This window comes from Bidens hawaiensis, unplaced genomic scaffold (genome assembly GCF_021521415.1).
Source record: "Bidens hawaiensis isolate Kalapana, Puna unplaced genomic scaffold, B.hawaiensis_p1.1 tig00036270_1, whole genome shotgun sequence".
NCBI classification, from domain to species: Eukaryota; Viridiplantae; Streptophyta; class Magnoliopsida; order Asterales; family Asteraceae; genus Bidens; species Bidens hawaiensis.
This window is the reverse complement of record NW_027496312.1, coordinates 153503-225591: the sequence shown is the minus strand read 5'-3', so window position 1 is coordinate 225591 and position 72089 is coordinate 153503. Positions and strand designations below refer to the sequence as shown.

General features: G+C 36.9%; 2 protein-coding genes across 2 annotated transcripts; both read left to right on the top strand.

Moving 5' to 3' along the window:
* The first annotated feature begins 50891 nt into the window (after window positions 1–50891).
* On the top strand, window positions 50892–52351 carry LOC143588243 (protein FAR1-RELATED SEQUENCE 5-like). Its single transcript, XM_077069303.1, has 4 exons — window positions 50892–51068; window positions 51146–51713; window positions 51795–52066; window positions 52124–52351. Exons 1-4 carry the CDS (start codon window positions 50892–50894, stop codon window positions 52349–52351), a joined length of 1245 nt encoding a protein of 414 aa, XP_076925418.1.
* A 16242-nt stretch (window positions 52352–68593) lies between these two features.
* LOC143588242 (G-type lectin S-receptor-like serine/threonine-protein kinase SD2-5) lies at window positions 68594–71089 on the top strand. Its single transcript, XM_077069301.1, has one exon. It carries the CDS (start codon window positions 68595–68597, stop codon window positions 71013–71015), a length of 2421 nt encoding a protein of 806 aa, XP_076925416.1. The 5' UTR covers window position 68594; the 3' UTR covers window positions 71016–71089.
* The last annotated feature ends 1000 nt before the right edge of the window (window positions 71090–72089 follow it).

Below are 72089 nucleotides of genomic sequence, written 5' to 3'. Positions count from 1 at the left end.
GTAATAATCATTGAACCGTAATTGTTAATGATCATAAGCTAGAATTAAATCAAGTAATTACCTTAGTGTTGGAATTAGTTTTTAAATATTCGAATTTGTTGAAATAATTAAGTCAAATGTACAATAAATGGATGGATACATTTTCAAAGGCTAGAGTTAATCTTACTTATCTACTTGTCCCCTAAATAGTTATCTTTGTCTACTAAATAGTATTATAATTGTAGTATAAATACTACCTCCATGGTAATGAGAAAAATGCACCATCTTGAATAAACTCAAGATTTCTTACTACTTCTTTCTATTATCACCTCTAAACTTCTTAAGCTACTTCAATAATCTTGTTATAATTATAGTTATATTATAACACATTATCACCACGACTCGCTTGTGTCTTAATCAAGAAGGTCAACAAAGTAATAAGGTGTCAATCATAGACAAGATTATCATTTATATCTCATTTATTCTATTACTTACAAAATAATTTTTATATCTATACATATAATTTTTAACCATTGATCAAACAGTCATATAGCCGTTATAGAACGTTAATAAATTTTTAACTATAAATAACTAATTATCAATCTCAATTCTTTCACAAATACAAAAAAAAATTCTTCTCGGAAATACTCAAGAAAATATTTTGAAAGATGATTCACCCAATTTTGATGTTAACTTCTATAACGATGATAATCTTATTGTACTTAATTTGTAATCTCCCACCTACAGAGTTTAATCTTTTCTTTTTCCTGTATCTATTTATAGCTCTACCTTTGTATTTTCTTTCAATTTTAATAAGTATGTAATCCTATGTAACATTTCGTTTCCCGTTCGGTTAATAAAATAATAAAATTAGATGTTATGAGATGGGCTTGTGTTGGGTTAAGTAATATGGTTAACGGACTTGGGTTAATAAGGAAGGGAGAAAGACCATGGGCTTAAGCCCATGACTCATGATATATAAACCTAAATTAACCCATAATCCATTCATTCCATTTATTCCATACACCATCAAAAAAACACACTTAAGATCTCTCTCATCTTTCTCTTCTCTCTAGCCGAAATAACCAAGAAAAACCCCAGCATTGATTCGAGGTAATAACATTATGATATTATATGGATCCAAACCTGGTAGATGTAGTCGCGAAACGACGAGCCGACACCCTTAATTGTTAATGTCACGAGATCCGGATGGAATCGGGTATAAACCGATCTAAAGATTAGCTTAGGGGTCACCCTAGTTCAGATCTGGATCGAAAAGGAAAACTCGGCGAAAAACGAGTGAGATCTCGATTTTCCGGCGAGATCCCGGTTTTCCGGCGATAACGGTGCCGGAAAACGGCATACGAGGTTAATAGGAATGTTAGAGAATATTCTGACATTCTCTTACCTAACCCTAATTCGTTATGGAAGATTAATGAATGAGCCTTGATTCGTTATGCCCATTCGCTAAGGAAAAGTAACGAACAAGCCTTAATTTGTTTTGACCATTCATTATGGCCAGTTCGTTATAAAGGCCAGTTCGTTATTGTAACGATTCCGACGAAACCAGGTATACCCTAACCGGTAGACGTTAGTTACGTCATATGTAATGTCGGGTACATGAGTTACCATGGTAATTATACGAGAATACATGGTTCATTGTATTGATTGTATGTGAATATATAATTCACCGTATTGAATATGCGATCAAACGATCGATAGTTATTGAAACCCGAATGAATCGAGGGTTCAATTATAGACGAGATATATGATATTTAGTGATGTTATGAAGTATTAAAGCTTCGGGGTAAGTGGATTAAAGCACAGAAAAAGGATTTCGATTTAATAGTACGTCGGTACGTTAAACGAAACCTTTAATACCAAACCGAGCAAGAGACGATCGATCAAGCCGAAAAAGATGCGTAATAACTAATACTATGATGTTTTAAGTTAATAAATGTCATGGTTTAAGTTTTAAAATCGGTTTTATATAAATTTAAATTTTAAGCCGAAAAACGACCGTTTTGGCCTCGTTTTAAGCCGAATTAAACATTTAACCGAGATACGAACTGAACTAGATTATCCAAAACATTATCCGGATATCCGATATCCAAATGAGTGGCCAAGAATGAAGAGGTGGGTCCCACCCCACCCCCTCACTACCTCCGGTCGCAACACACCACCCCCAAACACACTTCATTTTCTTTTTTTCACAACACAATCCATCAAACCTTTAATTCTCTCAAGATCTTGAATCAAAAACCGACAATTCTAGCAAGAAAAACCGAGGTAAAATCGTGTTATATACGTTTCCATCTTCGTTTCTTGAGTTTGTTTGCAAGAAAATGAGGTTTCAAAGATGAAAACCGATTCTTGCATGATCAAGTGATGTATACAAGTTATACAAGGGATCTTGGTCCAAGAAAGGAGTTAAACGAGCCAAGAACGAATTTTTATGGTTAAAATCTTTGTTTTAGTATCATAACCGTAACCATGAAAGAAATGGCTTGATCGTGAGTGTAACTTGCTTGGTATTGTGGTATGTTGTTTGTAGGCTCTGTATTTAGTAGTAGATAAGGCGGAAAGACGAGTTTGTAGCTTGTAGTGGCGGAAAACGAAAGGTATATTCGGTTATGTTCGGTTTTGGGAAATTTGGACAGATTGTTGATGCTTTAGAGTTAGGCCATGAAATTTTACAGACGTGTTAAACACATGAAAATATGAGTTCTGTGAATATTTGGTAATTTTTGGATAAAGGATGAATATTTGGTGAATTTAATGCTCAGTTTTGGCCAAAAATGGTGAAAAATAGTTATATATCATGAAAAATTCTGGGAAATTGTGGATAAGCTTTTCATATCATGTATAAGTCACACACAAAATTTGAGGTCCGTTGGAGAAGTCTAAGTAGACTTTTCGGTTAAACGAGTTCTAGGGATTTCTAGCTCGGTTTTAGTAAAAATGGCATTTAAAAGAAGATTTTGGTTTTGGAAAAGTTACAGGGGACTATGTGGATGGCAGGGGACATCCAGGAGAAATTTGGGATTTTTCTAAGGTCGTTTGGTATTTACGAAATATTTAGTGTTTAAATGGTGTTTAAAAATAGATAAATAAATTTTAAATATAAGAATTAATTTTGGAAATATTTTTATAAAATTCCCCACTATTAAAAAGTGATTTGTGCAAAATTTCAAGATCCGAGAGTAAACGGATAATTATTTGTGCTAATTATCAAACTTTTAAAGTAAAACGCGTAAACCGGTGAAGTTCGCTTAAGCGAGCTGACTGGTGTACAAAAACCCTAAAAATGAACTATTTTCATATAAATGAGCTAAACAAGTAAAAATAAATCATCCGAAAATAATTCGGATGATTTGAGTAATTTTAATCTATTTTAACTGTTTCCGGTACGCCAAAGACGGAAACGGGTCCCGCGGCCAATCGGGACGTCTAAACCGACCTATAATTTCACATCTTTAATTAAATTATCAGTCAACCACTATTTACGGGTCGTGTGTGACCAAACTCATTTTTGAAACATAAAAACGGATAACAGTGCTAGGCACGCAAAACGAGAAAAACGACTAATAGTAGTTGTGACCTTGGAACTCTAAACGACGTCACAATCTGAGTCCGGAGAAGTATTTCTGGGTTAACATTGCCCCCGGAACAGGTACAGTACTGGGTTAACAGAGTCCCCAGATGTACCGATTGATAAGGTTAAAGATTATATAAACAATGATTGTATAATAACGATCGTAGGGATCATATTACAGATTGGACGTGTTAATTGATAATGATTGTTGTTACCTGCTTGCATATGCTAAGGTGAGTTTTCACGAGCCCCTTTTTACTGAAATGTTTTAAATATTTTCCCGGGGCGGAAAGCATGTTTCTATCAAAATGATTAAGTACTTGCTGAACGCATGGAAATGAATGTATTTATATAATGTTTAATGTACGGGAATCGTACGGTAATGTATTGAAATGGTAATTGTTTGAGTTGTTAATATTGTAAGGTCCCGCAACAGTTTCTGGGGTAACAGAGTTCCCAGAGGTTATTGGAAGTATGTTTCTGGGGTAACAGAGTTCCCAGAGGTTATTAAAGGTGTTTCTGGGGTAACAGAGTTCCCAGAGGTTATTGGAAGTATGTTTCTGGGGTAACAGAGTTCCCAGAGGTTATTAAATGTGTTTCTGGGGTAACAGAGTTCCCAGAGGTTATTGGAAGTATGTTTCTGGGGTAACAGAGTTCCCAGAGGTTATTAAATGTATTTATGGGTTGACAGTGTCCCCAGATAATATTATATTATGATATGGATTTATCATGGTTTACTAGAATTGTGAAACTCACCAATTATTCGTAGTTGACCCGTTTTCTCACATGCTTTTCAGGTACAACTAAGATAAAGTGATTGATTACGTGCTAAGTGCTTGATGTTTGTAAAGTTTGCGTGCTGGACGTTAGAATACATTATAACAGATAGAATTATAAATCGTATTGTACGATGTGTGTATCACCTAGACGGTAATGAAAAATGAGATAATGTAATTTTGAAGTATATTAATGCATTCGGTTTTCTTTATAAACAATGTGGTTGATATCAGGGGTGTCTGTCGCATCCCGTTTACGTTTCCGCTGCGGTTGCGGGGTGTTACAGTTATGAAGGTTAGTTCATTACAAAGGCCAGTTTGTTATAAAGACCGATTCGTTATAAAGACCGATTCGTTAAGAAGTAACGAATGAACCTCATTCGTTAACGGGGCATGATATTGAATTAGACTTTGAAAGAATGACAAAAAGGTCCCGGGACTTAGGGGTGTTTGGGATTCCTTGATTTACCTCCTTATACCTTATTTAAGGCATAATGTATAAGTTGCAATGTTGTAACTTATACATTAGACGCTCACAAAACTCAATTTTTCCAAACACCTTATAACTTTAACCCATAAGTTGTAAGCCATATGGAGCAAAAAAAAGGAATCCCAAACAGCCCATTATAAAATAATGGATTAATTACAAAGGAGCCATCGAAATTTATGAATTAGCAAATAAAATAGTAAATTAAAATTCTAATGAAAAATGTGTTAAGACAGTTAATAACTTTGAAAGAATTGACCCCAACCAGGGGCTCTGCCCCTTGGACCCTGCTAGGGGCTACCGCCCCTTTAACCCTGCTACCAGGGGCGCTGCCCCCGGACCCCCGCTCGTTGAGGGTTATAAATGAACTAGAAACATGATATGGGTAGTGATAGTTAACTGATACGTGTAATTGTTATATAGTTAGTCGTGCACAGCTAAAGAAAGGATTAACCATTAACTATGAACGTAACAGGAATCTGGTGAGTTTCTTGCCCCACTTCCTAGTCATGTTTTCGGAATTATGTGCATACTCAATGTGAATGTTAATACACTCACCTAAAATGGTAAATGTATGCTATAATGATTGACGTGATAGTATGTATGTATGTTATGAATGAATGATTGTCAGTGCGTGAACGATCTTCAGATATTGCACGTATTGACAAGGGAAGTAATATGTAGTATGCCTAGTATGAAATATGTATGTAAGAAAGTACGTAATGAAACGAGTATGTACGAAAGTATGATTATATAAAGAAAGGTATGTATGCTTATAGCACTGATGAAAGTTATGGTTCGCTAACTCCATCGATAAGGAGTAAATTAAGCATCCAACATTCTTAGACTCGAAAAGAGAATTAAGCAAGTTTGTATCATAGCATAAGTTCGAGAAAATTAAGCATCCAACATTCTTAGACTCGAAAAGAGAATGGGAAATAAGAAAGAAGAGAAAGAAGATGTCAGTTCAAGAAAGCCATGTCTCACTCAAGCAAGCTAAGTAAAGATAAAGTATGTGATTAATTTCACATGTAATGTAAGAATGTGTGAGGAAGTTAGCTTAAATGCTAGGGATATAAGTATATGATTATATGAACTGTTTAATTGTCTAACTGTTAGAAGTAGAACTAGCACAAGTAGACTCACAAAGGGAAGTGTATAGGACACGGAAAGTAACGTGATCAGCTAATCACAGCAGACCACCGTTATTACTTGTTAGCCTTATTGTCGTTGTACTAAATGGTTCCTTAAGTAGTGACGCTTGTATTTCCTTATAGAATACGAATGGCTAGATAAAGAAAGGTCGTCCGTCAATGAGGTCGTACTGGACGTTGTGGTAGTCCATGCATGGTCCAAGAACCTTCTGTAGAATCATCTACTAACACATGGAAAGAAGTAAGTGCAGCTGGACGGAATCCGAGCAACAATGAAGGGTATCAACTTGACCCTGCTTGTAAGGCCCCGATCCCGGTGCCTCACGTTGGACGTTGGATTTACTCATAAACACAGTTCTAAATATCAGAGTTAATTAAAACTTTTGCGGAATATAAAAACTTCAATCATAATATATTACATAACTTTCAAATCTTGTCTTAAACGTGTTCTTAACTTGAAAGTTAATATTGCGTCTAGTATGCCATATCATACATCTAGCAACCGTTTGGCATTTGAGTCTAATCACTAGATTAAATAGTTATGACCATTGTGTACATCACGAGGTCACATGTTTGAAATGTTTAGATAATAATTCTTGTTGGTAAACCTTCCACGTTCAAATGCAAGACACCCCCCACATTTAAGTTTTATTGGATAACATCATCCAACTTTCAAATGGAGTAGAGAAAGGTTCTTCCTTTCCACACAAATTTGATAAATCATATCAATTACCATTTCTACATACTTCTAATGTAAGGCCCCGTTACCAATATAAAACTTTCATTAAACATTTATTACAATTCATAAACTAGACTTAATCAAACACCCTTCTCTTTATATTATAAAACATTAATCATATAACATCTTGAGTCTTCAGATGTCAGCCTCTTATTCTTCTGCCATGTGCCCCGCTCAAGCTAGCTGTAACACCCCGTAACCGCAGCGGAAACGTAAACGGGATGCGACAGACACCTCTGATATCAACCACATTGTTTATAAAGAAAACCGAATGCATTAATATACTTCAAAATTACATTATCTCATCTTTCATTACCGTCTAGGTGATACACACATCATACAATACGGTTCATAATTCTATCTGCTATAATGTATCCTAACGTCCAGCACGCAAACCTTACACACATCAAGCACTTAGCACGTAATCAATCACTTTATCTTAGTTGTACCTGAAAAGCATGTGAGAAAACGGGTCAACTACGAATAGTTGGTGAGTTTCACAATTCGAGTAAACCATGATAAATCATTATCATAAAATAATATTATTATCGATGTAATTATGCTGAGCCTACAAGTGAAAACTCTGTTAACCCCAAAACATATCGATTAACCTCCGGGAACTCTGTTACGCCAGAATACTTCCAATAACCTCTGGGAACTCTGTTACCCCAGAAACACATTTAATAACCTCTGGGAACTCTGTTACCCCAGAAACACATTTAATAACCTCTGGGAACTCTGTTACCCCAGAACACTGTTTCGGGCCTTACACTGTTAGCAACTCAGACAATTACCATCTTAATTCATTACCGTACGATTCCCGTACAATAAACATTATATAAATACGTTCATTTCCATGCGATCAGCATGTACTTAAACACTTTGATAAAAACATGCTTTCCGCCCCGGGAAAATATTTAAAACAGTTCAGTAAAAGGGGCTCGTGAAAACTCACCTTAGCACATGCAAGCAGGTAACAACATTCAATATCAGTTAACACGTCCAATCTGTAATATGATCCCTACGATCGTTATTATGCAATTATTGTTTATATAATCTTTAACCTTATCAATCGGTACATCTGGGGACACTGTTAACCCAGTACTGTACCTGTTCCGGGGCAATGTTAACCCAGAAATACTTCTCCGGACTCAGATTGTGATGTCGTTTAGAGTTCCATGGTCACAATTTCTATTAGTCGTTTTCTGGTTTTGCGTGCCTAGCACGAATATATGTTTTATGTTTCAAAATGAGTTTGGTCACACACGACCCAAAAATCGTTGTTGACTGATAATTTAGTTAAAGTGGTGAAATTAGTACTCGGTTTAGACGCCCCGATTGACCTCGGGACCCGTTTCCGTCTTTGGCGTACCAGAAACTGTTAAATCGGTTAAAAATACCCAAATCATCCGAATTATTTTCGGATGATTCATTTTTACTTGTTTAACTCAATTATATGAAAATAGTCCATTTTTAAGGTTTTTATACACCAGTCAGTTCGCTTATGCGAACTTTACCGGTTTACGCGTTTTAACTTTAAAAGTTTGATAATTAGCACGATTAATTATCCGTTTACTCTCGGATCTTGAAATTTTGCCAAAATCACTTTTTAACAGTGGGTAATTTTATAAAAATATTTCCAGAGTTATTTCTTATATTTAAAATTTATTTATCTATTTTTAAACACCATTTAAACACTAAATATGTCGTAAATACCAAACGATCTTAGAAAAATCCCAAATTTTTCCTGGATGTCCCCTGCCATCCACATAGTCCCCTGTAATATTTCCAGAATCAAAATCTTCTTTTACATCCCCTTTTTACCAAAACCGAGCTAGAAATCCCTAGAACTCGTTTAACCGAAAAGACTACTTAGACTTCTCCAATGGACCTCAAATTTTGTGTGTGAATTATACATGATATGAAAAGCTTATCTGAAATTTTCCAGAATTTTTCATGATATTTAACTATTTTTCACCATTTTTGGCCAAAACCGAGCATTAAATTCACCAAATATTCATCCTTTATCCAAAAATTACCAACAATTCACAAAATTCATCTTTTCATGTGTTTAACACCTCTGTAAAATTTCATGACCTAACTCTAAAGCATCAACAATCTGTCCAAATTTCCCAAAACCGAACATAACCGAATATACCTTTCGTTTTCCGCCACTACAAGCTACAAACTCGTCTTTCCGCCTTATCTATCACTAAATACAGAGCCTACAATAAAACATACCACAATACCAAGCAAGTTACACTCACGATCAAGCCATTTCTTTCATGGTTACGGTTATGATACTAAAACAAAGATTTAACCGTAATAATTCGTTTTTGACTCTTTTAACTCCTTTCTTGGACCAAGATCCCTTGTATAACTTGTATACATCACTTGATCATGCAAGAATCGGTTCCATCTCGGGTTTTCACCCTTTTCACTTGGAAACCTCATTTTCTTGAAAGAAAACTCAAGAAACAAAGATAAACACGTACATAACACGATCATTACCTCGTTATTCTTGCTAGAATTGTCGGTTTTTGGATTATGAACTAGAGAGAAATGAAGGATGTTGAGTTGGGATTGTGTAAAAAAGAAAAATGAATGTTTTGGTGGTGTTGGAGTCCGATTGGACTAGGTTAAGGGGTGGGGTGGGACCCACAAGTCCATTCTTGGCCACTCATTTGGATTGTGTAATCCGGATAATGTTGTGGATAATCTGGTTCAGTTCGTTTTTCGGTTAAACGTTTAATTCCGCTCAAAACGAGGCCAACACGGCCGTGTTTCGGTTAAAAATAAAATTTATATAAAACCGATTTAAAAACTTAAACCATGACATTTATTAACTTAAAACATCATAGTATTAATAATTGTGCATCTTTTTCGGCTTGATCGATCGTCTCTTGCTCGGTTTGGTATTAAAGGTTTCGTTTAACGTACCGACGTACTATTAAATCGAAATCCTTTTTCTGTGCTTTATTCCACTTATTCCGAAGCTTTAATACTTCGTAACATCACTAAATAACATATATCTCGTCTATAATTGAACCCTCGATTCATTCAGGTTTCAATAACTATCGATCGTTTGATCGCATATTCAATACGGTGAGTTATATATTCACGTACAATCAATACTATGAACCATGTATTCTCGTATAATTACCATGGTAACTCATGTTCCCGACATTACATATGACGTAACTAACGTCTACCGGTCAGGGTATACCTGGTTTCGTCGGAATCGTTACATTCTCCCCCCGTTAAGAAATTTCGTCCTCGAAATTTTACACGCCCTCTATCTCCCTTCGAGAGAAAGGTGGGGGGTTTTTCCTTCAGAATTCAACCTCGCGTTACCATGTATAATCTGGTCCTCGCTGTGAATTCCACTTAATCTTAATTAATAAAGCTTGGTATGTCCAAACTGTTTAGTTTTCCCGTCTACTATCTCTACGGAATTAGTTATGATATTAAGCATGTCTTCTATGAGTACCTCTATTACTAGTACTTTCGTTGCCTCATCGCTTAGGCACTTTTCAATCCGTATACATGGCAAAATATCCTGTATAGTACTTAGCCCCTAGAGTACTTTAATCAATAAACTAAATGACCAACCATGGAGATAGTTCTCATGGGGTCCAATTTATTAAGAAGCTATTTTCGGTTTTGCCAAACCTCATATCACCTTTCTCTAAGGTGATGCCTTAAAATGCCTTGTCACCTCTATTCTGGGGCAATGGTTTCCTTTGAACATTGGCATAAACCCTTTGCCAATCACGCGCTGATTTCAACTTGTCTTAAATATTATAAATCCGATTGGTTGTTTCTCGTATCAATTCAAATCTTATGGCTTGATTGACGCCCATTTTCAATTTAACAAATTGGTGATAATTACTTCACCCATAAAAAGCTTCAAGCTCTCGATGCTTCCTTCCCCGCCTTCCAATAATGGAAGTAGGATGACTATTTTGATCTGAGATAATTGAAAATGGCACTCCACGACGAGATACCATTTCACCATCAGGAATTTGGGCAAGAATTCATTGTAATATATTCCCACTAGCATTGGCGAATTTTCTGTCGTCGTGGTGTTCCCTAGGGTTTTCGGTGTGCAGCCTTATCTCTTGCATAACTCAATATTAACCAACACACGTAACCATATCTTTCTCCAAACTCGACCATTAATAAAAATCCTTTCAGATATCCGTATCATCAATAGTCAAATCCGATCCGGATGTATGGATTATTTCGATCTATGCACTTCGTCAATGATTAATTCACGAAGGTCATGGAGGGTCGGGATCCAAACCCGATTTTTGAAGTAGAGAATTTCGTCCACGCGCTGTTCGAAATTCTCTCATTGCCGTAAGATTCCTTCTTTTCCAATTGTTCCTCTTTCAACGCCTCACGTTGAGCGACTCGAATCAGGTTCGAAGGTTCGACTGGACTATCATCCCCAGCACTCGCACTCGCAATGGCTTAACCCGATCTTTCTTACTCAAGGCATCGGCTACGACGTTAGCCTTGCCAAGGTGATAACGGATGTCACAGTCATAATCGCTTAACAACTCGACCCATCTTCGTTGCCTCATATTCACTTCCTTCTGCTCAAATATGTGCTGCAAACTTTTATGATCGGAGAAGATGGTGCATTTCGTATCGTAGAGATAATGTCTCCACATTCTAAGTGCGTAGATAACCGCTCCCAGTTCTAAGTCGTGAGTAGTGTAATTTTACTCGTATACTTTTAACTGTCGGGAAGCATAGGCTATAACCTTAATATACTGCGTCAATACGCATCCTAACCCTTTACGCGATGCGTCACAATACGCGACAAAACCATCGTCTCCATCGGGGAGACTTAAAATCGGCGCTTGGCACAATTTTAATGGTTTTCATCTTTTTTTTTGGATCTTTGTGAAATCTTTGTTGCTTTACAACATGACCAAGGGATTCTGCCTCCTTTATTCAAAATCACATTTTGAAAACTTCACGTATAGCTCTTCTTGTTTTAACACTTCCACAATTTTCCTTAATCGTCGTTCGTGCTCTTCTTTACGTTGCGAATATATCAAAATATCATCAATGAATGCTACGACAAATTTGTCGAAGTAAGGTTTACAGACTCGATTCATGAGTTCCATGAATACTGCCTGCGCATTTATTAACCCGAACGGCATGAATAAGAATTCATAACGGCCGTAGCGAGTCCGCAACGCTGTTGCTACAACGTCCTCCTCTTGGATTTTTCATTTGGTGATAACTATATATAAGATCAATTTTCTAAAGATAAATCGCCCTTTGCAGTTGGTTAAACAGATCATTTACTTCGAAGAAGTGAGTACCTATTCTTGATCGTCACTTTATTCAATTCTCCCTAATCAACACATATCCTAACACTTCCGTCCTTCATTTCCCAATTAAAACTGGTGCACCCCTTGGTGACTAACTAAGTCGTATAAAATCTTATCCAACATTTCTTGTAACTGATTGGATAATTCTTGCATCTCGGACAGTGCAAGTCGGTAGGGTGCTTTAGCAACACGGCCATCTTGAGACATTAAATCGATTCTGAATTCGACCTGTCGGGTTGGCGGTAATCCAGGGAGTTCTTCTGGGAAAACTTGTGGAAATTTGCGTACCACCGGGATATTTTCTATATGTTTTCTTTTAAATACTTTGGCAATCACGTTTGTTAAATACACCACGTCTTCTTGTCGTAAATATTATAACATCTCAAGATGAGATTTGAGTGGCAACATAATACCGTACACTTTTCTCTGTATTTAATCGCTTCATCGTCCGAAAGAGAGCTTCTAATCATCTTCTTTTCATATTTGATTTCTGCTTCATGTTGAGTTAGCCAATCCATGCTAACTATTACGTCAAAACTTCTTTGCTTTACTGGTCGTAGGTCAATAAGGAAAGGTTAATCGTTCAGAATAATAGGACAATTCCGTACAATTTAGTTAACCATTAGGGATTTACCGTTAGCGATTCTACAATATAGGGTTCTATAGTTTCACTAATCGGTATCTTTCCAAAGGGTAGGAGATTAATAGGAATTAACTACTATCGACGACCGTAAAAATATCACTGGTGCCTATTGATTTGAAATTACAACATACTTAATACCACCTTTGGATCATGACGTGCTTCATTCGAATTACTCCCATAAGTACAGCTCCTTGCTTGATCAGAGGTTGATGCTTGTCATGAGGTTCGTCTTCCAACGACACCTTGGTTCAACCTTGGGCAATTTCTCTTGAAACGTTCTGTATTGCCACATTCATAGCAAGTACCACTGTTTGGCATCCTTTGATTTCTTTGGATGGATTGTTATTGAAGCTGTTGGGTTCGGAGTGGTTGTACACGAATGGGTTGGGGTCGCCGGTTCACATGGCTTCAATTGGTTCTACAATTGGGGCATTACGTCCATCTTTACCACACCTGTGGCCTACTATTACTCGACATTCTTCTTCCTGCCGATAACCATATTTTCCACATTTAGGGAAGGACCTTTCATGCGGTTCATGTTTTCACACCAGAACTAGTCTTAGTATAATTCTGGGTTGTAGGACATACCTACTTATTCAAAGGCCTATCTTGCACTATGCCTTTATCACTTCTCTTCTGTAACACTCAACGTCTCACCTAACGTCCTTCCAGTCCACTTCTCATAGAGTCAAATATATCAATGCTGGCTTGTGACACAACCCTTCCAAAGGTTGTATATTTTACAGGATTGACTATACTCCTTATCGATGGAGTTAGTCCCCCAATATTGCGCTTACTTCGCTTAGTTTCAGGAGTAATTAGCCATGTTACCAGACATGACAATTCCTTTAAACGATTAGCGCGTTCTAAGTGATCAGCAAACAACATTTCTATCTTTCATAGCTCAGTTTTAAATCTCTGAACTCAATTACTCGAATAAAAGTGCTCTAGCACAAGAATTTTAAATCCTGACCATATTATCTGAACAAAAATTTTCTAACTATAATTTTGTACCATCGTGATCCATCACGATACAACATAATCTCCCAACATATCTGTAGCATATTTCACTACACAATGTTCTAGACTCTTACCAATCTCCTTGACCATTTCGATCTTTTCTATCCACTCGCTAATCTATTCCTCCCTTTACCAACAGTAAACCATTAATAATCCCTTTAACACAACCGATAAACATATTCTTCACACCAGATCTAATTCATTACGACTACTATTCATGTTTAGTATATAACTAATACTTGAAGTCATAATAGCATTCGGTGGGACATTATCACTCTTAGAAATAACACTAAGAATTAAAATATTCATAATCATGTGATTGCTCGATCTATAAGTCTGTGATCACATTTGCATCAACACTAGCAGTGATCTGTGATACAACATTCGGTATCATCATCTGCTATCTTTGAGCAATCAACTGAATCATATCAATCTCCATCATTGGAGTTACACTTTTTATGTCATTCTGCCGTACTCATCCCGTACGCAGTAATCAATACTAATCTCACCGTATAGCTCATTGCCAGCTCCATCATAACAACAGGTACACATACACACCAAATATTATCATATATATTACACATACCGGCATCTAGCATATATATGTCCCATAAATATAATAACATACGGACTTAACCTGACGTCGGTTAATGTTTAAACATTTTTCATACTCTTGTCACCAGCCGACATATAGATTTTTCTCAACAAAGATCAACGTTTAATATACTTGATTTCAATATCCTTCTGCATGTCAGCATAACCGATACATGCTCACCGTGAGCACCAAACGATTACATACCACGGGGTTATAATATCCGTGTTTATTCGTATATCCGGCATACACAGTATACCTCCTACGAACGAACAACCAACTATGCTATAATGATTCCAACACTTCTTTGTGTATAGGTAATCATTCTAGTCGAGCATACATGGGTGTAGACATCTAACGAATGTAAAGATAACATAGGGAGTTGCAAGGTTCAAGGTAATTGCGCAACATGGGTTGCATTCAAATATTATTAATTACTATTATGGGAAACTCTACACTTGCTCAGTCAATGTCCTCAGGCGTTCTAGGTTGGTTAAAATCAGTAATTCTCGATCTGAAGTTGGTCTGTCTCATATGTTTGTGAGTGAGCAATACATATATATATATTTCAATATATTATTATATATTTTTTTTATCTGCTCATTTATTATCAAATTTATTATTATCATTATTTTATTTATTTATTTTACCTTAATGGAATAAGAATGGGTTCAGGTACGGATCCGTCCGTACGTGAGGGTCGACGGTTCGGGTGAACATCTGGGGTTATTAGAATATACGGTGCCGGTGTTGGTAGGGTAAGGGATTCATCAATTTTGGTTGGGAGTGACGGTTACTAGATATTTCTGGTTAATGTCAAACGGGAGATCTAATTTGGTACTACCATAACTATGGCCCGATAAGTCAGACTTATCATCAACCGATGCTCTAGAAATTTCAGCATCCTCGGTACTTTTTATTATTTCCTTCCCCGGTTCCTTATCCGGGTCCCATTTCTCAATACATGTACCCACAAGATATGTACATATATATATATACACATTAGCACGTATAAATAATACTATATACTTTACACATATGTTGCCATTTTTACCTATTAATGTACCCCGTGACTTCCCCTGAATTCCCTCGTGCAGACAAGTCTGTTATTATGTTCCGGACCATAATAACTCACTTGTCCATCCAAGTTCATCCAGACATCGTCACTATAAATTATTAGTTAATATTCAGATCCTATAATACTTGAGCTACTGGTTATATTTTAGGTATCTTTTAAAGACATCCTAATTCTTTTATAACCAATGGCTCTGATACCAAGTTCTGTAACACCCCGTAACCGCAGCGGAAACATAAACGGGATGCGACAGACACCTCTGATATCAACCACATTGTTTATAAAGAAAACCGAATGCATTAATATACTTCAAAATTACATTATCTCATCTTTCATTACCGTCTAAGTGATACACACATCATACAATACGGTTCATAATTCTATCTGCTATAATGTATCCTAACGTCCAGCACGCAAACCTTACACACATCAAGCACTTAGCACGTAATCAATCACTTTATCTTAGTTGTACCTGAAAAGCATGTGAGAAAACGGGTCAACTACGAATAGTTGGTGAGTTTCACAATTCGAGTAAACCATGATAAATCATTATCATAAAATAATATTATTATCGATGTAATTATGCTGAGCCTACAAGTGAAAACTCTGTTAACCCCAAAACATATCGATTAACCTCCGGGAACTCTGTTACCCCAGAATACTTCCAATAACCTCTGGAAACTCTTTTACCCTAGAAACACATTTAATAACCTCTGGGAACTCTGTTACCCCAGAAACACATTTAATAACCTCTGGGAACTCTGTTACCCCAGAAACACATTTAATAACCTCTGGGAACTCTGTTACCCCAGAAACACATTTAATAACCTCTGGGAACTCTGTTACCCCAGAACACTGTTTCGAGCCTTACACTGTTAGCAACTCAGACAATTACCATCTTAATTCATTACCGTACGATTCCCGTACAATAAACATTATATAAATACGTTCATTTCCATGCGATCAGCATGTACTTAAACACTTTGATAAAAACATGCTTTCCGCCCAGGGAAAATATTAAAACAGTTCAGTAAAAGGGGCTCGTGAAAACTCACCTTAGCACATGCAAGCAGGTAACAACATTCAATATCAGTTAACACGTCCAATCTGTAATATGATCCCTACGATCGTTATTATGCAATTATTGTTTATATAATCTTTAACCTTATCAATCGGTACATCTGGGGACACTGTTAACCCAGTACTGTACCTGTTCCGGGGCAATGTTAACCCAGAAATACTTCTCCGGACTCAGATTGTGATGTCGTTTAGAGTTCCATGGTCACAATTTCTATTAGTCGTTTTCTCGTTTTGCGTGCCTAGCACGAATATCCGTTTTATGTTTCAAAATGAGTTTGGTCACACACGACCCGAAAATCGTTGTTGACTGATAATTTAGTTAAAGTGGTGAAATTAGTACTCGGTTTAGACGCCCCGATTGACCTCGGGACCCGTTTCCGTCTTTGGCGTACCAGAAACTGTTAAATCGGTTAAAAATACCCAAATCATCCGAATTATTTTCGGATGATTCATTTTTACTTGTTTAACTCAATTATATGAAAATAGTCCATTTTTAAGGTTTTTATACACCAGTCAGTTCGCTTATGCGAACTTTACCGGTTTACGCGTTTTAACTTTAAAAGTTTGATAATTAGCACGATTAATTATCCGTTTACTCTCGGATCTTGAAATTTTGCCCAAATCACTTTTTAACAGTGGGTAATTTTATAAAAATATTTCCAGAGTTATTTCTTATATTTAAAATTTATTTATTTATTTTTAAACACCATTTAAACACTAAATATGTCGTAAATACCAAACGATCTTAGAAAAATCCCAATTTTTTCCTGGATGTCCCCTGCCATCCACATAGTCCCCTGTAATATTTCCAGAATCAAAATCTTCTTTTACATCCCCTTTTTACCAAAACCGAGCTAGAAATCCCTAGAACTCGTTTAACCGAAAAGCCTACTTAGACTTCTCCAATGGACCTCAAATTTTGTGTGTGACTTATACATGATATGAAAAGCTTATCTGAAATTTTCCAGAATTTTTCAAGATATTTAACTATTTTTCACTATTTTTGGCCAAAACCAAGCATTAAATTCACCAAATATTCATCCTTTATCCAAAAATTACCAACAATTCACAGAACTCATCTTTTCATGTGTTTAACACCTCTGTAAAATTTCATGACCTAACTCTAAAGCATCAACAATCTGTCCAAATTTCCCAAAACCGAACATAACCGAATATACCTTTCGTTTTCCGCCACCACAAGCTACAAACTCGTCTTTCCGCCTTATCTACCACTTAATACAGAGCCTACAATACAACATACCACAATACCAAGCAAGTTACACTCAAGATCAAGCCATTTCTTTCATGGTTACGGTTATGATACTAAAACAAAGATTTAACCGTAATAATTCGTTTTTGACTCTTTTAACTCCTTTCTTGGACCAAGATCCCTTGTATAACTTGTATACATCACTTGATCATGCAAGAATCGGTTCCATATCGGGTTTTCACCCTTTTTCACTTGGAAACCTCATTTTCTTGAAAGAAAACTCAAGAAACAAAGATAAACACGTACATAACACGATCATTACCTCGTTATTCTTGCTAGAATTGTCGGTTTTTGGATTATGAACTAGAGAGAAATGAAGGATGTTGAGTTGGGATTGTGTAAAAAAGAAAAATGAATGTTTTGGTGGTGTTGGAGTCCGATCGGACTAGGTTAAGGGGTGGGGTGGGACCCACAAGTCCATTCTTGGCCACTCATTTGGATTGTGTAATTCGGATAATGTTGTGGATAATCTGGTTCAGTTCGTTTTTCGGTTAAACGTTTAATTCCGCTCAAAACGAGGCCAACACGGTCGTTTTTCGGCTTAAAAATAAAATTTATATAAAACCGATTTAAAAACTTAAACCATGACATTTATTAACTTAAAACATCATAGTATTAATAATTGTGCATCTTTTTCGGCTTGATCGATCGTCTCTTGCTCGGTTTGGTATTAAAGGTTTCGTTTAACGTACCGACGTACTATTAAATCGAAATCCTTTTTCTGTTCTTTAATCCACTTATTCCGAAGCTTTAATACTTCGTAATATCACTAAATAACATATATCTCGTCTATAATTGAACCCTCGATTCATTCAGGTTTCAATAACTATCGATCGTTTGATCGCATATTCAATACGGTGAGTTATATATTCACGTACAATCAATACTATGAACCATGTATTCTCGTATAATTACCATGGTAACTCATATTCCCGACATTACATATGACGTAACTAACGTCTACCGGTCAGGGTATACCTGGTTTCGTCGGAATCGTTACACTAGCTGCCTCATTCTACTCTCCTGCGTGCATACTAAAAGTCAGCTACACTGAGTGAGTTCTTGTTAATACCAGCAACATACAATACATCCATGCACTTACTTATATACGCACCCAAAGGTACCTATACATACATAGCTTTTTACCTTTCTTCATACGTTCATACAATCGTACTTTCATTCTTTCTTTTGATACACCTCGTTCTATAACCTTCGCAGATATTATTAGGGTCTGTTCCCTACATTTGCATATATTATTTGGGTCTGTTCCCTATGTTCGCAGATATTATTTGGGTTCCTTCCCTACATTCGCAGATATTATTAGGGTTTGTTCCCTTCATTCGCATATATTATTAGGGTCTGTTCCCTTCATTCACAAATATTATTAGGGTTTGTTCCCTCTCTAACCATACCCACCATACCTTTCTAGACATTCATAATAATCACTTTCATGCATACATATATCATTTGTACATCATATATAACAATCGTATCTTTAAACTATCACCTGACGGTACACTCAATATCTGAAGATCGTTCATGCATCGTCACACATTCATTCATACATAAATCATATAAGACACACACTTACCATTTAAGGTAAGTGTATTAACTAATCACATCGAGTATGCACACAGCCCCGAAAACATGACAAGGAAATGGGGCTAGAAACTCACCTGGATCCTGTTACATTCGCAGTTAATGGTTAATCCATTCTTTAACTAAGCTCGGCTAACTGTACAGTAATTACATGTATCAAAACTTGCCCTAAGTTTCACCAGAAATGGTTAAGTATGGTCTATTCTAATGGCTTATTAAGGTGTTGTATTCATATGTATGGCTTTGTATAGAAATGAAATAGAATAAAATTTTACCCTCAAACACTAATGTATTCGAACTGGGCTCGTTAGATTACGATTGTATTCGAACCATCTTGCCCTTGAGGACATGAATGTATACAGTTACACAATGCATGCGAATACAATATGTATTCGAGTCATTCCATGTATTCTGACATGTATATTGTATTCGAGTCTTTCAATATACTCTAGCATGTTTATTGTATTCGAGTCTTTCGATTTATTCAAACATGCATATTGTATCGAGTTATAAAATGTATTCGAATACATGTATATTGTATTCGAGTTATACAATGTATCCGAATACATATATTGTTTTCAAGTCTTTCAATCTATACCAACATGTATATTGTATTCGAGTAATATAATGTATTCTAACATGTTTATGGTATTCGAGTTATACAATGTATATGAACATGCATATTGTATTCGAGTTATACAGTGCATTCGAGTCCATAATATAATCTAATATGCACAATGTATGCAAGTCCATAATGTAATCGAATATATGTATGTATGCGAGTTCATCATTGTATTCGAACATATGTATGTATGAGAGTTCATCATTGTATTCGAATTTATGGATGTATGCGAATACATGCATTGTATTTGAATTTATTGATGTATGCGAATACATACATTGTATTCGAATTTATGGATGTGTGTGAATAGATATATGTATTCGAGTGAGCTGGTACAGTTTGGTCCTTTATTCCCATTATCCTTACATGTTTTAACATCTACACCCTCATTGTGGTATTGTATCGTCCCATTAACGTTCCCATTTCCATTTTCGGCTAAGACCTATCCCGTTCGCTCATAAAGCTTGAACCTTTATGAGTTAAAACGTTCTTAGGCTAGATCTAGGGTTCCTCATACGATCCGTATATACCATCGTATTTATCTAGTCTATTTTATCATCAAGTTAGTAACTTTATGGTTTATCTAAACCCGACCTACTCTAGGGTAAAGTTTTAGGGCAAATCGTTCATAAAAACATAACCTTTATGTGTAAAGAACATACCTTTTGACGTTTCTAAGCTATGGTTAGCTTCTGTATGAGATTATGAGCTCGTATCTTGCTTGTATAGTCAAGTTTTATCAAGATCTTGGTTTGGTTTGGCCTTGGATCTCTCTTCTCGGTCGCGGCCATGAATAGGGAGGGGTGTGTGTGTCTTTTAGAGTGTGTAAGGAGGCTAAGAAGATGAGAATGAGGGTTTTAGGGTTTTAGGGAGGTTTAAGGGAGTATTTATACTCTCTTAAGCCCATTGATCTAATGCCCATCCCATCACTTATTCCATATTTTAATAATCCAAGTCCATGCTCTTTTGTTATATATAATCCTAATTAAATATTCACACACATTTAAATAAACGAACATCATTTCCCTTTATTTATTATTATAAAATTTAGGACGTTACAAGTCTTCCCTCCTTAAAGAGGTTCGCCTCGAAACCTAACTATTACTAAAACAAATCTGGGTAAAACTTGCGCATCTCTTCCCTGACTTCCCATGTAGCATCTGATCCTTCGCGATGCTTCCATATCCCTTTCACTAGGGGTATAACCTTATGACAGAGTTGTTTTTCCTTGCGGTCAACTATTTCTACTGATTTCTCAATGTAGTTTAGCCGTTCATCAACCTCAATATCTAACAATGGCACATGAAACTTGTCATCAGCTAGACATTTCCTCTGATGAGAAACATCGAAGATTGAATGAATTCCTTCTAACTCCTCGGGTAAATCTAGCTTATAATCCACTTCGCCCACACGATCCATAATCTTAAACGGTCCAATATACCTTGGACTCAACTTTTCCCTTTTCCTAAAACGAATAATTCATTTCCAAGGAGAGACCGTGAGTATCACGTTGTCACCAACGTTAAACTCAATAGGTCGTCGCCGCTTATCAGCATATGACTTCTGACAGTCTTGTGCAGCCTTCATCCTTTCCTTGAATTGGTCAAACCTTGAAGAGGTTTCTTGCACAACTTCCAAACTTCCGAGCTCTTTCTGACCAATCTCTCCCCAACATACAAGAGTTCTACAACGTCTTCCATACAACATTTCAAACGGTGGCATACCAATACTTGAATGATAGCTGTTGTTATAAGAGAACTCTGCCAGATGAGGTGATCATCCTAACTTCCTTCAAAGTCTAGAACGCAAGCACGTAGCATATACTCAAGGGTTTGGATAGTCCTTTCAGACGGCCCATCTGTTTGAGGATGATACGTCGTACTGATGTTCAGCCTTGTTCCCATAGCTTCATGGAACTTCTTCCCAAATCTAGAAGTGAAACGAGTATCACTATCAGACACGATTGACCATGGCACTCCATGTTTATTCATAACCTCTTTTATGAACAAGCTTGCTAACGTTTCCGACGAGATAGCCTTTCATACAGGCAGAAAGTGAGCACTTTTCGTTAAACGGTCCACAATCACCCAAATGGTATCATGATGTTTAGTTGTACGAGGTAGCTTGGTTATGAAATCCATGGTGATGTGTTCTCATTTCCATTCATGTATCTCCAAAGGCTGCATTTTCCCATAAGGCTTTTGATGCTCTGCCTTGACTTGTAAACAAGTTAAGCACTTACTGACGTAATCTACCACATCATTCTTCATTCCCGGCCACCAGTAGTCTCTTTTCAAATCTTGATACATCTTGGTGGATCCTGGATGAATCGAGTATCTCAACTTGTGAGTTTCATCTAAGATTCGACCTCTAAGATCCCCATGGCGTGGAATCCACATACGGTCAAACCTAATCTTAACACCATTAGTGTTTTCCATCAGTTCGTCTTGTTGCACAACAATTCTTTCCTTCTTAATTTGTCTATCAGCTACGAGCACCTCAGACTGTACCTTGATGATTTCTTCAAAGAGATCCGAGCTAACAACCAACTTATATGACTTCACTGTTGCAATGACTTCCTCATTCTTACGGCTAAGCGCGTTGGCGACCACATTAGCTTTACCAGGATGGTATTTGAATTCACAATATTAGTCCTTAAATCAACTCTAACCATCTCCTCTGCCTCATGTTCAATTCCTTCTGCTCAAAGAAATATTTTAAACTCTTATGATCTGTGTAAATAGTACACTTAGTACTGTACAGATAATGTCCTTGAGAGCATGTACTACTGCTGCTAGCTCTAAATCATGCGTCGGATAAGTACTTTCATGAACCTTCAACTGCCTGGACGTATATCTATCACCTTCCCTTGTTGCATTAACACGCAACCTAACCCACGATACGAAGCATCAGTACAAACAACCAAATCCTCGTCACCATAGGGTAAACATAGGATTGGAGCTTGCGTGAGTCTTTTCTTTAATTCCTCAAAAGCTTCTTCTTGGAACTTACCCCAACTGAATACTACAGACTTTCGGGTCATACCAGTCAACGGTGTAGCTATCTTGAAGAAGCCTTCGATGAATCTCCTATAATAGTCAGCCAGCCCTAAGAAGCTTTGTATATCAGTCGGGTTCTGCGGAGTCTTCCAATTTTTTATCGCCTCAATCTTAGAAGGGTCCATGTTAATCCCTTCGGGATTGATCACGTGACCTAGAAACTGCACTTCTCGCAACCAGAACGCGCATTTCGAAAACTTAGCGTATAGATTTTCCTCTTTCAAGACCTCCAATACTTCTCTCAAGTGCTTAGCATGATCAGACTCGCTCTTTGAATAAATCAGTATATCATCAATGAAAACGATAACAGACTTATCCAGCATCGGCCGACAAACCCTATTCATCATGTCCATAAATGTGGTGGGTGCATTCGTTAGACCAAGTGACATCACGAGGAACTCGTAGTGTCCATACCACGTCCGAAATGATAGCCTGATCTGAGATCTATTCAAGAGAACCAATTCGAACCTTGTAGTTGGTCAAGCAAATCATCAATCCGTGGCAACAGATATATCTGTTCTTTACCGTAAGTTTGTTCAACTTACGATAGTTTATGCACATTCTCATAATTCCATCCTTCTTCTTAACAAATAACACCGGTGCACCCCACAGGGACACACTTGGTCTGATAAAACCTTTGTCGATGAGTTCTTGTAGTTGGGACATCAATTCTTTCATCTCGGATGGCGCCGGGCTATACCTTGCTTTCGTGACCGGTTGGGCTCCTGGTATTAAATCTATCTGGAATTCTATCTCTCGCTCCGGTGGCAACCCCGGAAGATCCTCAGGGAATACTTATGGGTAGTCGCACACGATATGAAAATCTTTAATTTCTTACGTCTCGGCCGTAGCTTTGACAACATACGCCAGGTAGGCACCGCACTCTCGTCGTAACAAACCTTCGGCTTTTTTCATCGAAATGACATTAAGCCTTGAACTTTCTTTATCACCATAAACCGTCACCGCACTACCATCCAACGACTTTAACCTTATTGTCCTACTCTTACACACTATCTAAGATTCAAACTCAGATAACCAATTCATTCCCAAAACTACATCGAACCCTCCTAAGGTCATCACATACAGGGTAACAGGGAACTCACGTCACTCTAACTCTATCTTACAATCCTTAACCAATCTCATTATTTTAACGAGGTATCACTAGAGGTTTCTACTATTAAAGTCATAGGCACTTGGCAGCATTTCATTTTAGCTAATTTACTAAATTTTGTAGCTATAAAACTCTTATTCGCACCTGAATCAAACAATACGGAAGCGGAAACACTGTTTACTAGAAATGTACATGTGACAACATCTGGAATTTGCTTGCCTTGCTCCTGAGTCAGCATGTAAGCTCTGGTCTTTGGCCTGGCTTGTTCAGCATCTTTCTTCCCACTTCTTCCAGCTCCTCCTTCGGGGCATTTCCTAGCCAAATGACACGTCTTACCGCACTTGTAACATGCGGGCTTGGTATTACACTCATGAGCATAATGCCCTACCTTTCCACACTGATAGAAAACATTTTATCCAACTCTGCACTCCCCAGCATGGATTTTCCTGAACTAATAATATGTATCAGAAACAATACCCCACCTACACTCACCAACGTGCATCTTACCGCAAATTTTACACGACTTATTCTCCCATACCTTCTACTTCTTATCCCTGGAGTTCCACAACTGAGTACCAGGATGTTTAGCATGATTGACTCATTTCTTATCCTTCTTTTCCTCCACCACCACAATATCTTACACAGCTAAGTCATCATAAACCATCTAAGTGAGATCAACTGCAGAGTTGAACGTAGCAGGTTTATTCTCCTTGACTAACTTGCGAACGTTTTGCAACAGTCCTCTTACGTAACACTTTATCCTCTTAGCTTCCGTGTTCACCATGTCAGGTACCAACCTAGACATGCGATTGAATTCGGTAGTGTACTCGCGGTGTGTCATTTTTCCCTCTTTTAAGTTCAGAAACTTCATTTATGCCCTTTCTACCTCAGCATCAGCACAAAATCATTTCATGGCCATCTCCTTCAGGTCATCCCATTTCAAGGCCTTAATCTCTTCCCGACTCTTTCTCTGCTCAACCGACTCCCACAAGTACATTGCTTCATCACCGAAGGATTAGGTAGCATAACCCACAGCGTGGTCGGGACGGCACTCGCTAATGCGGATAACCTTATCCATTGCGGTTATCCATTGGAGAGTAGCGATTGCGTCCCCTAAACCAGTCAGCTTCGGCGGGTCACAACCTTTGAATGACTTGTAGTTACACCCGCCTCGGCCTCTCCTTCTGTCATCAACTTTCACGGATCAAAATTCACTTGAGACGCCTTTCTCTCTCTCATCATCTTTCTTACAATTCTCACCTGACCTCTCCGCGGTTCGTGCATGGCTTCTAATAGACTTTTCAGGATGCAGGTCCTTCACTACTGCTGCAACGTCTTGAGCAATGGCAGCTTGAACAGCAAGGTCAAGTTGATACCCTTCATTCTAGCTTGGCCTACGTAGAGTCTCACTTGGCCCATCCAGAAAGTTAACAATTGGTTCTTCAGAAGGTTTTCGGACCCTACGTGGCCTACCACGACGTCCCGTACGACCTCCTTGTCCAGCAACTTTCCTAGCTCCAGCCATTTGTATTCAATAAGGAAACACAAACATCATCACTCAATGAACTATTTAGTACAAGGATAGTAAGGCTAACAGATAATAATAGTGGCCAGCTGTGATTAGCTGATCACGTTACTTTTTGTGTCCTATACACATCCACTTATGAGTCTATTTGTGCAAAATTCTACTTTTAAAAAGTTAATCAATCAGACAATCAATTAATCATATCCCTAACATACAGTTATCCTTTCTTTAGCCATTAAGCTAACATCATTACACATTATTTAACCATACACTTTACCTTTACTTTGCTTGCTTGAGTGACACATGTCTATCTTGAACTTACATCTTCTTCCTTTTCTTACTTAAATCACATCCTCTGTTCGAGTCTAAGCATGTAGGATGCTTAATTCTCTCGAACTTTGCTCTGAAACCAACTTGTAAGACCTCGTTACCGGTGCCCTACATTGGACGTTGGATTTACTCATAAACACTTTTCTAAATATCAGGGTTAATTAAAAATTTACGCCGAATATAAAACTTTCATTAAACGTTCATAACAATTCATAAACTAGACTTAATCAAACATCCTTGTCTTTATATTATAAAAAATTAATCATAAAACATCTTGAGTCTTCAGCTGCCAGCCTCTTATTCTTCTAACATGTGACCGGCTCAGGCTAGCTGCCTCATTCTACTCGCCTGCGTGCATACTAAAAGTCAGCTATGCTGAGTGAGTTCTAGTTAATATCAGTAACATGCAATACATCGATACACTTACTTATATACGTACCCGAAGGTACATATACATACATAGCTTTTTACCTTTCTTCATACGTTTATACAATCGTACTTTCATTCTTTCTTTTGATACATTCATATATACATACACCTCGTCCTATAACCTTCGCAGATATTATTAGGTTGTGTTCCCTACGTTTGCAGATATTATTAGGGTCTGTTCCCTACATTCGCATATATTATTTGGGTTTGTTCCCTTCATTCGCAGATATTATTAGGGTTTGTTCCATTCATTCGAAGATATTATTAGTGTTTGTTCCCACTCTAACCACACCCTCCATACCTTTCTAGACATTTATAATAATCTCTTTCATGCATACATATATCATTTATACATCATATATAACAATCGTATCTTTAAACTATCACCTGACGATACACGCAATATCCGAAGATCGTTCATGCATCGTCAAGCATTCATTCATACATAAATCATATAATACATACACTTACCACTTAAGGTAAGTGTATTAACTAATCACATCGAGTATGCACACAGCCCCGAAAACATGATAAGGAAGTGGGGCTAGAAACTCACATGGATCCTGTTACGTTTGCATTAACGGTTAATCCATTCTTTAACTGACCTCGCCTAACTGTACAGTATTTACATGTAACAAAACTTATCCTAAGTTTCACCAGAAATGGTTAATTCTAGTCTATTCTAATGGCTTATTAAGGTATTGTATTCATATGTAAGGCTTTGTATAGAAATTACATAGAATACAATTTTACCCTCAAACACTTATGTATTCGAACTGGGCTCGTTAGATTACGATTGTATTCGAACCATCTTGCTCTCGAGGACATGTACGTATAAAATTACACAATGCATGCGAATACAGCATGTATTTGAGTCATTCAAAGTATTCTAACATGTATATTGTATTCAAGTCTTTCAATATACTCTAACATGTAACATCCCAAAATTTCTAAAAATAATATTAATTGTATTATTTAATATTGGTGGGAAAGTTTATTCGGGTTAGTGGGGAAATAATAAAATAGAGTATGAATTGTTATGAGTCGGGCTTGTGTTGGGTTAAGTAATATGGGTAATGGACTTGGATTAGAAAGGAAGGAAAATGGACCATGGGCTCAAGCCCATGACCCATAATATAAATACCAAAATCACCAATTAATGCCCATGACCCATAATATAAATACCAAAATCACCCATTAATCCATTCATTTTACATATTCCATACACCACCCAAAACACACACTTAGCTCTCTCTCATCCTACATTCTCTCTCTAGCCGAAATCACCAAGGGAACCGAGCATCGACCCGAGGTATTGATAGTGTGATATTGTATGGACCCAAACTCGCTAAATTTAGTCGCGAAACGACGAGCCGACACCCTTAAACCGTTAAAGTCACGAGATCCGGGTGGAATCGGGTATAAACCGATCATAAGATGATTTAGGGGTCGCCCTAGCACAGATCTAGATCGAACGGGACGAAAAACGGTGAAGAACGGTGGAAAATAACTAAGATCTCGTTTTTCCGGCGAGATCCTGGTTTTCTGGCGATGACGGCGCCGGAAAAGCGTGTACGAGGTTGAAAAGAATGTCAGAACCCTAACGTTAGTTCGTTAGCGGACACATAACAAATTAGCAAGCAATTCGTTATGCCCATTCGTTAAGAAGAGATAACGAACTAGAAGCAGTTCGCTAAGCAGTTCGTTAAGTGATTCGTTACTCACCCAAATCGTTATGTTAAGATAACGGATTAGTTAACGAACTAATCTAACGAAACAGATCATGTAAGATGACGAATCAGATAACGAATCAGGTGATTCGTTACTCACCAATTCGCTAAGTTTTGATAACGAACTAGACCACGAATCCGGCTATGTTCAGATAACGAATTAGGCTTAATTCGTTATGAAGAATGAGTTAGAGAACAAAATAATAATTTAAAATCCTAATGGAAAATGTGTTAAGATTTAACCTTCCCCTATATATATATGTATGTATGTATGTATGTATGTATGTATGTATGTATGTATGTATGTATGTATGTATAAATATTGTTGTTAAAAGATTGTTAAAGGTTTTTATAATGATTTAAAAAGATTTGTTTACTTAAAATGCATAATGAAAATATATAATACACCCTATTACTTCACTTAATATTTATTTAAGTATTTTATAAACCAGATGTATTTTTTATATAAATATTTAAATATTGTACAATCCCGTTTTTCTAGTTATGGTTAATAAAATGAAATATGAGTTTTTATGAGTCGGGCTAGTGTTGGGCTAAACGGATATGGGTTATGGACTTGGGTTATGAAGGAATGAAGGAAAGACCATGGGCTTAAGCCCATGATCCATAATTATATAAACCTTAAATCACCCATTTAATTCATTTCACAAATATTCCATACACCACCAAAACACAAACACTTAAGCTCTCTCTCTAGTTTCTCTCCTTTTCTCTAGCCGAATCAAGATAGAAAACCGATCCCTATCCAAGGTAATGATAGTATGATGTTGTATGAGCTTAAATCAGTTAGATATGATCACTAAACGAAGAGCCGACAGCGTTAAACCGTTTAAGTCACGAGATATGGGTGGAATTGGGTATAAACCGAACCTAAGATGAGCTTAGGGATCACGCTAGCTTAGATCTGGATGGAACGGGGCGAAAAACGAGTCAAAACTCGTTTTTCCGGCGAACCCGCGTTTTTTCGGCGATGGCGCCGAAAAGTATCTACGAGGTAAGGGAATGTCAGAGAATGTTTCTGACATTCTCTGACCTAACCCTAATTCGTTAAAGGAAAGTTAACGAACTAGGGGTGATTCGTTAATGAAATCTTAACGAACTAGCCTTAGTTAGTATCCCAGTTTGCTATGGAAAAGGATAACAAATTACCCCGATTCGCTATGACCGTTCGTTAAAGAGATAACGAATTAGAAAGTCCAATTCGTTACCTGGACTGATTCGTTATATGGACTGATTCGTTATATGGACTGATTCGTTATATGGACTGGTTCGTTATGTGGACTGATCGGCAATGGACCAATTCGTTATAACGTCCAATTCGTCACAAGGACCAGTTCGTTATGATAACCCAATTTGTTAAGAGCAGTGTAATGAACTAGGAGTTTAACAAAATAACAGAATGGTCCCTGGACTTAGAAAAAGAATGATTTAATTACAAAGAAGCCCTTGAACTTTTAAGTTAGCAAATTAATTAATGATTCAAAAATTCTAATGGAAAATGTGATAAGACAGTTAATGGAAATAAAATTTTTCCAAGCTGACCTGGCAGCTCGACCCAAGCCAGGGGCTCTGCCCCTTGGACCCTGCTAGGCGATGCCGCCCCTAGAACCCCGCTGCCAGGGGCGCTGCCCCCGGACCCCCGTTCATTGAGGGCAATAATTAAACTAGAAACACGATATGGGTAGTAATAGTTAATTGATACATGTAATTATTATACAGTTAGCCATGCATAGCTCAAGAAAGGAATAACCTTTGAACAGTGAACGTAACCAAGTTCAGGTGAGTTTCTAGCCCCACTTCCTTGTTATGTTTTCGGGGCTGTGTGCATACTCGATGTGAAGTGTGAATACACTTACCTTAAGTGGTAAATGTATGTTATTATGTTTGGTATGGTATATATATAGATGTTATGAAAGGATGTCTATCGATGCGTGAACGATCTTCGGATATTGCACGCGTAGACAGGGAGAGTAACGTTTGTCGGTGCGTGAACGATCATCGAATATTGCGCGTACCGCCAATGGGAATGATCTACAAGTGGTTATTAGTGTGTTTAAATGTTATGATGTAACTTGATTATTATGTAAATGATGAAATGATAGAAAGTGTGTTGTAGACAAGTAGAGGTAGAGTGTGATAGAAGTGGCAAGGGTCTAGTAAGAGTGTTAGTGGCATGACGATAGTAAGTGGTAGGGTAAGCCTATACGTGCCTTCGTTATTAAAGTGGCATAACGTGAGTGTGTGGTAGGGTAAGCCTATACGTGCCTTCGTTATTAAGTGGCATAACGTGAGTGCCTAGGAGGGTAAGCCTCTATGTGCTTCCGTAAACAAGTGGCTAAGACGTAAGGGGTAGTTAAGTAGTTAAGTGGTAAGGTGAACAGGTTAGACAGTGGACTGTGTATCTGATATACGTCTATTTATACATCTCGAATCCCTTGTAAAGTTTTATGTATTTTATGTTTTGAGTTTGATTAAGTTCGTGTTTTGGTTTATCTTTTATTAATTAAGGTTTTGAGTCAAGTTTTATATATTTATCGTGTTTTAACTCTTTTGGTGTCTTGCATGTTAAACATAATTCTTTTATCTTATCATGCGAAGTGTAAGTTCGTTTTGCTCGTTAATGGTACTTGATTACTTCACTAATGTTTTGTTATGTTTTCATGTATATGGTGGCTTGAAGAAGCAAGGGAAGAAAGTTCTAGAAGATTTTCAACGTTACATGGAGTTCAAGAAAAGATTAATCAATATTTAACAAAGATTTAACAAGAAATAACAAGAAAATTCTCGTAGCCCCTCCAATAGTGCGCCGCGCCGCGCAAAGGTATGCCTGGGGGGGCGCCTAGGCCTCCCTGGTCAACCGTTTTTGCAAGTCCAAGCCCATCTCGTTCTATATATATACCATTATAAACATAGCCGATTGGATAAACTCTTGGCGGCCAATTTTGGAGATAGAACCAAGGTTTTGAAGGTGCTTTGAAGCTAGGAATCAAGGAGGATCGAGAGTTCTTTCATACGGGTGTTCAAGGATCAATTGCAAAGGGTTTTATCGCTCTAACTTTCGTTCTTGGTTCATTATTTGTCATGTCTTTCCTCTTTGTTTTTAATACTTGCTTAGGATTGTTTTTAATAATGATTCTAGGCTAGACTTCATGTCTACCTAGGTTTGATGAACATGTGTTGATTTGATTCTTGCTTTGGAAAATTGTTTTGATTATGGTTTCGTTATTTTAATAGTAAAAGACTTGATTTTGCTTTCATGATGCATATGATTATTTGTTATCTTGATTGATTATTAACTATTGCTTCACATAGATCTTATATCTCTTGATTGTGTTCTTTAGATTTAGGGTTTATGTTTAATCATTACTTGGTGTTTTGATTATTGTGATTGAATGGGCCCATTATTTCATAGAAGCTTATTGATATTTGGTTAGGGTTTTAAATGTTCTGCTAAATTCCAATAGCTGTAAGGTGAGGAGTTGTTCATGTGTCTTGGTCAATCGCATGCTAGGATAGATTATTGACAATATTCGTGCTTATTGTGTTGATCCATGTTCATGATGTCATGTTAGCTTATCAAGTTATCTAGGGTTTAGTGTTTCGTGAGATTGCTTGCCTATAATACTATCAATTAACCCTATTTGATAACTATAAGGAAATAAATATAATTGATTGCTTAATAATCTAATAATTCTTCTTTGGGATTTCGTTTGATCAGTCAAAGGCCCTATAGGGTTTGTTAGATGAATATGTTCATAAATCAGTTTCCATATCATGTTATTTGTCCATTGCTTGATGATTGTTGATACATGGGATTCTTACCTAGGTAGATTTCTTCTCTGATTGGTTTCGATCTCGTGATTAATTGCTTGTTTTCTAGTTTGTTTGTTTATTTACTTTCTTAGTTTAATCTTAGTTTAAAAACCTCCTTTAAACATTAATAATAAATAGCCGTGTCGTAAGTCGAGTCTAATTAGTTAATTAACGTAATTTATAGAGTCCCGTGGGTTCGTTATTCCGGACTTACTTAGCTTTAGTACAATTGACCGGTTCACTTGCCGGTGTTTTGTGTAGTTGAGTCTTAAGTCTAGTTTTTATTACATGTTTAGTTTAGTTAATATTTAATTGACTGTTTTAAGCACATCAAGTTTTTTTGGCGCCGTTTCCGTGGACTCTTGGAAATTGCATTATTTAGGTTTAATTGGACTTATTTGCTATATACATGCTATTTGTTTTATTTTCGTTTGAGTCGAAGGAGTCTAATTAAATTTTGGTTTAACTTAGTTTTAGTTTTTAATTTTTAGTCTACTCATTTAGTCCGTTGCGTCTTTAAAGGTTTATGCCACATCTTCGTTCGCAAGGACCACCACTGGCTGATCTTGAATTTTCTCCATTGAAGTCCGAGGCTAGTTCGTCACAAAAATCATCTACGCACAGTTCACCACCTGAAAGTCCTAGAAGTCAACCAGAAGTTCAAATGGCCGACGACAGAACAATTGCTGATCAAGCCTTCGATGGCTTAACCAGAAACCAGTCATGCATCATCGTTCCCACAATCAACAATCCCAACTCGTGGCAGATTCCATCATACGTCATGAACAACATCGTTCAAACTAATCAGTTCACGGGGCGTGATGACGAGGATGCATCGGCTCACATTAACCGACTTTACCGCGTTCTTAAAACTTTTAATTTACAAGGTGCTACCGAATATGCTATTTTCTTACATTTGTTTCCGTTTTCACTTGCAGGTAAAGCAGCTACTTGGCTTGACACGCAGCCACCTGGCACGTTCACCACTTGGGAAGCACTACGTTAAGCATTTATCAAGAGATACTTCCCACCGGCTAAAGTGGCTATTCTTCGCGATCAGATTCACTCGTTTCACATGGACCCGGGGGAGAAATATTGTCATGCTTGGGAGCGTTTTCAGAACATGCTAGCCCGTTGCTCCCAGGATGGTCTCACACCATGGGCTCTCGTGGAGAAATTTTACAATGGGCTGAACTACGAAACCCAAGTTCGGTTCGACACGGCCGCGAGAGGAAGTTTACTGGCGAGGAAAAATGTCACCGAGTGTAACGAGATGTTTGAGAGCTTCGCTCAATCGGACCTTGCCAAAGAGCCACATCACGGAAATTCCACTCCCGTCAGCAGTACATCCTCATCCGCTCGAGGTGTACACCAGGTTAATCTGGATACTAGTGTGGCTGCTGCTTTGGAATCACTAACTAGAGAGGCTAAGGAGCTGAAGGCCAAGGTGAACAGGTGTGAGTTTTGTAGGGGTGGACATGGTACGTTGGAGTGCCCAGTGATGAATCAACAGGTCGATTTTGTTGCTGGTCAGAACATGTTTCCTAACAATTATAACAACAACAATCAGAGTTGGAACACCTACAAGAACCCGAATAAGAATACTGCTAACTGGTGTCCGTCTGGTGCACCACCCGGATTTCAAAATTCTTATAATCAAGGACAAGGTCAGTATTATAATAATAATAACACCGATGGTACTAATGTTCAAAATAATATTGAGGATTCGAACGGTGGAATTGGACGTTTGGAAGAGATGATGAAGCTAATCTTGGAGAGAGATCAAGTTACACAGAAAAAGTTTGCCGAACACGATTTGCTCTTCAAGAATCAACAATTTTCTATTCTCGATATTCAAAGGACTTTTGATGATATTGCTCGTCGTTTAGAAGAAATGCCCCCAGGTCAGTTTTCGGGTATCCCTCAAACTAATCCAGCTGCTCAATTGAAAGTCATCCACTCGTAGTGGTAGGGTTTTTGGTCCGGATGTAGTTAGTAGAGAAATTAGGGAAGATAGGGACGATGAGTTGATAGATGAGGAGATAGAGGTAGAGGCTCCAGGTAAGTTACAAAATACAACACCAATCATAGAGCCACAAGTTAAGAAAAACACCGATAAGAAGCCGGCTGGAGGCCGGCCACCACCACACACCATTGACCTAGCCTATGTCCCGTATCCCGCTCGTCTAAAGAATCAAAAGTATACGAAAGATTACGGGTATTTTCTCAATATATTTAGCTAATTGAATGTCAACCTTCCATTCGTAGAAGTCCTTCAGCATATTCCAAAGTACGCCAAATTTTTGAAAGACCTTTTTAAAAGAAAGGATAAGTTGGAGGAGCATTCGACTGTTCCCCTAAATGGAGAGTGTTCTGCAGTAGTTCTCAATAAAGTACCGGAGAAATGACCCGACCCCGGTGTTTTTACCATTCCATGTCTTTTCGGAAGTGATACGACGTGTCAAGCATTGGCCGATCTAGGAGCTAGTATAAACCTTATGCCATGTTCTTTATATGAAAAGCTAGACCTAGGAGAGCTCACCCCTACTTGTATGACGTTGTCTTTAGCCGATCATTCCGTTAAGTATCCGAGGGGTGTCGTAGAGAATTTGCTCGTTAAGGTAGATAATTTGGTTTTCCCTGCAGATTTTTTTGTTTTAGATATGGAGGCCGACGAGAGAGTTCCTATCATTTTAGGTCGTCCGTTTTTACGTACTGCTAGGGCAATTATTGATGTGTTTGAAGGCAAGATTACTCTTAGAGCCGGTGATGATAGTGCCACTTATTTGGCTAAGTCCATGAGACATCCGAGTGGTCAAGACGGTCTTATTGATCCATGTCACCCAGTTTATTCGATAGAATCAGTTATCTCGGGCATGGATCCTAGTCTTGATTGTTCCTGTTCTGTGAGTTTATGTAACACCCCGTAACCGCAGCGGAAACGTACACGGGATGCAACAGACACATCTGATATCAACAGCATTGCTTATAAAGAAAATACCACTACATTAATTTATAACATATTACATTGTTGCAAGTTTCGTTACTGTCTAGGTGTTACACACATATTTTACCGATAAGACATTAATAAATTCATTACAAAACATAGAGCAGCAAGCTTCCAACAGGTAGCACAGATAGTTAAGCACATATCAATCATTCCAACTTGGGCATACCTAGAAAACATGTAAAGAAAACGGGTCAACTACGAATAGTTGGTGAGTTTCACTAATTTAAATAAACACTGACAAATCATTTTAATAATCATTTATTAGCAATATAATCATGCTGGGAACTATGTTACCCCAGAACATTTCCATTAACTTTCTGGGAACTATGTTACCCTAGAACAATAATAACCTCTGGGAACTACGTTACCCCAGAACAATAATAACCCCTGGGAACTATGTTACCCCAGAACAATAAATACCCCTGGGAACTATGTTACCCCAGAACAATAATAACCCCTGAGAACTATGTTACCCCAGAACAATAATAACCCCTGGGAACTATGTTACCCCAGAATAATAATAACCCCTGGGAACTATGTTACCCCAGAACAATAACATATGATAAACAATTTATATATTCTGTGCATCAAACCATATATATATAAATATACAAGTATTTCCATACGATCGGTATGTACTTAAATACTTTAAATAAGACATGTTTTCCGCCCCGGGAAAATATATTTAAAAAAAAAAAAACAGTTCATTAAAAGGGGCTCGTGAAAACTCACCTTTTTGTGAGTCGGTGGGTAATACAATGAACAGCTACGTGCCTGGATCTGTAATATAATATCTAGTCGTTACTATATAATTCCCATAATTTAAATCCGTGTTAATCGGCACATCTGGGGACATTGTTAACCCAGTACTGTACTCGATCCGGGGACAATGTTAACCCCGTGACACTCCTAAGGACTCAGATTGTGCCATTACTTAGAGTCGGACGGTCAAAATTATCATTTTTATGTTTTCCTTGATTTGCGTGCCTAGCACGGTCATCCGTTTTTAGTTTCAAAAATGAGTTTATTCACACTTAACCCAAAAATGGTGTTTGACTGTTATTTTAGTTAAAGTGATGAAATTAGAGCTCGGTTTTGTCACCCCGTTTGGCCGCGGGGCCCGTTTCCGTCATTTAGGTGTCGGAAACAGTAAAATCGGGTGAAATTACCCAAATCATCCGAATTATTTTCGGATGATTTATTTTTACTTAATTTACTTAGTATTATGAAAATGGTCTATTTTTAGGTTTTTATATACCAGTCAGCTCGCTTATGCGAGTTTTGCCAGTTTACACGTTTTAAGCTTTAAAAATTTATTTTTATGTCCTTTTTAGCACAAATAATTACCCGTTTAGTCTCGGGTCTTGAGATTTTGCACAAAACTAATTTTGACAGTAATAAATTTTACAAAAATTTTCCAGATTTATTTTTTTATATTTTCTTTTATTTATCTATTTTTAAACATTATTAAAACACTAAATATGTCAAAAATACCAAAATACTTTAGAAAAATCCCAAATTTTTCCGGGATGATCCTTGCCATTCTCATGACTCCCTGGAATTTTTCCAGAATCCAAAACTCATATTTCAAGCCATTTTCACAAAAACCCGAGCTAGAAAGCCCTAGAACTCGTTTTATCAAAAAGCCCCTATAGACTTCTCCAAATGAGCTCAAATTTTGTGTGTGACTTTAATATGTTATAAAAAGCTTATCCTAAATTTTTCAGAATTTTTCATCAAGTTTAGCTATTTTTCACCATTTTTGGCCAAAACCGAGCATTAAATTCACCAAATATTCATCTTTTATCCAAAAATTACCAAAAATTCACAGATCTCATATTTTCATGTGTAGATCATCTCTGTGAAATTTCGTGACCCGAATCTAAGTACACTACAATCTGTCCAAACTCACTAAATCACACGAAAACCGAACTATCTTGTGTTTTCTAGCGTTAGATCGCAAAGATCCGGGTTTCTAGCCTTTGCTAGCCACTAGATACAACACTTACAAGCACAATAACACTATACCAAGCAAACTATACCAACAATCAAACCATTTCTTTCATAGTGTCGGTTTTTAAGTAAAAACAAAGGTTTTAACCGTAAAAATCCGTTCTCGACTCTTTTTACTCATTTCTTGGACCAAGATCCCTTGTATAACATGTATACATCTCTTGATTATGCAAGAGTCGGTTTCATCTCGAGCTTTCACCCGTCTTTCACATGGAAAACTCATTTGACAATATTTCAACCGTAAAATTTCGTTCTAAACACTTTTAACTCATCACTTGGATCAAGATCCATTGTATAACTTGTATACATCCCTTGATCACACGAGAATCGGTTCCATCTCGGGTTTTCACCCATTTTTCACTTGAAACTTCCTTTTCTCAAGATTATAGAGTTATAAACAAGAATCAAGCCTTAAAACATGTATATACCTTGAAAATTTTGGTTAAAACTTGATGATTTGGAAGAATACTTGAAGACTTGAGAGAATTTGAGAGAGTTTGTGAAGTAAAAAAAAGAAAAATGGAATGTGTGTGTGTATAACAAGGCCGGCCAAGTGGTGGTGTGGGGGGGGGGCCCACATCTCAAACCATGGCCACACATTTGGATTACACAATCCGGATAATGTTGTGGATAGTCTGGTTCAGTTCGTTTCTCGTTTAAACTCGTAATTCGGCTTAAAACGAGCATAAAATGGTCGTTTTTCGGATTAAAATAAAATTTACATAAAACTGATTTAAAAACTTTAAAAACTTAACCCATGACATTAAAACATCATATTATTAATAATTACGCATCTTTTTCGGCTTGATTGATCGTCTCTTGCTTGGTTTGGTGTTAAAGGTTTCGTTTAGCGTACCGACGTACCATTAAATCGAAATCCTTTTTCTGTGCTATAATTCACCTAACCCGAAGCATTAATACTTCGCAAACATCACTTAAACATTATATACTTCGTCTATAATGTAATTCCCGATTCGTTCGGGTTTCAATAATCGTTCATTGGTTAATTGTAATTCCAATACGATTCACTATATAATCGAGTATGACTCGTACTATGAATCATATATACTCGTATAAACGTACTATAACTCATATAATCAGTATTAAATAACACGTAAATAGTATATTCCGGCTAGGGTATACCTGGATTTGCCGGAATCGTTACAGTTTAAGTGTGGGGAACGAACTCGAGGTTTCGAGTTCTCGGGAAATGGTGAAGTGTGTTGGAGAAACGGGTGGTAAGCGAAAGTTTGGGAAGGTTCGTGGTGTTAAAAAGAAGAAGACCAAGATTGACGAATGGTCGGTTCGTGATTCGGTATCCTTGAGGGCATTGGAGTTTTACCGAGGTGGAGGAAGCTCCACTCGGTCCGCCACATGATTCGCATAGCATGGGTTCTTGAGTGAAAACTAAAGTGTAGAGTTTGTAGATTTTCCTTTATTTTAGTTTTTATTTTCTTAATTTCGTTGAAGTCATCGAGTCACTAACGTAATTTTTGAAGTTCGTCGTTGTTTTTGCGTTTTTAAGTTTTGCTAGGTAAAAGAGAAATTGTATGAGCTAGAGAGATGATCCCCAAAGAAAATTTATTGAAAAAGACAAGTGTGGGGATTGAGCAGCCGAGCCGTATACTATTTATTTTTTTATTTGCTGCTAATTATTCATGATTTATTTGTTGGGTTGGTAAAATACTTTAATTGCTTAATATCTATCATTTTGATAAGATACATCTTTAGATATGTTTGTTTTGTTTTGCCTCTTACGTTCGTGAGAGAAGGAGTTACTATTTGCTGAGCACGTTCGTAGTTGGAGGGCATTCATGGAAGAAGACTTTAGCATCAATATTTCATGCGCAAATTACCAACTAAGTCTTTTCCATTATCTAGCTTGTTAACTTTTTATTTTGTTTTTATAATTTTTAGAGTCTTAGTTTTTGTAGTCCGACTTTATTTAATTTTTATTTTAAGTCGTCTTTATCCTTGCATTGAGGACAATGCAAAATTTAAGTGTGTGAATAGGATATTTGAGTCGTAGTTTAAATTGATTTTATGTTTATAATATAAAAAAAATAATAAAAAATAAAAAATTTAAAAAAAATTGAAAAATGTTTTAAAAATGTCCCTTGAATTTAGTTTTTTGCGTTAAAGTGGGAGATGATGATATTTATCGGAAATTGGTATTTCATACTACTAATAATATGAGATAAATAATAGAAAACGCACTTAACTTGGGATGTGTCGGTAGGCTCAGCCTTGAAAATAAAAGGGCAATTTGATAAAATGGTTAAAACGGAAATCTTTTGTGGGTAAAGCGTTTTGTCCGTGGAAGATAAGTAATGAAAGGTCGGGTCATACTCAAGCCTCAAAGTATGGTATGAAAAGTGGAAATATTATGAATTTTTAAATCTGAATACGTTATCATATGATGCTTGGGTAGGTTTAACGTTAGAGTATGCCGTGTAGCCTGTGATATAAATCTTAAACTACTAGTTTAGTGTTTTACACCTCATTGGCGTATGATTTTTTAACTTTAAATCCTGTATTGATGGGATTTTTCGGGTTCGGAGACCATGGGTCTGTATGCAATCTATTCATCTAGGTATTCACAATTCTTAAGTGGGGTTGTGGATATTTAAAATTAAGCCAAAAAGAGCAAACCCTTATAAGTCTATAAACATGATCACAAGAGTACAAAAGTACAAATACACTACAGACTTGATCATCTTCGTTGTTAGCCATGTGGGGTCCCCTTGCTCGCTACACATTACCATTAAGAAACGGACCACAAGGGACATGCTACATGTAAGCCCTACAGATGAAATTTTGCATGCTCACCTATGTTGATGGGTTCGGGGTGTTGCTTGATAACGGGGGTATGTCATGTTGTGGGGAGCACTAGCTATTAATTAATTGAACCTTAATCGTATCTAATGGCTGCTTGGTAGACTTTGATGCTTAAGCTTAGGTGGATAAACAATACCCTTGATCGTCTTAACTATTCATGAAAAAAAAAGAGAGCAACAAAAAGTTTTAATTCTGCTAATTTTGAGGTTTAAGTCAATTTGGGGTGGTCTGGTCCGGTAAAAGCTGAAAATAAGCGGGTCTTAATTGTGTAAACAATTGAGTACTAATTGTCGGATCTTATTTGTCTCGGTAAAGATTAAGGCATGGGTTTAAGTGGACAACAATATCGGTGATCGCAGTTTTTGCGTTCTTCTAAGCTTTAAAATTAACTTATATGTTTGTAAGACTGTATTTTCCGATTCTGATCCAACTGCATACGACTTTTCAGGGACGAAAAAAGAGTAAGTGTGGGGGTATTTGATATACGTCTATTTATACATCTTGAATCCCTTGTAAAGTTTTATGTATTTTATGTTTTGAGTTCGATTAAGTTTGTGTTTTGGTTTATCCTTTACTAATTAAGGTTTTGAGTCAAGTTTTATATATTTATCGTGTTTTAACTCTTTTGGTGTCTTGCATGTTAAACTTAATTCTTTCTATCTTATCATGCGAAGTTTAAGTTCGTTTTGCTCGTTAATGATTACATGATTACTTCACTAATGTTTTGTTATGTTTTCATGTATATGGTGGCTTGAAGAAGCAAGGGAAGCAAGTTCTAGAAGATTCTCAACGTTACTTGGAGTTCAATAAAAGATTAATCAAGATTTAACAATAAATAACAAGAAAATTCCCGTAGCCCCTCCTATAGTGCGCCGCATCACGCGAAGGTATGCCCAAAGGGGGGCCGCGCGGCGCCTAGGCTTCCCTGGTCAACTGTTTTTTCAAGTTCAAGCCCATCTCGTTCTATATATATACCATTATAAACCTAGTCAATTGGAGAAACTTTTGGCAGCCGATTTTAGAGATAGAACAAAGGTTTTGAAGGTGCTTTGAAGCAAGGAATCAAGGAGGATCAAGAGTTCTTTCATACGGGTGTTCAAGGATCAATTGCAAAGGGTTTTATCGCTCTAACTTTCGTTCCTTGTTCATTATTTGTCATGTCTTTCCTCTTTGTTTTTAATACTTGCTTAGGATTGTTTTTAATAATGATTCTAGGCTAGACTTCATGTCTACCTAGGTTTGATGAACATGTGTTGATTTGATTCTTGCTTTGGACAATTTTTTTGATTATGGTTTCGTTATTTTAATAGTAAAAGACTTGATATTGCTTTCATGATGCATATGAGTATTTGTTATCTTGATTAATTATTAACTATTGCTTCATATAGATCTTATATCTCTTGATTGTGTTCTTTAGATTTAGGGTTTATGTTTAATCATTACTTGGTGTTTTGATTATTGTGATTGAATGGGCCCATTAGATCATAGAAGTTTATTGATATTTGGTTAAGATTTTGAATGTTATGCTAAATTCCAATAGCTGTAAGGTGAGGAGTTGTTCATGTGTCTTGGTCAATCGCATGCTAGGATAGATTAGTGACAATATTCTTGCTTATTGTGTTGATCCATGTTCATGATGTCATGTTAGCTTATCAAGTTATCTAGGGTTTAGTGTTTCGTGAGATTTCTTGCCTATGATACTATTAATTAACCCTATTTGATAACTGTAAGGAAATCAGTATAACTGATTACTTAGTAATCTAATAATTGTTCCTTGGGATTTCGTTTGATTCAGTCAAGGGTCCTTTAGGGTTTGTTAGATGAATATGTTCAGAAATCAATTTTCATATCATGTTATTTGTCCATTGCTTGATGATTGTTGATACATGGGATTCTTACCTAGGTAGATCGATTCCTTCTCTGATTGGTTTCGATCTCGTGACTAATTACTTGTTTTCTAGGTTGTTTGTTTATTTACTTTCTTATTTTAATCTTAGTTTAAAAACCCCCTTTAAATATTAATAATAAACAGTCGTGTCGTAAGTCGAGTCTAATTAGTTAATTAACGTAATTTATAGAGTCCTGTGGGTTCAATATTCCGGACTTACTTAGCTTTAGTACAATTGACCGGTTCACTTGCCGGTGATTTGTGTAGTTGAGTCTTAAGTTTAGTTTTTATTACTTGTTTAGTTTAGTTAATATTTAATTGATTGTTTTAAGCATGGTTTAAAAAAATGCTGTGAGGCGGCGCCTCGAGGGGCGCCTTAGTTCGAGGCGGTAACAAATCGAATTTGAAGCGGCGCCTCAGGGGATAAAAATAAACGTACGCCTCTTCATAGCTGAGGCGGAAAAAAACGGTCGAGGCGGAAAGTACGGCTGAGGCGTAAGAGGTGGGAAAACCTATTTTTTTTGCGGTAAAAAATTTGGCGGTAAAAAAATTGGCGCTAGTATTAACCCTAATTTTTACCTATTTTAATGATACACATCACACAAGAAAATACAAAGATCTGGACTTCTCTTCTTCTACGCAAACACCAAATTGATGTTAACTATTTCTTTAATAAGATATATAATTTTTATATTTATTTTTAAATCCCGCCTCGAGCTTACGCCTCGTTTCGCCTCGAGGCTTACGCCTCGTGAGGCTATGGGAAAACGCCTCGAGGCACGATTCTGTACTTTTAAACCTTGGTTTTAAGCACATCAGTATCTTCGGATACGTAAATAATACATGTAATGGTAAGTTGCTTGATTAACTAGAACTCACTAAGCGTAGCTGACTTTTAGTATGCACGCAGGTGATCAGATTAAAGAGCTAGCATGAGGATGGCACGTGGCATGGATTGAACGGATGGCATCTGAAGATGGAAGAAATGATGTTTTAAATATGTTGTTTCATGTTATGGTTTTAAAGAAAAGATTAAGGGTTTTGTAATGAATGATTGAAGTTAACGTTTCCGCGAAAAGTGTTAATTAACTCTGATTTGTAAGAACTGTGTTTATGAGTAAATCCGACGTTAAAGTAGGGCTACCGGGTTCGGGGCCTTACATAACATGTTTATTGTATTCGAGTCTTTCGATGTATTCGAACATGCATATTGTATTCGAGTTATACAATGTATTCGAATACATGTATATTGTATTCGAGTTATACAATGTATCCGAATACATGTATTGTTTTCGAATCTTTCAATGTATACTAACATGTATATCGTATTCGAGTCAGATAATGTATTCTAACATGTTTGTTGTATTTGAGTTATACAATGTATATGAACATGCATATTGTATTCGATTAATACAGTGTATTCGAGTCCATAATGTAATCGAATATGCACAATGTATGCGAGTCCATAATGTAATCAAATATATGTATGTATGTATGTATGTATGTATGTATGTATGTATGTATGTATGTATGTATGTATTTATGTATGTATGTATGTATGTATGTATGCGATTCCATCATTGTATTCGAACATATGTATGTATGCGAGTTCATCACTGTATTCGAACATATGTATGTATGCAAGTTCATCATTGTATTCGAATTTATGGATGTATGCGAATAGATATATGTATTCGACTGAGTTGCTACAGTTTGGTCCTTTATTCCCATTATCCTTACATGTTTTAACATCTATACCCTCATTATGGTATTGTATTGTCCCATAAACGTTTCCATTTCCATTTTATGCTAAGACCTAGCCCGTTCACCCATAAATCTTGAACCTTTATGAGTTAAAACGTTCTTAGGCTAGATCTAGGGTTCCTCATATAAGCCGTATATACCATCATGTTTATCTAGTCCATTTTATCATCAAGTTCATAACTTTATGGTTTATCTTAATCCAATCTACTCTAGGGCTAAGTTTTAGGGAAACCGTTCATAAAAACATAACCTTTATGTGTAAAGAACATACCTTTTGACGTTTCTAAGCTACGGTTAGCTTCGGTATGAGATGATAAGCTCGTATCTTGCTTGTATAGTCAAGTTTTATCAAGATCTTGGTTTGGTTTGGCCTTGGATCTCTCTTCTCGGTCACGGCCATGAATAGGGAGGGGTGTGTGTGTGTGTATGTGTGTGTGTGTTTTAGAGTGTGTAAGGAAGCTAAGAAGATGAGAATGAGGGTTTTAGGGTTTTAGGGAGGTTTAAGGGAGTATTTATACTCTCTTAAGCCCATGGACTTAAAGCTCATCCCATCCCTTATCTCATCTTTTAATATTCCAAGTCCATACTCTTTTGTTATATTTAATCTTAATTAAATATTCACACACATTAAATAAACGAACATCATTTCCTTTATTTATTATTATAAAATTTAGGACGTTACATCTAATGAGTAGTTTCGTAAATGGCTTCTCCCAAATTTCTTGCTATAGTTTGTTTAACTTTACTTATGAAGACAACTCGACACTTCAGAGTTGAACAAGACCACGTCTTTGTATCAATGGTTCATAACACATGCCTTAGTGTTAGCTTCCACCACTTTCTAAATTTTAAGCTAAACTTGTCATAAGGTTGTTAACAAACCATCACAGATCTTGAATAAATCACCATCTTGAACATACCTAAAGAGTTCGAGGTCTTCTCTAAGATCCTCACAAGTTATATAATTTCCTTAGATTAAATAAAAATTTCTTTAAATTTGTTTATACACAAATTCATTCTTGTGTTGTTGATGTTTCAAATTTCGCGTTAATTAGTCTTTATAAAGATCCATAATTAACAAGTATTAGTCTAGCATGCTTCAGACCATGATACTTTAGCATATGAATAGAAGATGCATCATTCTGATCATTCACAGCATTACAATATCACTTTGAAACACTCAACCCTTTGTTTAGACAAAATTATGAGACTTATTCACAACCCCCAAACCTTAATATTTAGGAAAGTCTCACGAGTTATTGTATTTAGCTCATACATAACTTCATCATTCATTTAAGGGAACATAACTTATTTTCCTTTGATCTCCAATGCTTCATCATTACTTATATGGACTTTGAACATAAGTCTTAATCCAAATCATTTTGATGAATACATTCATCATGATTAATGTTACTCATCTACAATCACCATTATGTTGAGATAAAGTCAATTGGATTAACACTCGAGCTCTTGGTATTCACATTTGCATAAAATAGTTTATACATTTGTAAACATATTATAGTAAATCTCTTGAGATTTACTTAAATTCAATTAAGTCGGTGAATTTTCAATGATGAATATCCAAGGATTTAAATATCTCATTACCATATATTAATTCATATGTTACAATTCTCACTTAATGAATTTCAAAGGAGTTAATACGTCATTAACATATATTAATTCATATGTTACAATTCACACTTAGTGAATTTCCAAGGAGTTAATACGTCATTAACATATATTAATTCATATGTTACAATTCACACTCAATGAATTTCCAAGGATTTAATACGTCATTAACATATATTAATTCGTATTTACTGATTTTATTTCATCTTAATATATTCACCTCATTATTCTATTACTCTCTCATATGTGATTATATATTTGATGTATGGTCTTAGACTTTAATCTTCACAACAACTCACAAGTTGTATCTTATAGGAAATTATTTTTTACACTATCCATCAAAAACCCATATGGATAATCAGACAACATTTATACATCAAATCTCAAAGTGCTATTATCTTCAACACTTCCATCATCTGTCATGAATCATGTTAGTGATATCATTTTATATTATGTATACAAGTACTCCCTCAAATAGAAATCCATGCACGCATATCCTCATATCCTTGTTTCACTTTTGAAACCATACTCTTGAACAAATATATTCAAATAACATCAACTTGTTACAATTACTACACTTAAGTAGCAAAGCTTGAACAATCAATCTTGTTCACACAACACGAAGTTGTTGTGACCATAAAGTATCATTGTGAACTTTGTCTTAGTTTAACATATGCTACTTTTAGCAAAACCATTTTCTAAATAAAAAATATATATATGCAAAACTTTGTTTAGAATCATTCTAAATCATTTCCTTAGTTTCAAAAAATATTATATTATGAATATAAAAATTTTTATAAAATCAAATATCAAAAACTAAAACATCAAACAGTTTTATATGATTTAGATTTAATATCTATGCACTTAAACAGTTTCTAGCACACATGTCTGAAAAAACATGTTATAATGCGCATATTATAAAACTTAACATTTTCATATAATAACGTTTTCAAATGATAGAGTTTATAAAATAAACCATTTCGAAATGTTTCTAATGCACACACTAGAAAATTAAATGTTCACATAAAACATTTTCAATCAGTATGGTTTATAAAATAAACAACTTCCAACAAACATGTTAGAACTTAAACAGTTCTAACGTGCACGTTATAGGAAAGACAATACATACATGAACCATTAAAGATTATGACAAAACCTTTTAAATTGTTGGTTTTCTAGTGTATAGCCCAAATATCGCTCCATTAACATCGAATCAATGCTTGAATTATTAATAAGTTAATGAGAGGAATATGAACAGACACATGTAAAATCTTTTGTGCACTATTTCACAAAAACACACATGTACGTCTCACTATAATATTTTCTAACACATCCATTAGAAAATTAACGTTTACACGAAACGTTATAGATAAATCGTATCTTACACACATGTTAGATATTTAACGTTTACAAGAAGCGAATGGTTTACTCAAAACCATTTCTAACACAATTGTTAGACACAAACGATTGCAAAAAACGTTAAACAAAACTAATAAAATCCCAACAGTTTTCCAATATCAGTTCTAACCCTATAGTTAGAATACAAACGATTACAAAAATCGTTTTCTAAAACCAAACGGTTGATCAGATATTACATTTTGTAACACGGTATAGGATTTAAGATTGCATCGTGATCTCTAAAATCCAAACACACCAAGTTGTACTACGCACATAATTTCCCAAAAGAAAATATTTATAAAATTATAATATCAAAAATAATTTTATTTCAAACCATATCGTGAACCCAAAATCCTTATAAATAAGGTTTTAAGATTGTAGCAACAATCTCACAAAATCTGTTTTAAGATTGTAGGACATGAGTCACAATAATATTTAAAGTGATAAAATAAAATAAGTATAACGATACTCTCGTTATACAAGGGAAATATCGTAGTAGAATACCGTGTACAAAACCAAAAATAAAATAAATATAGAGAACAATTTATATAGATTCATGTCGATGTCTTTGGTTAGAACATCACCAGAAACTTCTTCACTCGAGTCTTCCACACGTTGAGTATCTTCACGTTCGTCTTAGTTTTTGTTGTGGCTACAGATTCTTATTCTTGACCCAACTCCTTTAGCTGCAATAAAACATGAACATAATAATATATATTGAGCGTTGGTTGAGGCACGTATTCAATACGCTTCTCTTAAAACAGATTTCGGGTATCTACTAAAGAGTCCGTCTGTCTCCCAGGGTACAACAGCCGAAGCAGTATGTACTGCCGAGAAAGGCTACATGCCCAAGGTTTCATAGGGTTTATCGGTGTTCTTGAAAATGAATATGTTAGAATAATGTGGTGAAGGAATCAAGTAGAGAGTACTCCTCTCTAACCATATGGATTTTTGAGTGAACACCCTTCTTCTTCTCTCAAAAGAGGCACAAAGCCTACTAATATATACAATAGTTGAAAGAAAACAAGTGTCTCACTTAATTAGTGACTTAATGTTATAATAAAAATTCATTACGTGTCATTATGCCACTTTACTCAAGAGTTTCACCATACCAAAAGTTTTATATTATTGTTACAATAATTAATTTCCATTCACCTTTTCTAAAGTTTCCAACATACGATGCTACCATAGTATAGGGTTTTTTCAAAAGGGTTTTAAAATAATTATAATATAAAATTCGAGCTGTATGTTTTTTTTAATTGTTCTCTTAGAATTCGGTGGTTTTAATATAAAAAATAATGTTTAGAATATCATGCTGAAATAATATGTTTAGTGCAACGGACTAAAAGGAATCGTACTATATTTTAAAGTTAATGAACTATAATAATACTGAGGACACGTTAAGATTTGATTGTGGTTCATCAGTCTCTTTTTATATATAATAAAAACTAAAAGTCATTATCGGAATTGAATGAAATCGAGAAACCAAGTTTGCGTTGAAACATATATGATTGCCTTCTTTAACATGTATTGTGCGAACATTCTTATCATTATTATTCATTTCGGTTGGATAGGAAACCAGATGAAATTTGAAAATAATTCCAATAAAATTACGTGTTTATTTATATTCAATAATCCTTATTTTAAAAAAAAAAAAAAAAAGCATATTGGAATATTCAATTTCGTTTGGGTCGGTATTTGTTTCGACTCGGGACAAGTTTAGGGTCGAGAGAAGTTTCGGGCCCGAATGTGTTTCGGGTCAGCACGAGTTTCCATTCAAAATGGGTTTCGGGTCTGAACGGATTCCGGATCGAATCGGGCAGCTAAGCAAGAGTTTAGATAGGGACGATTTGAAGGTCGGAACGAGGTTCAACTAAACATGGGTTCAGATTGGAATGAGTTCGGTCGGAAACCGTTCCGATTAGAAGCCCGTCTCAACCCGAACCGGTTCCAATCTGAAACTCATTCCGGCCCGAACCAAATTAACTCTTTGTTTAATCAAGCCTAGCCCGAACCCGTCCAAATCAACCCTAGGGGGATAGAAAGATGAGAATTCCAATTCCATCAACAAGTGACGAATTAAACACACTATATGAATTTTCCAATAAAATCTATTTCATTTTCAATTCGAAATCGAATTCAAATTTCCTGTAAAAAAACAATTAGTCAACAGGATGTTCCTAAAGGCTAAAACCAAAGCCGGCTCTACCATATAAGCAACTGAAGCAAGGGCTTGAGGCCACTAACTTGAAAAGGCCTTCATATTTTAGAAGTATATATAAGCAGGTTTGTTATGGAGAGTAGGAAGAGAGAGTCGAACAAGCTGGAAGACAATTAAGTCGATGAACAATTTTCATATGCAGAATATGAGGAAAGTAGGTAGCAAGGGGTTTTTTTTAAGAAGGATGGTGAATGTGAGCCACTTATTATTTTTTTTTTACATGCCTATTTGAGGTCGCACCCTCATCATAGTGGTAGGCTCCCATGACATGCTTGCTCGTCCGTTCTAGGCATGATTCAAGGTCGATGGTGGGTTAACGAAATTTTGTTGTGCAACGACACGTCCCTTTTATCCAAAAAAGTGACTTATTATTTTTTGGTTGGTGAATCTGAGCCACTTATTATATTTTTTTTGTTAGGACGGTGAATGTGAGCCACTTATTATTTTTTTTTTTTGGTTAATGGTAATATACAAAAAAGTTTTTCTTTTTTATTAAATTGTTGTTACTCTTACTTTTGTTAATCTATTTGTTTGTTGCACAACACATGTTTTCCATTCCATTAACCACATTGTTATATATATATATATATGTTTATATCATTAATTAACCATTATGTATATTACCTTTAGACGTTTATAATACAAGTGCAAAAATCAAGATCATATGTAGAGGTTAAATATTTTGATTTTTACCCATGTATTACACATAAATCTTGCTATTAAAGTTTATTATTATCGATATTTGGCGAAATAGAAAAACGGCATGATAAAAACAAAACTCGTAGAAGGGTTACAATTTTTTAATTTGTTTTAAACCTCTAAAAAGGTTGGACATGCCCTAGTTAAAGCCAAATTAAAGCTTTGAATGACACCACAAACTATTTATAAGGCTTATAAAATGGGTCTTGCTAACCACACCCCACACCGCACAAGACGCAGCGTATAGCTCTAACCGGGGCGGTTTCGTTGACGTGACTGATTTGATCGACGACGTCGACGTCGTCGGATGATTTGACTGGCTAAAGCTGTCGTTGACCACATTTACGCCACATTAGACCTTAATGTGGCGTATAGTTCTCTCAATTATTTAGGTTGGTTCCCAGACTTGTCTATATTAGCATGCAAACCTAAATATGCATATATACAAAGTGTTAAAATTCCCAACTAAAGAAAATGTCGTGGTTGTTCGACGGTTATTTTCCGAGCCCGCCGAGGACAAACGAGAGTCAAGTATTCCGGATTTTAATCAGGCGCCGCCGGGGTTTGTAGATTATGACGGGGGGCGGCGTTACCAAATTTGAACCAGGTATCGTCACATGTTTATTTGGTTAATTTACCCGTCGTCATTAATCTCTGTAATTAGATTTGTTAACAATATATTTTGTTAGGAATATTTTGTGCACGACCATCCGCTGCGGGATGTGGGGCCTAGCTGCAGTTCGTACTTGTCAAAGCCTGAACATGATTACGGTCAGCCGTCATACCATTTATCAGGAGACCCGCATTACGTTGCCCAGCCTTCGTACCATTTTAATACTGAGGAGCCGTATTCATGTAGTCAACATTCGTACCCATTACCAGCAGGTGACGCGTATCGGTCACAACCAGAAACAGACCGTATTCTTGAAACCCCTCACGAGACTATTGACGAAGATTACGGAAGACATAATTCTGGTTACAAAGATTATGACGACGATGGTGATAATTACATTCGCGAGGCTAGGGTGTCATATAAAACGGATAACGTACGAGACCATATGTTTTGTTTAATAAAAATATTTTGTAATTAGTAGTAGTTTGAACTTGTTTTAAATTTGCCGATATAACTGTTTCAGTTTTTTTCTTCCCGTGAGGAGCTGGAGGAGTGGGAGAAGAAAAGAGGTTCGAGCATGGGTGTGTTGTTGTTGTCCAGCGGTCTAGGCCAAAAGCCGTGGATCTTGGATGCAATCGCGGCGGCGAACCAAAACTCACCGCCACAATCAGGCGTACAGGCAGCATAAGAAGGGCTGTCCGTTTAAGCTAAAAGGAAGGCACAACCGTGCTGGTAATTTTTGGAAGCTTGAGGTCGTAAACGAGACGCACAACCACAACCCGTTCGTCTTTAAGGAGGGTCACGCGTATCTAAGGAGAATGTCCGACGAGATGGTTGATATGGTTGCGAGATTACACGCGGATGGCCTGAAGATGCAAAAAATAGCTCAACTGTTACGCCAACGGTTTCCGGGAGCCTACGTTATTGACAAGGACATACACAATCTTATAGAGAAGTGGCGAAAAGAAAATAGAGTTGGCGATACCCCAATGCAGGTTCACGATTTTGAATTTGATTTGATGCAATGGATGTTTAAAAAAATATATTAATGTCAAATAAAAACCGGTTGCAGGTATTTGAAAGATTCTTGTTTAATAACGGGTTCGTTTATCACACACGGGAGAACCCTACCACAAACCGCGTAGAGGAAGTATTTTTTTGTCATGACACGTCATATAAAATGTGGCGTGTGTTCCCCCATTTGTTGCTGATTGACACCACGTACAACACCAACATGTACAAGTGGCCGTTTGTTCAGTATATTGGCGTGAAGTCGACGTCGAAGTCATTTTGTATCGCGCACGCGGTTCTACTTAGGGAACGCCAGACGGATTTTACATGGGCCCTCGGGCACCTCAAAGGTATGCTCGAGGATTCTATTGAGCCGCACGTCATAGTCACCGATAGAGACACCGCCCTGATGAATTCTCGTAAACAAGTATTCCCGAATGCTAACGGAAACCTATGCCGGTGGCACATACGTGAGAATATAATGAAAAAGTGGAAGGGTATCTATGAAAGCGAGGCAAGAGAAGATTTTGCTCTATTATGGTCGGTCTTGTGTGAGTCTCCCACGTTCAATGATTACGAATATAACTACTTAAAGTTGCAAGAAATGTTATGCAATATTGGGAAAGAAAGTAAGTCCTTCTGATTATTAATATACAATAAGTGTTAATCTAGTAGTACATTTCATAAGTTTATTTTTGTTTCCTTTTCAGAGGTATGGGACTATATCTATCATAGCTGGCTGTTACGAGACAAGGAAAAGTTTGTGTCTTGCTGGATGGTCGATCGGTTAAACTTCGGCGAGACTACAACAAACCGAGTCGAGAGTCAGCACGCGAACTTGAAAAGGCACCTTAATGGGGCCAACAACACCCTCCACGCACTTGCAGCTTATGCCCTTGAGCTTATAGATGCCCAGAAGGTCCAAATCGGAGCAACATTTGAACAATCCCGGATTAGGTTAAAGAAAGACCATAACATCCAGGTTTTTTACGTGCTACATTATAAAGTGTCGAGTAAGGCTCTTACGCTACTATAAAAGGAGTATGGAAAGCTTGAAAAGATGACCGAGTCTGGATATACGTGCCGACACCAGTTGCGAACGTCTCTGGGGTTGCCGTGTGCTTGTGAGTTGGAGCGTCACCTTAATCAGGGCGTACCTATTCCACTAAAATCGGTAGACCCGTTATGGAGGAAGCTTGACTATGATCCAGTGGTCGCACAAGTAGAAGAAGAAGACTTCGAGGCAGAAATGGAAGAGATTAAATAGACGGTTTTGATACGTCAAGATCCAAAACAGAAAAGAAGTCTTTTATTGAAGATTTGGTCTGTTCTTCCCGGCAACTCAAATAAAAAAGAGCCAGAGAAACGGGAGGACCCTCACGGGCGTCCAAACTTAAACTAGCAAACAAAAAGGGTGGAGGCCGCGAGGAATAGCTCGTATATCCCTTCCTCGTACCCTACTTCTTACTCACAGAACATTGAGAAAACCCCCTCATTCTTGGAGCGTTCGCGGTCGCAGTCCCATTCACAGCTTAAGATGCCCCCTCCTAAACCTTCAAAACGGTCGTCTAAGAAAAAGGGGCCTGGAGCTGCCATAGGTTTTCCTTTAGTGGTTTATCCGAAAGATGTTGCAGTGGTAAATCGGTATAAGGGCCTTGTTCCCAGCTGGAGTTACCCTTACATCTCAAGGATCATAAACGTAAAGCCTGATAGTAACTGCGGTTTTCGAGCAATTGCGGAGGGTTGAGGAATCGGTCAAAAGAGTTGGAAGGTGGTTAGGGTTGCCATGATGAATGAGATGGATAGGAACCTAGATTGGAGGAGGGAAAGATTAAATACGGAGCAACCGGAGTTTTTTGAGAGGGCCCATAGCCAGTTAGATTTTTTTGAAACGGTTCAAGATGCGCCTCTCAACCGTTGGTTTCAGTTACCCGCCCATGGATACGTCGTTTCTCAAGCATTTAATTGCGTTCTAATACTTCTCGAGCCACATAGCAGCCAGACCTTTTTCCCGATGAGAGAGGGACCAGATCGATTTCGTGATCATCCGGTACTGGCCATTGCTAATGTTACAGATACTCATTGGTTATATATACAACTTGAAGGGGATTTCCCGGTGCCTTTCCCGGTTCGTACTTGGGCCATATTTGCAAAAGAAGAGGCTTACGGATGGAGGGCTGTGTATGAAAGTCGTATAAACGAGTACGCTAGAATCATGTCAAGTTAGCGAGTCAAATGTGATACAGTTGATTTAAACGATTGATTGTGTATTTAAATCGATGTATCCCAGCCACATAAAAATATGTAATTTTATGTACTAATGTAACACCAATCAAGGAGCTATTACATTCAGATATATGCACCGTGTTGATAATGAAATAAAGAAACTGTTTGGTCTACAAGTAGTGTTGATATGGATTACAGAGTTGTCAAAAAATAGCATCCACACATCCACCATTAGTTCTCTTCCCACCCATTTTAGAATGTTCAACGGGTATAATATTCTTGTAAATAACATCCACACCGTTTTAGTTTGTTTGAAACGTTTGGTATTTCTTTTGGTGAAAATTGGTGAATTAATTTGGGAGAGAGGTGCCATACGCTGTTGTTTTTGGTGATATATGGTTTATGAGCTGGTGGGTGGGGAGAGGGGGTTGAGATGCTTTAAATCTAGTGGCTTTGTATTTAACAAAAAAAAATCTATATCCGCCACGTTAAGAGGTATACGTGATGGTTTTGTTCCATTATTTTCCGACATGTCATGAATCTTGCAGTACCAATAACCCCACGTATAGTCCTTTTCATGACGGTAGGGTTCCATTATTTTTCAGCATGTAAGCAATATTGTTTCCCCCTCTTTCCCTCTAATATTCCATCACAGGTGACCGATTCCCCTCTTCCCCCTATTATTCCATCTTCCGGCGACTGATTGACGGATGTCTCAATCCATGTCTAGTCAACACTCCTCTGGGTCATCTTCCAAGCCTTCCCGTGCAGATGACCTTTGTGTGAGATGCCGATGTGGAGTCGCCACATGTTACCGGATATCCAGGACCGATGCAAACCCTGGTCGTCGATTCTTGTGCCGTGTAAGTGTTTAATTACTAACGAATTAGGGTTCTAGTCTGTTAATTGACGTTGATTCCTTTAATTTGCCTTAGTTCAATTTTAGGGTTTAGTGTTCTTAGTCTGTTAATCGAATTAGGGGTTTTTGTTTGTTGATATATTAAGTACTTTACAGAAAGAGAGTTGTGGATGGCTAAAATGGGCCGAAGATCCCACATGCCCTAGTTGTGAAAAGGTAATTCAAGAAATGGTGAATATGATGAATAAGAAAGATGAGTTTGCAAGAATAAAAACCAAAGAAGTAACAAGCTTGAAGATGTTGCTAGCAATTAGTTGGTTTTTGTTCTTTGTTTATTTTTGTGTTTATTGATTAGTTGTTAACATCTTATTTTGTAGTATGGGATAATGTAATCTTTGTTGTTGTCATTTAATGTTTATAGTTTCATGTTTCATCTATTTACTTTCCACATTATCAGTCATGTTGCAGCCATGATGAAAATGAGAAGGATCAAATTGAGGATGTTGAGGATGTTGTGAATGTAGTTCAGTTTGACAATGAAGCAAGTCAAATGGAAGACAAAGAATGTCAATTGGTAGAAGATGAGTTGATGTTTTTTTTTGGTGCAAGAGGATGAATTATTTAGACCAAGTGAAGAGCATGAAATGGATCTGGGTGATGATTATAACCCTGAGGTTTTGAAAGCAGCTTTCGACTACACCAGTGAGACGGAGGAAGATTACTATCATGATCCATATGAAAATGATCCAGTGTGGGACTCTGATTGGTCAAATGATGATTGTCATTGGAAGTAGTATTGTACTAGATTTGAGATGCTTTATTAAGTATGTTTGGTGAATATAAACCATTTGCAAACGGGTTTTAGTGAAACGAAATGTTTGTGAGAAAAAATGAATTTCTAATTTTTTAATTAATAATGATTTTTTTTCTACAAAGTAAACAGACATAACAAAAAAACAATTTATGCATGTTTCAAACAAATAAAACATTGACATAGACATTGCAGTAACAAAATAGCATCTACACATGACGGAGACAAACAACAATTGCTTCACTCTCGAAATCCGGCTGCAAGTTTCTAGTCAACAAGTAATAGTAGTAACACACACCAGTCGTTACTCCTAGGCGGGCTTGGATGTTCTCAACATGCCTTTTACTTCCTTTTTGGGTTTTTGCGGCACTATTGGGATTTATGAAGTGGGCCATCTAGGCACGTTCGTCCCCTAGTTTTATATTGATTTTAATAAAGACAACAAAATAGCATCTACACAGCCACCAATATCCGCTGGACAACTGCCTTAAAGTTGACCGACGAGACCGTATTATATATTAATAATAATGTACTCCAAAATAGCATTCACACAACAACTATTTTATCGTTTATTTGACACCGAAATTTCTGTGCCTGTGTAGATGCTATTTTCGGACTACATTGTTATTAGTTTGTAGGGTATTATCGTGTTGAATGGGTGGAGTGGTGTTGGGGACTAACGACTTTATTGTGTTATTTAGCCTATAGATTATCGGTCGTTATATAGTTGATATATTGCTCCCCTATCCGCCACGTAAAGGCTTTTAAGCGGCGTATAAGGGTAACTCCTAATCTACAAAGTCTGTAAAGGCTGCAGCAAGAGCGTCTGGCAAGCTGCAGTAACCTGTCATCCTAAACCGCTGGGTTACGAACGTAACGCGTCGTATACGACCTCCAAATTTTGTCTATAAAACCCTCTCCGAATTACCATTCGTTCAACCACACCCTCATTCATGTTTTTCATATATTCATAAACCCTTTCACATTGTTTCATGTGGACGACGTTTTTCTCACGACACCCAAATTGCTGAAACAACAACTTGTTTTACTCATGGGGTCGGTTACTATTAAAACTTATTGTTGGGTGTGTAGATGTTATTTTGGAGTGACATGCTAGGGTGGGGTTGTTGTGGCCTTATGGTAATGTAGGTACCCCTTGTCGCAAATGTAAACAGTGTCGTTTACAGGCACTGTGGCCACCATTGAATGATGGAGGGAAGAGTTTAGGCCTTTCGAGAGACGGGTTCCAATGGACATCCAAAAGAACCACCCGAGAGGCGCCGTAAAGATGAATGAATTCCTTTAAAAGAACATTTTCGTGTATGTCAATTACATTTATAAACGTAATATTATGTTGTGTAAATGCTAGTTTTTGAATGTAATATTTTTAGTGTGTTCTTGTGTAATGTGTTATGATCATGATCTAATATTTAAAGTATTTAAATTACAAAATATAATAAAAGTGTTACGATAAACAACTAAATGAGAATTGACAACAACTTCAAAATAGCATGTACACAAATTCAAACAAACAATTTTTCAAGTTGCATATATGTTGAGATGCTTATTTAAATTGAGTGGCAAGACATATTTAACCGCAACGTATAGATCTTAACGTTGCGTATACATGGTCAATTAGTCTCCGACATGTCAGGAATCTTCTAGCACTAAAAGCCTGTCTGATGTACTTTTAACCTTCCGGTAAGTATCTAACGCGGCGTATAGAATGTTAACATAATTTATGCACCCCGACTTTTGTGTGTAACATATATACCAACATGACCATTACATCCAACACACCAAAAAATCCGCAAAAAAATATGGACAAAAATAACGACGGGTTTTTCTATTCTCAACCGGATCCAAAATCTGCAAGAATCACGGACAAACTTTGGAGGCGTGTTAGGAGGCCGTCTATCGTAGACGTTTCAGGCACGTCGTCAAGTACTCATTCGGGAGGTCCAGAAGAAGTAGATCGTGTCGAACGCCCCCAACAAACAAAGATATTTGCGGTTGAAGTTGAAGAGTCTAGGAGTTGGTCGAAGGATGCCATTGATTTTTATAACAACGGGGATGCACCGTTTTTCCATACTCGTTTCATCACCAAACCATTAGATCGTAACTTTTGGGGTGCGCTACTGGGTTTCGAGCCCAACGGGTGTTTGTCATCTGTTTTGAGTGACTATTTAATTTAAGTTATATTACAACAAATTATATAGACCATGTATTATTGTTACATATTATTTTTATATCACGAAATTGTACAGCATGTTGAAGCGTGGACACTTAGAATGATGCGTGTTAGACAGTCAAGGCTATTAAAATATCCAAGCGAAGAACAACGTTGGACGGTGTTGCCTCCTGATTTCTACGTTCATATGAAAGATTTGAACTCGTTTGACGCTAGGGAGATGGCCGGTGATAAAGAAACATACCCTCCATTTTGGGAGGTTGATTACGTTATTCCCCTTATGGATTCAACAATCGGACTGGCTCCTCGTTCGTATTGATATGTGGACCATGGTAATTACAAAATATTGGACCGACACGAGGTGGAGGAATGAAAAACGACGTTATGTTGCGTACTACATTGAGATGATAAGTTTGTTTTTCGCGTGGTTTCTTGATGCTATTCACTATTGGACCAGGTCTTGTAATCACATGAAGTATGACATGTATGTTGGTTTGGTTGAGGTAAATGTTCCTCAGGATAACAGTAATGTTTCTACTGCCGGGGTTCTTGTTTGCATGATGATGGAAAACCTTGTTAGAAACAAATCTCTGCTGATAGAAGGTGACGTTGAAGCGGCCTGTGTTAGATACCGTCATCACATGGCCAACCAACTATATAGATGGCGTTGTATTTGATTGTAGTATTATGTTAACATTTTATTGACTTATGTTTACCACTCCCCATTCACAAACCAACCCTAAACCAATCTTTAATTATAAAAGTGTTTAGTTGTTTTTTATTAATAATTGTTGTGTTTTTCTATTAAAAGTGTTTAAAAATATAAAAAATAATTTCTTAATGGATGGGTATGGCGAGTCTTCTAGTTGTTTTAGATAACTTATAATGTAATTTTTAGTTGAACATCCTTCGCATATAGTTTTCAAAGCGGCGTATAACGATATTGGAATCACAAAGAATCTGAGTTTGTGCAAACTTACGGCGCATAAATACGTGGCATTAGGCTATTAACGCGGCGTATTGTGACACCCATAATTTCTCTACAAAACCCCACTAGGATTCACCATTTTTTCTAACGCTAAACATTTTTGTCTACAAACACACCCTCCGATTCACTATTTTTTTCTAACACAAAACTTGAACATAAAACACACCCTACTCCATGTTTATCATAAAACCCTCCTCCATGTTTCCTCTATACAACATTTCTCTCGGAACCCCAAAATTGTTCAGAACACCTTCCTATTTTACTCATGAAGTCGGTTACTATTAAAGCCAAATGTTGGCCGTGTAGACGCTATTTTGGAGTTACATGTGGTGGTAAGGGTTGTCGTGGCCCAACGCAGCAGCCAAATTGAGGTCGTCGTAGATCTCAACTAGTAATGCTACAAACGGAGGAGACCTATGTATCGTACTTCTCCTCCTCGGTCGTGTCAGCCGTCATCTACTAGTGTTCCGACAGACAGGTCAACGGAGGAGACCTTTCTGACGTACTTCTCCTCCTCGGTCGTGCCATCCGTCATCTACAAGTGTTCTGACAGACGGGTTGCACACGACATTCAAAAGAACCACCCGAAAGCGTAAAAGAACTTTTCGTAGATGTTAACAAGAATTTTAGATAACTTTCAAATGTATTTGAAATTTGAATTTTTAGACAAATTTCAAATGTGTAAAAGCTATTTTTTAAATGTAATATTGGTAGGGTGTCATTAATAATTTAAAATTACAGTTACGTATTTGAAACCGATCATCATGTGTTCCTGTGTAATGTGTTATAATCATAATTTAATATTTAAATTACAAAATTTAATAAAAGTAATACTATCAACATGCCTTCAATCTCACTCTCGGGATGTTCAGTGACCAATAAACATATTCATTTTTCCCGTGTTTGAAGAAATGCTCCAAAATAACGTTACATTGCGAAATAAATCTTAATGCGTAATCTTTTCTTCTCTTACAAATAGTAGTAATAAAAAAGTAAGAAATGAAATATTGTAAATTTGTAACCGTCAAATGAAAAGTGAAATGTTCCTATTATCCGCCACGGTATGCCCATTACGCGGCGTTTATAGGTAACATTGGAATCCACAAACTCTTAAAAATCTGCATACACTAAAAAGCCTATTCACTCTGCAAAGCATGCAAATAGTAATGATGGCCCTAACCGCCGCGTTTAGTCCATTACGTTGCGTATATAGGTCATGTGGACATTATTCACTCTCTTTAGGATGCCAAATTAAGTCGCACAAGAACAGCCACGTTAGCACTAGACCTAGTGTATAATGTGTCCCAAAAAAAATCGTGTATAAAACCCCGAACCCCCTATCACAATAAACCAAACACTTCTAACATGTTTTTTCACGTAACTCTCAAGCTAAGAAACTATCCAAATAAAGATGAATATTTCATCAAAATTATCTCACCCATCAATTTATCATCGTCGTTCATTCTCAATTGTAGTGGGTGTGTAGATGCTATTTTCAAGTTCATTGTACTTCAGATTTGATGACATTGAAGACGAGGACGGTTGTCGTGAGCTGTCTTTCAAAATATGCACAACAACATCCTATTACAAGTGGGATATATGTTGGGTGATTTGTATTATAAAACACCCATCATTGAGATGTTCAATCAGTTGGGTGCGGAGTCGTAACCGTACCGAAATGCTGTCAGCGACGGATTACAATGTTATGACCTATTGGTATTTGAATTTAATATTTATAATGTAATATTTGGTGTTGTGTATATGCTATTTTTTAATGTAACATTTATATTAGAATTTCAAAAGTTAAGCCAGTACTATAATATCGTCTCATTTTCGATATTGTTCAATGTTAATAAAATATATATATACAAAGTATACTAATATTAAATGGCGATGAATATGTCCTTGTTTCAAACGTTTCGTTTTTTACGTAATATACAATGATAATGTAATCTTTAAAATGTGAAATATAATAATAGTGTTACACAAGTTACGATTACATTAAAACGAACGAGCGAGTATTTACAAACTAGTCCTACGATTTTTAAAATAGCATCTACACAAAAAGGACATCAACGACAATTGCTTCAATTGTCAAAATCCGCCTGCAACCTTTTGTTCATCGATTAATAGTAATAACGCACACCAGTCATTACTCCTAGCTGACCGAATTCGAAAATCCCTTAAACCTTTTGGGGATTTTTCGGGGGTGTTGGAATTCATGAAGGGGGCCCTGCACGTTCACCCCCCTCGTTTTATATTGATTTTAATAAAGACTTCAAAATAGCATCTACACAGCCACCAATATCTGCTCGACCAACCACGTTAAATTGACCGACGAGACTGTATTCTATATTAATAATAATGGACTCGAAAACAGCATTCACACGACCACAATTACCTTCTTAAGTTCAAACCGAATTTATCGTGGCTGTGTAGATGCTATTTTCGGGCTCCATCGTTATTAGTTTCCAGGGTAATATATTGATGAGCGGACTTAAATCCTAGACCGATGAGACCGTTTTCTATATTAATAATAATGGACCCCAAAATATCATTCACACAGCCAAAATTATCTTGTTTATTTCATACCGAAATTTTCATGGCTGTGTAGATGCTATTTTCGGGCTCCATTGTTATTATTTTGCAAAGTATTGCGGTGATGTATGGGTGGGGGATTAACAATTTTTTGTTGTATGGAGCCTATAGATATCGCGTGTTTATAATAGTGGTTTATGTGGTCTTCTAAACGCCGAGGTTCGTCCTTAACGGTGCATACGGTGCGTATGAAGGTTACTCGAAATCCCATAAAGCTGTAAAAGGCTGCCAAACACTGCAAGAGGAGCGTGTTCACCGCCCGGGTAAGCATTTACCGCGGCGTATTAGGGGCACGCGCATATCTAGAGAATCTTAATTCGCATGCAAATATCTAGAAAATCGAATAAAGTATGCATGTTAAACTATGCAACGTAACGTGCATTTGGTTGTCTAAATGCTAATTTTGGAGTGTAATATTGTTAGGGTGTTATCAATAATTTAAAATTACCATTACGTTTGTGGTAGCAAACCATGTAAAGATATTATGATGACGATCTTATGATATTATGTTGATTTTATGATATTATGATGATGATGATGATGATGATGATGAAATTGTTCGTTTAATTGTTCTAATTGATCTTTTGTATTCATATTTAGCCATTATTAATCTAAAGAATGTAACATTATCTGATTAAACCACAATAAGTGATTTGTTTCATATTGGTTCATATGAGTTTTTGGATAAAACTTAAAATCTAAAGAATGTAACATTATCTTATTATGTAATTCAACTTTTTACTTATAAATATGGTATCATATCACTTTCATATCCATCTCCAATTCAACTCTTTCCATTAAAAGACGATCTGATTGAGCATATTTGGCAAAAATTTGCCGATGATGAATTATGTAGTTTTTTTTATCATTTCTAAGTGTAATTTTATATTTAATGCTACGGTCGTAACTTTGTTATCTACTTTTACTAAGTGTGTTTGATGAATATAAATAATTTTTTAAATTAATTTTATATTAAATATATATTGTTTATTTTTAAATAAAGAAATTATTTTTAATATTTTTAAACACTTTTTTTTAAAAAAAAACACAACAATTATTAATAAAAATATTTATAAGTTATATTTATTTAATAAAGAATAATGAAGTTTGGTTTGCTAATGAGGATGAAAAGTTTGGTTTGGTTGGATTAAATTGGTGGAAGAGAGAGATATTAGTTTTATAATAAAAATTGTGGTTTTGTTGGTTTATGAATGAAGATAGTCTAAGAAATTATATTAATAACAACAGTGCTAACATGTTTAAAACAAATTAGACAGGTCATAGTGCTAACATCTAATCTTTAAATTACAAAATATAATAAAACTGTGTTACAATAAACAATTACTTCAGAATGACTAATTACATACTAACAAATTATAATAATAACAATAGTGCTAGTAATTTTAAAACAAATTAGACAGGTCATAGACGTTGTTGTAAAAAACTTCAAAATAGCATCTAAACAATAAGAATACAACGGCCACTACTCCAATTTCGAAATCGGCTTACCACATTTTTTTCATTTAATAATAATGTGGGACACACCAATCGTCGCTCCTCGCTGACCAAGAATGTTATCAACATGCCTTCAATTTCACTCTCGGGAACTATCAGTGCCCAATAAGCATGATCATAATTCTACGTAGCTTTGTCCTGTCAATTTATAAACGATTACATTAGATAAAACTAGTTAACAATATTCCTAAAATATTATAGTTTAAAATAGCATCTACGCAGCTTTGTCCTGCCACATTTTTTCCTTGACAGTCAAGTATTGGTGGTGACACCGCACTCTCTTCATGCTTCTTTTCTTGTTGTTCTTCTACATAGTGAATGCCACCACTTATAGCGTTTTTATCCCCATTATTTATGGCTCTACGATGGTAGCATTCCATGTGAGATCACTTCATGGTTGTATTTTTGAGGTGGCACCGAATTCATTAAGAGCCACGGTACACCCTCGTTAAGTAGTAGATAGTTTGAGCTGGTCCGTGCGCGGTGTTCTTCACTCCAGGGTTGAATGGAGTTCACTGTGCCTGCAATCGGCCCGGATGGGATTTATTATGGCGGACTATTTAAGAGTTCCACCTAGCCACGGCCACCCCTAGGACTGCATGTCACCACAAAATAGCGTCTACACAACCAACATATGGTTTTAATAATAATGGCATAAATGATGATATTCGTATGATCGTGGTTTTTTGTATAATTTGTAGCTCGAGAATGAAATATCATTGTTACGAAACATGTTTGAGGTAGACTAATATGTTTGTGTAAATAGTTGATGGTAGTTGTTTTTATAGACATAATTCCTATGATGTAAATGACATTATACCCGACGTTAATGACTATACGGAGCGGTTAACAAATTCTTTTCAGAGTGAATAGGAGGTTTACAGGCTTTTCAGAGTTTGTAGATTTTCACTTTACCTTTAAACGTGGCGTTAAGGACTTAACGCGTTGGTTAGAGATATTTACACACTTGGCATATTTTAGTGTGATTGCATTGCCATTATACGCCGCTTATAAAATTTCATTATAACCCATATTATACAACTTGATATCCATTTAGCACACCCGAATCTAGGGATGGCAATGGTTCAGGTTTAGGTCGGGTTTAGGTATTCCCAAACCCATACCCGGTTATGAAAGTCCGTCCCAAACCCGTCCCAAACTAGTCGGGTTTTAATCGGGTAATTACCCGTCGGGTTTCGGGTTTTCACATCAGGTTTTGGGTTTCTTATCTGGTTTTGATAAAATACCCGTTGGGTATACCCGGCTCAAAACCCGCTAGGTTTCTACTAGGTTTGAACAAAATATAACTAATCGATTACAAAGATGGTTGTCAAAAAGATAAAATGTCTAAAATAATTGACATAAACAAGTTCCGACAAATAATATATTTGGAATATAGAATATATATATATATATATATATATATATATATATATATATATAATATAGTAAGCTATATCGAGTGCATCGGGTATATAATCGGGTAAATGGGTTTATGTTATCGGGTAATCGGGTCGGGTAATCGGGTATATTAGAAATCCCAAACCCATCTCAAACCCGCGAAAAATTTCAAAACTAATCCCAAACACGTCCCAAACCCTAATGGGTCGGGTATTACCCGTCCCATTTATGTCGGGTTTCGGGTTTTCTCATCGAGTTCGGGTTTCATTGCCATCCCTACCCGAATCAACAAACCGTTTTTTGATACCCGATTCAATAATTGATTTGTTTAATGTCAAACCCCAACCGACGACGGGAAAGTCACGAAGGTTTTTGAAAAATGTATAGTTAAATGTGTTAATATCTTTATTTGTAAGAAACTATTGGAATATCACATTCTAATTTTCACTATCGTAAGAACAATTATGTTATAATAACAATTAGGTTATTATAAATATAATAAATTAATTAAAAAAACATAATATAATTATATTTAGTCATTATTCATATTTAGTCGGGTTAAACGCTATTTACAAAGTCGGGTTTTAGTGAAATAATTCATATTTAGTCATTATTATTATTAATATGATTAATTGTGGCTTAAAAGAAATAAAAACATAACTTTCCAACAAAAACGGGGTGTACAGGGGTCGAACCCGCGACCTCTACCCACAAAGCTTCAAGTGTTAACCAACAGGCCATAAGGCGACGTGCATAAAGAATTGGTTTCCATAATTAATATACAAAGGAAGTTCATCTCAAAATTTGTTTCATATATGTGAGAGTGAACCCATATATATTTTGAGAGTGAACCCATATACAATCTGGAACTCTGGTCTGGTGGTAATACTTCTCCCTTTATTCCAACCAACCCTCCTGTCAACCCGGGTTTGACTCTCATCTGCAACGCCTGATTTTTTTATTTCCAATTTTTTCCTTTTTTTTACCCAGCAAGTTAGGTTATTTATTTTTACCCATCGCTAAAACACAAAAACATCACACAAGTTCCCTTCCCCACCACAACTGCAGGTCAAATCCTAACCCCCCACCACCGCCGCAGTCAACCGTCGGCCATCTCTCTTTCAGACACACCGTCCTCAGCCTTCCTTTCCATCCCTAGTATCCATCTCTCCTTCACTCCAGTCTTCTACAATAAGGTATGTTTTAATGTTTTGGTTCAATTATTAATTTTTTGTTTACTAAAATTACAATTAGTAAGAATGATTATGTTGAAGTTTGTTAAATGATTATGTTGAAGTTTATTATCGTAATGAACCTTGCGGCCTTACCCGACCCGAACCGTTGAACCGACCTAAACCTTCGAAACAACCCGGAATTTTTATGGCTGGTCGTATAAATTAGAGTATTTAATCGGGTTAGGGTTTGATAATCAAGTTATATAGGTTTACTTGAGCGGGTTATTTTAGGGTTTGATTATCAGGTTATATAGGTTTGATAATCATGACTGTGTTGAGCTAGTTAGACGACTCAACTCGGGGTTTGATAATCACGGTCCGGTTTTGACGGTTTTCGAGTCAAACCGAAGACAAACCGTTACCAACGGTTTGGCATTATCGAAAACCAAAGCCAAACCGTTGAGATTTAAAACCGAAACAAACCGAACCGTTATTAACGGTTTGGTTTCACGGTTTGGGCTTTATAATGCACCTTTTTTTTATTAAACTTAAAGAAATACTATATATTATGAAATATCTAAACAGTTAATATATACGATTAAATCTTTCGTCCGGTACGGTTTTATACGGTCGGTTTGAAAATTTGAAACCGTAATCTTATTTGTTTAAAATATCCATCAACAGTTGTGTTTAATGAGATAACTAAAATGTGCCTTTTAATATATATATGATAAACAGATGGACATCCTAGAAGAAGACATCCTCTACCAGGAGGAGGAGGTTGAGCAGCGGCCACGACGGAGGCGGCGGACAGAACAGCCGCCAAAACCTATTGAAGGGGATGATGTGTTGGTGGGTTGCCCACACACGCAGTTTGTTCAAGGGACACTCGTGCACGACCGGTACATCCAGCTCCGATTGATGAAGCCTATGCCGAATACCATTTTAAGCCTCAGTTTTATGGAGTCAGTTGGCGTGGACGGAAGGATGTCAGAGTATGTCGGGACGGACTCGCCGTGGATGAGGATGTTTACGATGAACTACCCCGCACACCGGGAGCTTACGCTAAAGGTTTATTCAACATTCCGTTTCAGGTGTTTTTCTTTTTACTTACTATGTCTAACTTTGTTTTACCGCCTACACATTACTTTAATATATTCATAACGAATTGTTTATTTTATTTCAGGCCACGGGAGGCGGGGAGGCTAAAGTTGCAGATGAGAGATCAGAATCCAGAGGGTCGGGCGTGGGAGGTTTCCTTCAAGATGTTTGGGGTCGACCGGTACTTTTTGTTGGAGGAGTTCGCCGTGGCGATCGGCTTTTACACCGAGGAGGAGGTCCGTTAGCCGATCTACACCGCGAGCGTCAACGAGGCCCGGGACGATTATCTGCGCGTTTGGTGGCGCGCGATTGCGAGTAAGCCTTTCCCATCCGGTAGCCAAGCAAAAGCCTCCTACATCATTGACCCGTTGTATATGTACGTTAACCTATGTTACTTTACATTACGTTACATTGTAATATATTATATTTCGTTGTGCAGGTACCTACACAGGCTGATAGCCTCGCCAGTACAAGGTCGATATCAGGGTGCTGACCACTGCAAACTCTCAGACTTGTTTTTTTTGCGGTGCCTTCTGACGGGGATCCATTGCAACCTCGCCCATTGCTTCGCCGACTACATCGCCACATACCAGCACAGGCAGGGACGAGGATCGTTGCTCGGTGGCCCCTACGTGACGCGCATCGCGCATCATTTGGGACTTCAAACACAGCTAGCTACTCTTACAATCCCGACAGTACCCCCCCGCGAGCTCGCCCGTTCTAGCTCCCAGGGCATGCGTATTGTTCTCAAGTTTACAGAGCCCGAAGGGAGAAGAGTAGACCGTCTCGTTACGGACTTCAACAAACCACCGTACATACCGGTGCCATTAGTCGAGCCTCCACCATTGATTTCCCCGGAGGTGCACGTCGACGACAACCACGAAGAGTAATCAGGGGACGAGGACAGAGGGGACCACGCCACGGATGCATGCTTACGGAGAGTAGAGGACGCGGTGCTACGGATGCAACGTCAAATCGATTGGATGATGGAGAGGGAGGCCAGCCGACAGCGCAGTGAGGATTACACATTACCTCCCCCACGCTTTGATCACGAGGCTAGCACATCAAGGGCAGGGGCCGGCGCCTCAACCAACGGGGACGAAGACGGGGACACGGTAGTGTAGATATTCATTTACATTACTTTGTTATATTCAATCAAACATTAATATTTTGTATGTTATGAACTTGTTATGAACTTTTATATTTTGTATTACATGGTTTTATGCTTTTTAGTATTGTAAGGTTACAATTATTAAAATCCAACCAACTAGTAACATAAACAAGATCATAATATTCGTTTAACTACATAATAAACTTATGAAAAAGATGTATTTTCCAAACCAAAAGAAAACAACGAGAGCTTGGATTCCAAAACACCAGTAATCAAACCAATATGAAGATGTATATTTCATTTAATATTTTTTAAACAAATAGCCAACACCTCATAGTATAGACTAAAATCACATTACAACCTATACCAAAGTAAGAACTACAAAGTTTCTCAAAAAGACTTAATAATTAATACACATATTTTTTCGATAGAAATATAAATATATTATAATAATTAACAGAAACATAAAAATCAAAATCTTATAATTAAAATAAATATATTTTTAAATATATATTTATTTAAATATATATCATTTTTGATCATAAAAATCAAAATCCTATAATTAAAACAAATATATATTTAAATCAAAATCTTATAATTAAGAACTTAGGATAATATTTGTAATATTAATATTAATGATAATAATATGTGAGATGGTGTGAGATGATGGTTTGGTTACGTGACAATGAATTAATTGATTGAGGGCAAAACGCCACGGTTAGCCCTTACCGCGGCGTCTGCGGTTTTCTAACCATACCGCCGGCGTGGTTAGAAAAACCCTATAAAATTGAAGCAAAAATACGTATAAAACGACAAGAAAATATGGAAGAACATGTCACTCTCACACATCACGAATAGTGTGTTGGTGAGAGAAACTGCTAATTTTATACTTCTAGCGCCAACAAGTTGGTTGGGCAGACCTTTGACCCCCCCTCCTACATTCAATTCCACCTCAACTACCACCCATCAACCTTAATTCAATTTTTACATTTTTATTTATTGAAAAAAATTAACAACAAAGCCTGGCCGTCCATATACACTTATTGAATTCATGTCCGCAATCACAAACAACGCATATAAAACATTTTGCTCGTGTATGACATTCATTTATGATCGGGAACGAAACCGGTGACTCTCTTTAAGACTTATAAAAGAAGAGAAAGTCACCGAGATACTATGCACCACTACTTTAGCTATTCTTTTTTTTCCTTTTCAATAATAACAATATCCACTTCAATTTTCAATTTCACCCCCCCCCCCCCCTCCAATGGTTTGCTGTCATCCACACGTAATTCATACATATATACACGCATGTGTCTGTGTATTGGTTCCTATTTGCATATCCAAACCCCACCAGATCTTGTTCACAATTTTCATTCTCTCTTTCTTCTTTGCTGGCATATGCTGGATCATGCCGTTTGAGCTGTTTTCTTGATCCCATTTTGACTTTATTAGTCAAAATTCAAAACACCCATTTGTGTTCTTACCTAATTATGATTTTAACTTGTTGCAAAATTGGTCAACTGAACTGATAATGAGAGGTTGGTTAATCTTTCCTGTTACTGTGTTTTCTTGGTTCTTTCTGTTGTTGTTTCCTCAAACATGCCTATCAAGTGTTCGAAAAATTGCCAAAGTGAACCCGGGTTTCAAAGGGTCACAAATGCAGTATATTGACAACAATGGTTTGTTCCTTGTATCAAACAGTTCCAGTTTCGGGTTCGGTTTCAACACCAATAGTGATATCACTTCATTCACCGTTGTCATCGTTCACGTTGCGAGTTCACGAGTCGTCTGGTCTGCAAACCGAGGGGTTCCCATTGGCAATTCTGATAACTTTGTGTTTGATCTTGATGGCAATGCTTATATTCAGAACAATGGTAAAGTTGTTTGGTCGACTAACACGAGCCAGAAAGGCGTCTCGGCTATGCAATTGCTTGATTCAGGAAACCTGGTTTTGGTTGGGGAAGACGGAAATATTCTTTGGCAAAGCTTTGATCACCCAACGAATACGCTAATGCCGAGTCAAGAATTTAAAGCAGGAATGAAGCTGGTAAGTGATCCCGGAAACAATTTGACATTTTCACTGGAGATCAAGTCTGGAGACTTGATTTTAACCGCGGGTTATAAACACCCGCAACCGTATTGGGCTATGGGGAAAGATAAGAGGAGGATCATTAATAAGGATGGTGGAAATCTTGAATCTGCAGCCATTGAAAACAATTCATGGAAGTTTTATGATCAAGCCAAAGTTATGTTAGGGCAATTTGTGTTTACAGATGGTTCTAATGCTAACACGACATGGGCTGCAGTGTTAGAAGAAGACGGTTTCGTCAGATTCTACAATCTCCCGGGAAAAATCGCTGGAAATACTAACATTCCCGGTGATTCGTGTGGCACGCCTCAATCCTGTTCACCGTATCTTGTATGTCATGATGGAAACACGTGCCAGTGTCCGTCTGGGCTGAATGCGATAAGCTGCAAACCGAGCCCGGTTTCTTGTCGTAGTTCTAAAGATCAGAAGAGTCTTGTTAATGCGGGTGAGGGCCTGAGTTATTCGGCTCTCGGGTTTATGCAACCATCTTCGAAAACCAGCTTAGCAGGGTGCAAATCTTCGTGTTTGAATAATTGTTCTTGCTTGGTTATGTTTTTTGATAACCGATCTGGAAACTGTTACATGTTTGAACAGATTGGGAGCTTCATGGACGCAAAAAACGATGTAATTTTCGAATCGTACGTTAAGGTTTCACATACTTCACATGTGAAAAAGAAACAGTCTATGGTGGTGGTAATTGTGATAGTTATAGTCACAGTGTTTGTGATAATCACCCTTGCGATAATCTCGGTTCGTTTATATAACATGAAAAATAACAAGGACCCTGTTGAAAACGTTGATGAAACATCAGAAGAGGATAATTTCTTGGAAAGTTTGTCGGGAATGCCGATTCGTTTCACTTATTTAGATCTCCAACGGGCCACCGATAATTTCAGTAAGAAGCTTGGTCAAGGTGGGTTCGGGTCGGTTTACGAAGGGGTGTTAAAAGACGGGACCCGGCTCGCAGTCAAACAGTTGGAAAGGATCGGTCAAGGCAAGAAGGAGTTTCGAGCCGAAGTGAGCATAATTGGCGGGATTCACCACCACCATTTGGTTCGGCTCAAAGGGTTTTGCGCCGAAGGGTTGCACCGGCTCCTTGTGTATGAGTACATGGCTAACGGCTCGTTGGACCGGTGGATTTTCAAGAAGAACAAGACCGAGTTCTTATTGGATTGGGACACACGATATAACATCGCGGTTGGTACTGCAAAAGGACTAGCATATTTACATGAAGATTGTGATGTAAAGATTGTTCATTGCGATATAAAACCGGAAAATGTGTTACTCGACGATAATTTCCGAGCCAAAGTGTCCGATTTCGGTTTGGCTAAGTTAATGACAAGAGAACAAAGCCACGTGTTCACAACTATGAGAGGTACAAGAGGGTATTTAGCACCCGAGTGGATCACGAGTTATGCAATATCAGAAAAAAGTGATGTTTATAGTTTCGGGATGGTACTGCTTGAAATCATCGGGGGACGTAAAAACTACGACTCCTCGATGATATCGGAGAAATCCCATTTCCCATCTTATGCATTTAAGATGATGGAAGAAGGAAATACTGAAGAAATAATTGACGCGCAAATGAAAATCGATGAGCGAGATGAACGAGTCATTGCGACTATTAAAGTGGCTCTATGGTGCATCCAAGATGATATGAACCTAAGGCCACCTATGACCAAAGTGGTTCAAATGCTTGAGGGTTTATGCCCTGTGCCTGCACCTCCAATGGCGTCTCAGACCGGTTCACGACTCTATTCGGGGTTGTTCAAGTCGGTCAGTGAAGAAGGAACTTCATCGGGACCGTCTGATTGTAATAGTGACGCATATTTATCTGCGGTTCGGCTTTCAGGGCCGAGATAGTTTGTATATATGACATACGTGTTTGTGAAATTTTGTTGTGATGCCTTATATGTTGTAATAACGTTTGGTGGCTTTTTATGTTAAACAGAAATAGTATCAAAATAATTCATTTCCGAATCTAATGATAGTAGAATATACTTTTATTTTTTGTTAAACAGAAATAGCATCAAAATAATTTTCTGAATGGAATGGCGAATATAACATTTTTATCATAAATTGTAATATTGATAGTGGTGAGAACCGGATACTGCACTTTAGTCATTTGTTTAATGTGGCGTACATGATGGATGATTATGTAACAGTCGGGCGTGGTTCGGGTTTTGAACGAGACAGAAACATAAGCGTAAATTTTTGCTTTCGAAAAGGCGAAACCTACCCGTTGGTTATTGAATTGGGTCGGTTACTTCGGTTTTATTTTGTCGGTTATTTTGTTACTCGATCTTAAGACCCATTTGCCCATTCATGAATCAGCATAAATATTATGTGCTTAAGCCCATATGTTGTTACTTAAATTCATATTAACATTTAACATTTGATCTAATTTTATTAGTACAAAATAAATCTCGGTTAAAACCCACCCAAGTTGCACCATAATTACAACAAACAGTTTAGAACATGTGTAGTCATAACTCTCCACATGTGGGCATTTTGCGTCATGTGGCGCCTAAGTCAGCTTTTCTAAATTTTGCAAAAAGAGAGTGTAGTCATAACTCTTCACTCTTGGGCATTTTGCGTCACGTGTCGCCCGGTCAACTATACCCTTTTTCGCTTTTTTTATTTTTTATTAAAAGTAAACAAATAATAATAATAAAATTTTATTCAATAGATATTACATTGAAAAAAAACAAAAATTACTCGTCTTCATCGTCACCCTCGTCGTGGTCGTCTTCATCATCGATCTCGTCTTCGTATTCATCGTTGCCCTCGTTTTGGTTTTCATTTTCACATGACAAACGCCGATTCATCCATAAATGTTGGACCAAATCCCCCTTAAGTGCGTTATGAATTTCTCTTGACAACACGAATACACGTTTTCAAGTCTTTGCTCCATACTTGTTTGAGTTTGTGGTGGAT

Excerpts from the sequence above, each read along its gene's own strand:
- LOC143588243 (XM_077069303.1), top strand. The coding sequence starts at position 50,892 with ATGTCCGACGAGATGGTTGATATGGTTGCGAGATTACACGCGGATGGC. Across the intron at positions 51,069-51,145 it reads TTGGCGATACCCCAATGCAG|GTATTTGAAAGATTCTTGTT; the intron begins GTTCACGATTTT and ends AACCGGTTGCAG. Across the intron at positions 52,067-52,123 it reads AGAAAGACCATAACATCCAG|GAGTATGGAAAGCTTGAAAA; the intron begins GTTTTTTACGTG and ends CTACTATAAAAG.
- LOC143588242 (XM_077069301.1), top strand. The coding sequence starts at position 68,595 with ATGAGAGGTTGGTTAATCTTTCCTGTTACTGTGTTTTCTTGGTTCTTT.